The sequence below is a fragment of the Typha latifolia genome, chromosome 9 (genome assembly GCF_019914945.1).
Source record: "Typha latifolia isolate L0001 chromosome 9, TyphaL0001v2, whole genome shotgun sequence".
NCBI classification, from domain to species: domain Eukaryota; kingdom Viridiplantae; phylum Streptophyta; class Magnoliopsida; order Poales; family Typhaceae; genus Typha; species Typha latifolia.
The window spans coordinates 8225044-8297132 of record NC_133094.1 but is presented as its reverse complement, the minus strand read 5'-3'; the positions used below and the strand labels follow the sequence as shown (position 1 = coordinate 8297132).

Here is a 72089-nt window from a genome sequence, read left to right as displayed (position 1 = left end):
TCCACTCATCTACAAATCTTAATCTTTCGTCTTAAGGGCTGTCTAGACGAAAGATCAATCTCGAGGGTTATTGAGATTGGACTTCAATCACGAGAAGCGGTGAATCGTGGGTTCTAGCGAGCAAGACTGAGAGGAATAAAGTCGTTTGGATCGACGGGTTGTTTTGAGAGTCAGTCTTGTAATTGCTACTATTCTAGTGATTGGTTTTGATCCGAGTTTGGATCCGTGGTTTTTTCCCGTTTGGGTTTTTCCACGTTAAAATCTTGGCGTTCATCTCTACTTTCGTTCTTAATATTTCTACGGACTTTTACTTAAGCGAACGAGTGATATCATTGCCTAGTATTTAGATACATACTTGTGTCTAGGAGTTTTTTCAATTGGTATCAGAGCAGGTTGTCTCACCCTTTGAGAGAGATCAGATAGGCATGAATTTTCATAGAGATGGACCATCATCTATTAGACCTCCTATCCTAGATGGATCAAATTATGGATATTGGAAAGCTAGGATGAGAGCTTACTTGAAGTCTATAGATAAACGAGTATGGTTTGCCGTTGTGAACGGTTGGAGTCCACCAATGTACATGGTGGATGATAAACTTGCTAATAAACCGATAGAGTCATGGGATAGGTCAGACTATGAAAAAGTTGGATAGAATAGCAAGACAATAAATGCAATTTTTAGTTGTGTTTCCTCGGAAGAATTTAGAAGAATTTCTACTTGTGAGATAGCAAAAGAACCTTGGACGATCTTAGAAACTACTCACGAAGGAACTATGGCTGTCAAACTTTCTAAACTTCAGAGGTTGACTACTAGTTTTGAAACTCTACGTATGGAGGAAAATGAGACATTTGATGAGTTCTATGTAAAGCTGAGTGATATAGTCAACTTCAGTTTTAACCTAGGAGAGAAAATTCCTGAAAACAGAATTATCCGTAAAATCCTTAGGTCTCTTCCAGAGAGGTTTCAGGCAAAAGTTACAGCTATTGAGGAAAGTAAGGACATCGATTCTATGAAAGTTGAACAATTGGTAGGAAATCTCCAAACATTTGAGTCCAGCCTTTCAAGACCGAGGAAGTCCAAAGGGATTGCCTTATCCACAGTTGAACAAAGTATAGAGGAGTCTGATGATGAAGGTGATTTAGATGTTGAGATGTTGACCATGTTCATTAAAAAGTTCAATAAATTCTTTCGGAAGCCAAACAAGTTGAATGCTGAAAAACTTGAGGAAAGCAAAGCCTTTGTGAAAAAGAAGAATACTGCAAGTTCGAACACAGGTGTGAGCAACAATGGTGTCAAACAGAAAATTAAGAATTCTGAGAATAAAGTTTGATGCTTTGAATGTTCTGGTTTTGGTCACATAGCACAAGAATGCCCTAATCGCCTTAAGAAGAAGGGTAAAGCTATGAAAGTAACTTGGGATGACTCAGATGAATCTGATATCGATTCTGGAAAAGACGAAGAAAATTTTGTAGCTTTTGCCTCTTCTCTACTTAATATTGATTCCGTTATTGATACTGATAGTACAGATAATCAGGATATGTTACTAGTTGAAGAAGATGAATCTGAAATTCAAAAGGCATATAATGACCTGTACCTGGAGTCGTTTAAACTCATGAAAAGCAATCTTAGACTACATCAACGACTCAAGGTAATTGAACCAGAAAGAATTCAATTTGAGGAGAAGTACAAATTGGAGCTTGAACGTGTCAAAGACCTTTCTGAACAACTTGACAATGCGAAAAATAAAATGAAGGCTGATAAAATTGAACTAGAGCGATTGAATAAGGAAGTGGCATTTCTAAAAGGGAAGAACAAACTTGATGAGATTCTAAAAGCTTAGATATCTGGAAAAGACAGGTATGGTGTTGGATACACTAGTAATTCAAATAATAACAAAACTGACTTTGTTTCTGTAGGTATACAAAAGGAAGAATACCTGAAGCCATCAACCGCATTTACAAAGCAATCCTGGATGAATGCTTCTAAACTGAAGTTGAATCTACAAACTAGTGAAACTTCGACGGTACCAAAGGTAAACTCTAGTCACACTCCACGACAAAAGGTGAGTAGAAAAATGTTTGTTCCGACATGCTATCATTGCAGCATTCTAGGGCATATTCGACCTCATTGCAAACTTTTGCAAAAACCTAGAAGTGCTTTCATTTATGGGATGAAAACAAAGGACATATGGGTCAAGAAAAGTGATTTGAAATGTTATGTTGTACATACTGTCTTGAAAGCTTTAAATTCTGACTTGTGGTATTTAGACAGTGGCTGTTCAAGACATATGTCAGGCGACAAATCCTTATTTTCTAATCTCGAAAAACATGAAGGGGGAGTTGTGACATACGGAGATGGTAATTCATCCAAGGTAATAGGTAAAGGAAAGGTAAGTATTTTAGGTGTTCCTATTCTTGAAAATGTTATTTATGTTAAGGACTTGAAAGCAAATCTTCTAAGCATCAGACAATTTTGTGATGAAGATTATGAGGTAAAATTCTCTAAAAATGATTGTACTATTCTAGATCATGGTGGTAATGTTATACGTTATGGATCTAGAACATCTGATAATTGCTATGTTATTGGAAAGTCACATAAACTGAAATGTAACAGTGCCTCTTTCGACATTGCAGATCTTTGGCATCAACGTCTTGGACATGTGAATCATAAGGAATTATTTACTCTGTCCAAACAAGAAGTGGTAAGAGGAATACCTAAGATGAAAGAAATGTCAAAAAGGGTTTGCGGTTCGTGTCAAATTGGAAAACAAACTAGGATTTCACACAAGAAGGTAAATGCAGCTACCACCGACCGTGTGCTCCAATTAGTTCACATGGACTTGATGGGTCCAACAAAAACGGAAAGTCTTGGAGGTAAACGCTATATTTTCTTAATGGTTGATGATTACTCCAGATATACATGGGTTGCCTTTCTACGTGAGAAGTCTGAAACCTTTGAAGTTTTTAAATCACTATGCTTAAAATTGCATAATGAAAAATCTACTACCCTAGTTAGGATTCGTTCTGATCATGGTAGAGAATTTGAAAATGAAAATTTTTCTATATTTTGCGATTCTCTTGGTATTCAACATTAATTTTCAGCTCCTATATCTCCACAACAGAACGGGATTGTGGAAAGAAAGAACCGAGTTGTGCAGGAAATGGCTAGGGTTATGCTTCATGCTAAAAAGGTTCCTCAAAAGTTTTGGGCAAAGGCAGTCAATACAGCGGTACATGTGATAAATCGTGTTTATCTAAGACCAGGTACAAAATTGACTGCATATAAAATTTGGAAAGGTAAGAAACCTAGTGTTAAATATTTTCGAGTTTTTGGTAGTAAATGCTATATCTTGCATGATCGAGAATATTTGACTAAATTTGACACTAGAAGTAACGAAGGCATCTTCTTAGGATATTCGAATAATAGCAGAGCCTAGAGAGTATTTAATCTTAACACTTCTACTGTGATGGAATCTGCTAATGTAATGATAGATGAATCCACGACTGATTTAACTGAAGCTACTCCTATTTCTGTTTCTGCAGATACATATGACGAAGAAATAGGAAATGAGCTTGATCTGGAAATTGAGAATCAGGACGAGGACAAAGTTGAAATGAACAAAGATGACTCGCAACGTACCGGAACCATCTCGCGCAGTGAAATCGGATCATCCACTTTGTCACAAGTGATCGGAGACGTAAATGAACCAATTAAGACAAGACGACAAATCCAAAGTGAGGTATCATTTACTTGTTATACATCTTCTTTTGAACCTAAAAATGTGAAGGAAGCATTGTTAGATGATTCTTGGGTTAATGCTATGCATGAGGAATTAGAGCAATTTTTTAGGAATGATGTTTGGTATTTAGTTCCTAGACCTAAGAATGTGAACGTCATTGGAACAAAATGGATTTACAAGAATAAAAGTGATGAACATGGCAATATAGTTCGAAATAAAGCTAGACTCATAGCACAGGGATATACTTAGGTTGAGGGTATAGATTTTGATGAGACATTTGCTCATGTCTAGTTTAGTTGTGGCACAAATATATGTGGATGATATCGTCTTCGGGGCAACAAGTCAATTGTTAGCTAAGGAGTTTGCTGATCTCATGCATAGTCATTTTGAGATGAGCATGATGGGTCAGTTGAAGTTCTTTTTGGGACTTCAAATTACTCAATTGGAAAGAGGGATATTTATCGCTCAAACCAAGTATGCTAAGGATCTAGTGACTAAATTTGGTTTAGAAAATGCAAAACATGTTAGAACTCCTATGAGTACAACTACCAAACTAGGTAAGGATATTTCAAGACAAAGTGTTGATCAGACACTGTATAGGAGCATGATTGGTAGTCTTTTGTACTTAACTGCTAATAGACCTGACGTTGCATTTAGCGTCGGTGTGTGTGCTAGGTTTCAGTCTGAACCTAAGGAGACAAATTTGTATGCCATGAAACGTATCATAAAATATGTCGGTGGCACAGTTGACTTAGGTATCTGGTTTACTTATGACAGAGAAACAGTTGGGTGATCTATTTACAAAACCTTTGGATTTACAGAGATTTGAGTATCTTCGTACTTCCTTAGGCATTTGTGCTTTGGATTAATTTTCTTTTTGTTTTGGTTTGCGTGTTTTGGTTTGCATGTTTCATTTTTTACTATTTTCTTTTTCGTTTTGTTTTAGGTTTTCTTTACTTTGAAATTTTCTTTTGTTTTTAGTTTCAGATTTGTCGAGAGTGTTTGTCATAAAAATAAAAAAATTTTGATGCACTCCTAGATTCAATAATATACTCTTGACATATAAATATTATTTTTCTCTTGATTATGAGTTATTATAGTCAATTTTGTCATCTTGTAGTATATTGTATCATTTCTGAGTTATTCACTCTCTCAACTTCTATGATAATTATACTGAAACTAATGCACTCATAACGTGTGTATATTCTTGAGTGAGCATGACATCATGAAATTCTTTTTAAATAGCTCACTATTGACCTTGATTTGCACAGTTTGACCTCATGCTTAGTCATCACAAATGTGTTCATAAAAGATCAATGAAAAGGGCTACAATGAGTTAGTGTGAAAGTCATCTTGTTTAGAGTCCAGTTTGACTCAGTACATTACTTGCAAATTAAATAAAATTTTTTGCTACTTGTGTATATATTCTCGCACATTGTTTGATTTGTACTATAAGAAAAAGGCTACCTACTCATGTGTGAAAGCCATCATTGCACTTATATGGTTTATGTATAAAAAAATAATACAGGAAAAATTCCTGTTCGGTTATGGCGAATAAGTCGAAAAGTACAAATTTAAATACTAAGTCGGTTTGACTACTCTGTTGTATCATTGTTTAAATAGGAAAGTTTATTTAAGAAGAATATTTCATATTATCTATGCTCACCTTGCATATGTATATTGTTATGATCAATCAAGATTAATTTAATTTTGAGTGATGCATTAGAATTGATTATAATATGCTCTTGATGATTTGATTGATCTGTCTATGACTTATTTCATTTGATTGCCATATTCTATGTCTTGAATCTATTTTGAATTTTCTAGAAGTGCATCTCCAAAAGGATTTTTGATTTGTTTTAGTTTTAATTTTAAAAAAAAGGGCATTCGAACGCAAATTTTTGAGTTCGAACGCGGTGACTGGCGCGTTCGAACGCGCAGGACGGTGCGTTCGAACGCACTCGAGGATTCTTTAATCTTCCATCTTCCAAACCCTAGAAACCCATCATTTCCTCCCTCTCAAATCTTCAAGATCTTGATATTTTTCATCAAATTTCTCACTACAAACCCTTTTAGAGGGTAGTTCTCCTCCGGATCTTGCATCTTTCAGCCGAATTTCTGAGTTTTTCTTCACTTTTGCGAGGTATGATCATCCATCAATTTTCCTATTTTTTTATTCAATTAATTCTTTTGATCTTGATTGACTTCGTGCGTTTTCAAGTTTTGATCACGTTAAAGTTACTATCTTGATGTTTCTTGTGTGATTGAACGTGATATCTTAGTGTTTTCAAGTGGATGATGGATTTCATTTAGGGCCTTCATGGTTTCTTGATTTCTTTTTGATTTCTTGTTTTTTTTTTTTGGTTGCTTTGGGCATGTATTGAAACTTGCATCTTGTTTCTTCCTCAAGAATGCCTAGGAAAGCTGCAGTTTCCAAGAAACCTAGGCCGCCTTCGTCACCATCTTCGGCCCCAAAGTTTTCTACTTCAACGGCTGCAGGACGATACAAACATAATTTTGGCACCCGTCCTATTATTTGTGAACGACCCGTGGTCATTTCCGATTTTTCATCTTTGGGGATCGAACAGATATTTACTGAGCGAGGATGGTTATCAGTGTGTCGGATGAGCGGGACTGCTTATGTGGAAGTTGTTCGCGAATTCTTTAGTAATTCCACAATTTTAGAACGCTGTATTCGTTCTACTGTTCGTGGGGTGTCTGTATACTTGGACTCTGATGTTATTCGCGCTGAACTTCGTCTTCCTGATGGTGAGTTCCAGTATCCCATGTCTGCTCCACTTCCTGATGTCGATGAATATGCTGGCACAGTACTGATCAAAGGGGAACGTTGGAAGGGAAACATGATGCCGCATGCGAAACTGACATCAGTGGCTCGCATGCTTCACCTGTTTTGTTTGTCCAACGTTACTCCCAAGACTCGACATTCCAGTATCAGTCTGGATCGTGCATTCCTTCTTCATGCAATGTTATCTGGAGTCTCTGTTGATTTGGCTGTGGTGATCTATGATTCGATTCTCATAGCTGCACAGAAAGAAGCACCTCGTGAAGGGTTACCGTTTGGCATTTTTATTACAAATTTGTGCATTCAGAGTGGGGTGCGTGTGGATGCTTCGGAACCTTCCATTACTTCGCACAAACCGTTGGATCGGATTACTCTTAAGCGGAGTCAAGCTCACGACCAGTCGTCTCCTCTCAAGCCGTCCTCTTCCGCCGCTGGTCGCTCATCTCACCCTGACAGTTCTGATGATAGCTCTGACGGTGACACATCTCACTTTAAGGGGGAGTTACCACAGTTCTCTACTCGTTTCGATCAGCTTAGTACTCAAGTGCGGGATCTCCATTCCGCAGTGACTGATTTACGAGCTGAGCAAGCTCGTCAAGGGACTGTACTTGACTCTGTGTTGACGATTCTTCAGCGTCAGTTTCCTCCGAGTTCCTAGTCTTTGGCATTTGTGGCAAAAAGGGGGAGAGTGTCTAGGTGTCTAGGTGTGTAGGGGGAGCAAGGCAATAGGGGGAGTTTATTAGAGTCTTTTTGTCTTTATAATCTTGCTTATAACTTTGCTTGGAGAAATTGTGTACTTTGTCTGTTTAAGTACTTTTGAACTTATGCTCCATTGATAACTTGTGGTTGGATTGTTTATTCATTTCAAGTTATTTTCACTTGATCTTGGATTGGTATATGTTTATTCGCAGGGATTGATGTGCAAAATATTCTAGTCTTGTTGATTGCTCATTTGAAGTCTTTGTAATAACTTGTAACCTATGTGTTTTGTCACAAATTGCCAAAGGGGGAGATTGTTAGGTTTTTATTTGTTGGCAATTGTGTACAAAATATTTTAAGTGTATTTTTTCATGTATATGAGCTTTACACAAGTCTAGAATATCTCTGGTTTGAAGAATTGCAAGATTATTGGAGAAAAGCCGTCGAGTTCACACCGCGTTCACAAACGCGTTCAAACGCGGAATCTGCGTTCACACAGACAGAGAGCCGTGTTCACAAGCGCGTTCGAACGCGGGTACTGTGTTCACACAAACAGAGAGCCGCGTTCACAAGCGCGTTCGAACGCGGGTACTGCGTTCACACAGATAGAGAGCCGCGTTCACAAACGCGTTCGAACGTGGGTACTGCGTTCACACAGACCGAGAGCTGCGTTCCACTCATCTACAAGAATTTAATCTTTCATCTTAAGGGCTATCTAGACGACAGATCAATCTCGAGGGTTACTGAGATTGGACTTCAATCACGAGAAGCGGTGAATCGTGGGTTCTAGCGAGCAAGACTGAGAGGAATAAAGTCGTTTTGATCGACGGGTTGTTTTGAGAGTCAGTCTTGTAACTTCTACTATTCTAGTGATTGGTTTTGATCCGAGTTTGGATCCGTGATTTTTTTTCGTTTGGGTTTTTCCACGTTAAAATCTTGGCGTTCATCTCTGCTTTCGTTCTTAATATTTCTACGGACTTTTACTTAAGCGAACGAGTGATATCATTGCCTAGTATTTAGATACATACTTGTGTCTAGGGGTTTTTTCAAATATCATTCACCAATTTGAATTAACCAAGAGTCAGCTCTCACTTGTCGGTAGATTTTAACTTAATACTAGCCGTCCAACTCTCCGAGTTCCATGATCTATAGACTGAAGTTTTTCAACATTACTCAAATTATCCAAGCAGACATCATAAAATTAACTTCTCTAATGTTCTTATCAATAATAAAAGAAAAACTAATATGATGTCAAGTATCATTTTAGACATTATCAACACCCAACGAAAACTTTAGACAACAAAGGTGGCAAACATGCACCCACTAAGGACTAGCTAGTTGGTACTCAGGAAAGGCCCTACACTAAGGCGACCTCTAACTAGACATCAATAACTCACCATCAAATTACCTTCCAACCTTAAACGCCCTAAATTGACAACTATTCAAGCTCCGGTAATATGATGCACGCACTTAGTCACTTGTCACAAAAGTCGATCCGTCATGATATAATACACTTTTTTTAAGGAAAAGAAAGAAAAGAAAATAAAATAAAATAAAACCAACTAAACTTTAAAAAGCATCGTCAAACAAAGATGGTGCACCATGAAATATCAAACAAGTGACAACCGTGCTAGCAATCAGTCCACCACCTAATATTCCACTTCGACTAATTTATTTCACAAATAGAATAATTTCGCTTAACTCAACAATCAATTTACTCCTATGCCTCATATCAAAATATTGAGCGCACCAAGATATAATAAAGGTCAAAGATACACACTGACAATTGCAATAACAACTCAATCATTACGAACTCATGAATTTGGCTACAAATCTAGCCGAGGAACCAGCCACTCACTACACTAATCATGAGATGACTTAGATCCACTTACCACAGAATTAGAATACACTTAATACAGGATAGGGTCCACACTCTACCAAGGAAACTCAAAATAGCAGTACATATGAAGATTGGCAAAAGTATTCATCTTTAACTCACTTTTTTTTTGACTAATATCAAGACCTCAGCATATAGTTTCATATCATTTTCAATATAAATTACCACACATGAATGGCAAAATGTAATCCTTAACTTTTTACCTTCTAACCCTGTTACACATGTGACTTCACAATGCTAAAGATAATTAGCAGGCAAATTACCTGATTTATGTGAGTAACAATGCATTACTTATTTACCAACACAATTTCTAAATTCGTATTCATTTAATTTATGAATTTCAAAAGAAACACTTAGATATCGCTAATGTCAAACACATCCATCCATGGGCAGTCTCTACGTTTTCCTACACGTCACTCATATGGATAGTATTTGGAAAGCTTGCTGAATTATTTGCTGAAACCTGAACTCTAATACCATGTTGAAACACTCACCACCAAATATACGTGCCTCCCACGTGGGTGGAACTCACGTGGTTTCCACATGACCTGTTGGTCAAGTTTCTACACAATAATAAGGTAAAAATCCCACATTTCTATAAAAACATACAACAAAGAAACCCAAAATACCACAAGCTACAACAAGCACCAAAATACATACACATATAACTTAAATAGGGTAAATACATGTGTAACACCCACAACCCTAAACACGTGCATGGCACGAGCCCACATGACACGTGCGTGGCACCTGACTATTTGGTTAGTTACTAACAATCAAATAAACATGTATCAACATCATAAATTTATCCACAACATCTAAACTAAGAATAACACAAGTCTAACTATCAACAGTACACGGATAACCCTACTTGGGCTCCACACAAGCCACAACACATCATTAAGAGTTTTTCACCATAACATATACACAACGGTGGTATATACATAATTATACAAGTATAAAGTCACCTACTAGACTATAAGACAAGGATAAAGACACACTTTGGGGGATGTGCACTCATACATCAGATAAGATAACTCATCTAGCATATAACACTAACCACACTCTACTCTTCACCCATTGACAAGACCTCCAAGGGAGTATTCTACTCCACTCATTCACCTTAGTTTTTGGAAAGGAGAAAACAAAGAGAGTCATGAGCAAAAGGCTAAGTAAATAGACTTTACCCTGAATTAGTGATGCCAAATAAAGAGTAAATCATGTACTAGATAATATGAATCAAAAAGTAATATGATGTCATATATGAGCATGAATATATGTATCATCAATGACATATATATGAATAAAATTAATTCTCATGAATGAACATATTATATCATCAACCTAAAATATATCACATGATGAAATCACCATATAACATCACCAAATATAACAATATATCATGTATAACAATCATGATCCAATGATACTAGTCACACCAATGATAATGCATGATGCATGCCAATCACTAGGTAATTGTATATGTCAAAGGCAAATATAATCCACATATCTCTCACGATCACAATCATCTGTCTCAACTCTGAATATCATCCATTATGCTGGACTACGGTACTCGGCTCCAAACTCGATACACATCATGTCATAAGCTCAGAGCATATCCTCTCATACGCCAAGAGTATCTCTATAGATAAATCATATCTTGCCATACGCTAAGGGTATCTCTGTAGATAAATCATACCCTACCATATGCTAAGGGTATATTAATGATAGTTATACCCTATCATACGCTAAGGGTATATTAATGATAGTTATATCTTATCATACGCTAAGAGTACAACCATCGGCCATCACCATACTCTGTCATATGCTAAGAGTATGTCTAGTACCAGTCCGGACCAGATACCGTTCCAACCATCACATCATATCACATCACATACATATGTATTTTTATGATTTCTTATACATAATAAATCATATGCATATATTCAGTACTGTAACAGATCATGCAACTTGGGAATTTAAGTGGTAAAGAAGCCAAGAGAAAAATAATATAATGTAGACTCTAATCATGTATCTAACACATGCATATTCCTACTAGTCTATCACATGCACACTCATGATAGAGTTCATCCCGACATACAACCATAACAGTAGAATCATCTCCAATCATCTCTATATATCACTAATGTACTTATATCTCAGATTAGCATAATCAAATACATGATAAAATATGTTTGACTGAAATTATCTCTAGATAAAGTCATATAATCATACTAGAGGCCAAAACATGCATGTACATTATATATAATATATTCTAATTTGAGAAAGGCGTCTAGGGGATAAGACTACTCACCACCACTGCAAATATCAAAGAACCACTCGTTCACGTTGCTACGACAACGATCAAACCTCGATAGCTAAGTCCACGGGGTCTTAAATAGGGGGGTCAGAATCTAAATTTATTTAAGTAATATGATGTTAGTCGTTTATCCCATTTAGAATTCATTGGTGCAAAATATAATAAATTATTTGATTTTATTAAATAACTTGATATACATTATATATATAATTCAGATGTCCTTATTCTAATTATATATTAGGCATATAATAATTAACCTCTTTAAGCATAAAAGAATCAGATATACAATAATATAATTAAAATATATGTATATAAATAACTAACTATAATTCAATTATTTGGCAATTACTACTTTTACTTAACTAGTTACTAATCATACATATAATAATCATTATCCATAAATATAAAAATAATTATTTGAGCTCAGCATTTTATTACATAGAAAATAATATATAATAATAATAAGGTGCTAGAAACACATTGCATATTCAAATATATTAAATATATGCATGTATAAGCATACATAAACATTAATAGAAACTTATATAATTTAATTATTTTTAATAAAACTAACTATATAAAATATAAGATTATTATCAATATGATTACATGTATTAATCTAATAAACAATGGCTAAACTATATATAATCATATGCAAGTGTTTATAAATATAATTAATAAATTATTATACTAAAATACTTAGCTAATACTTATACTAGTGTGTAAATTATCAAAATAATCTACCGTCTAGATAAACTGATTTACCTAAATTTTAGAAACTAAATCATATAATTAATGTAACAAATTAAAAGGGAGCAATTACCTCGTCATAGCGCTGGGCTCGGCACTGTCTGCTACATTACTGGGCTGAGCCCAGCACTGTTGCATAAGGGGGAATAGCTGAGGAAGAAGAAAAAGAAGAAAGAAGAAGAAGAAAGAAAGTAAAGAAGAAGAAGAAAAAGAGAAGAGAAGAGAAGAAGGAGAAGGGAAGAGGGAGCGGACCCGGGCTGGCGAGAAGGGGCTTGGCCACTGCTGGCTAGCCAGCGGCCGGCCTCTCGCCAACAGCTCGGCTACGGCGAGCCCGAGCTCAAGGCAAGAAAGAGAGAGGAAGAAAAGGAAAGAAAGGGGGAGTGAGAGATCTCACTAGCAGCGGAGGCTCTAGGGAAGGTGTCGGCAATGAGGAGAGAAAGGAGTGCGAGAGAGAATAAAGAGAGTAGAGTGAGAGGGTGGCCGTTAGAGAGAGAGTGTGTGTGAGAGAGAGAGGGAGAGAGAGAGAGGCGGTGGAGGGAAAAAGGGCGACGGTGCCGGGGCCCACCACGGCCAGCGGTCGTAGCCGGTTGGGCTGCGGCAACGGCGGTGGGCGAGTGGCGCCTCGCCATGCAAGCTGCTAAGCTTGCATGGGCACCAGGCCACCCTTTTCTCTTTTATCTTAACCCTACTTGGGTTATTACAATCTGCGTACCACAGTGAAATAGATAAAAGAGACTATGAACAACTTTTCACCAGCTCTTTACGAACTCGGGGCCATCAATTAATTTGAAAATATTTTCACCGAATGTGGCGAGCACAAAGCTACAGTCTAAAAGTAGTGTAAGAAATGATGTCACAAAATATGCATGTATAACAACATGATCATAATAATGCATCCATGCAACATGTCTATCATATCCATATCTACAACTCACATAGAATAATAAGGGAATACGTGATATGCATCGTTTAAACTATCAAATCTTTGCTCTCATGCTCCCACAGAGCCATGGCCATAAATCATCATGATATGTGCATCAAGCTATCCACCACATCATAAACGCATGCTTACTAATCATCTCATACATCGAGAAGGGATAGATATCTAGCGGTACTATCGCCTATACATGCTTGGCGACACTGCATATGATTGGTTGTCTATGGCCAATAGACTAAGGACTCCAGTCATAAGTCCATATCTTTATCTCTACAATCATCACCGCTCACAGCGGGATAGTCAAGAGCACTCAGCTCATCAATGGACGCCATGACCTTGTGTCATTGGGTACCGCTAGGTCTAAGACCCCTACATTCCAATCGTAGTTTCATATCATGAGTGTCTAGTATCTGACAGGGCAGTGTGATCGCCTAAATGCCACTCAGGCTAACGACCTCAGGCATAGACCATTTATCTCATAGGCACCACATAATGAACTCTACATTTAACCCCGGGTTGAGTTAGTGAGAGGCACTACCTAGTTTGGACTTAACTACATGGTAATACATGCAAATAGTGCAATGATCACATCATCAATCACATGTCATGTATAACAAAGTTATCATACTCAGGTATACTAACAATCTGTAAATAACTATGAAGTAGTAAGTAAATATAATAATGTTTACTAGTAAATAAATTATTTGCACATACGTGATTTGTATATCATGCATTAATAAAGTTTGTTAGGTTTTTATTTGTTGGCAATTGTGTACAAAATATTCTAAGTGTATTTTTTCATGTATATGAGCTTTACACAAGTCTAGAATATCTCTGGTTTGAAGAATTGCAAGATTATTGGAGAAAAGCCGTCGAGTTCACACCGCGTTCACAAACGCGTTCGAACGCGGGTACTACGTTCACACAAACAGAGAGCCGCGTTCACAAACGCGTTCGAACGAGGGTACTGCGTTCACATAGACAGAGAGCCGCATTCACAAACGCGTTCAAACGCGGGTACTGCGTTCACACAGACCGAGAGCTGCGTTCACAAACGCGTTCGAACGCAACCTGAAGAATTCAAGTTGTCGCGTTCGAACGCACTCGGGCCCGTTCGAACGCACCTGAGTTTAAGTCATGCCGTTCGAACGCACCCGGGCCGCGTTCGAACGCACCAACGAAGTTTGATAAAATTGGACTTTCGTGAGTACGGATAAGACTTGGATTTGTGAGTACGGATAAGACTTGGAATCGTGGGTTCTAGCGATCAAGACTGAGAGGAACAAAGTCGTTTGGATCGACGGGTTGTTTTGTGAGTCAGTCTTGTAACTGCTACTATTCTAGTGATTGGTTTTGATCCGAGTTTGGATCCGTGGTTTTTTCCCGTTTGGGTTTTTCCACGTTAAAATCTTGGCGTTCATCTCTGCTTTTGTTCTGAATATTTCTTCGGACTTTTACTTAACTGAACGAGTGATATCATTGCCTAGTATTTAGATACATACTTGTGTCTAGGGATTTTTTCAAAGTTAACATCACATCAATGTTACACTATTTTTAGACTACGGAGAATTTACTTGCCTGACATGTTTCCAAGTTAATCAACTTCAACTACGCCATGAATCATCCTTGCATAGCACAGAGTCCACCTCGATAATGAAAGTAATAAAACATGAGAACCTCGATGATGAAAGTAATATAATAATTCTACCACTAATTAATTAAATAACCCTACTGACATTCAATATAGGTTTAAGTAGGTCCATTCAAAAATCCTTACCTTTATTAATTCAATAGAGTGGGTATATTAATTATGACAGTCTGACACACTATTAAAGTTCATTAATGTGATTATCATTACATTTACCGCTTCACCCATTATTGTCATTTAAATTGAAAAGAATAGACTGCATTTAATTAACTTACTTTATTGAAAATAAAAGCACCTCTAATATAATTACCAAACTCTAATTATAATTAAATTCCCATTAAAAGCAAATTCATAGAAATACTCACATGCCACTGCCTCATTTATTAATATAACAATTATTATGGCTAACTAGACTACCTTCCAAAGGTGATCAAACTTAAGGCCCAATTGGCAAGAATAATGAATAAGATGACTAACATAAATTTAAATAATTAAGGTGCTACTAATCTGTTTGGACCAGCTCAAGGCCAAGCACAAATCCCCTAAGATTGGGCTCGAAGCCCCGAGGCAACTAGGCCTAAAAGCCTTTTGGGTTGGGCCGCAGGCCAACTCACCAAATTATTAGAGCTGGGCTAAGCCGCACCTAGCCCACCCACTAGAGCTGGGCTCGGGTGCACCCAGCCCAACCTGCCTACACTAACTCAAAGATTGGCCCAAAATCCAATCTAGCCAAGACTCCACTTGGGCTGTGCTGCAACCCAACCCAACTCGAGCTAGGCTAGGCTGCACCGCAGCCAACTCACACTCACCTCCTCCTCTCTCACTCGACGACAGACTCACCAAGGGAGGAGATGGTTGCCGATGGCGACGAGGAGCAGCCCGATAGAGAGCCGAGGGAAATAGTAAGGAAGCTTGAATCCAGCATAACAAAGAAGCCAACAAGGACCAATGGTCGGCTAGTCAAGGTGGCTGGCGACGACGGGAGGCCTCTATGGCCGGCGGTCATGGATTTTGCTAAAACAACCCAACGAGCCATAAGAGCCCCATTAGACGGTTGCTCAAGCTCCCACGAAGGGAGAGGAATGCGATCGACCTAAGAAAGAGGGGACACATCGTCCCCGGCTGCCAGAAAAGCCTCGAGAAACTAGCGACGGGAGGCTACGGGGTGTAGCCTCAACCGACGGCCTAGAGTACTCAAGAAAGGTACCTAGCGAGAGAGGATGACGAGGGGAAGCTCTCCGGCTCGTCACGGTATCGACACGAGGTCGCCGGCCAGCCTACTGCACGATGAGACGAATAACGGAAGGGGGGGAAAGAAGTATACCACTGCGCTAATTAAACAAAAATTAAATTCACAAGCCAAAAGGGGACTTACCAGTGAGTCGTACCATGGGATCGACGGGCTTCGATGGCGCTCCGGCGCGATAGGAGGAAGAAGGGAAAAAATGGTGGCTGCAGGGGGAGAAAAGAAGAGAAAGAAGAAGAAGAAGAAAGAAAAGAAGAAAGGGAGGGGGAATGTTACAATTAGCAATGGACCTTCCACACAGAATATAAAAATATTGCAAAATCCTATTTAAGTCACTAACTCTCTTTCAAACTTAAAATACAAAATTAGGTGAGTTTTGCTACATTAGCAAAACCACTAAACCAAATGATAACTTCTAAATATAATGACTTATATGCTAACATTTTTTGCAGCTTTGAAGCTAGAGAGAAATATTTTAAATCACTACATAAATTGTTAAATACTAAGGGAGAAATTTCTATATAAGTCATTTTTTCGTTCAATGATTTTATATTTTGAAGCCGTTCAACTAAAAAATGACTTATATTTGGAGTTCAGTAGTTTTTATGACGTGGCAAAATACACTTAGTTTCATATTTAAGGTTTAGAGTTACTGGACACAAAATAGTTTGGAGAGCTAGTTTGGTCAAAAACTCAACATTGCAACTATTAATAGTTCCTTGAAAATTAACCAACAATCATGCGAAGTACACATTTGTAAAATATTTATGCAACTGGATTCATAGAGAATCTACCTCTTAAGTCTACAAGGTTGGCGCAATTGAGTGATAATCACTATGCGTGTCAACGTACGAACCGAGGGGCACGCCCTCCGGTTGGGACTACGACTTGCTGCGAGCCACACTAATGTGGAAGTGGAGTCCGACTCAATGGAGATAGTTCGAATCATGAAGAATATGGTCAGCTGTCCGTGGAAAATGAGGGGTTTAGTTGCTGAGTGTAAGGGATTACTCAGTTCTTTTGTAAAATGTCGTCTGAGTCATGTGAGGCGAGAAGGGAACAAAGTGGCAGACTGGGCTGCCAAATGTGGGAAGAGGGGTTTAGGGGCAGTCAGGTTGGGGCCGAAGGAACCAATACCCCTAGAATTATGTAACCTTATTTTGGAGGAGGCCTTTATCCCGTCAGGTGAATAGACCTAGCTTAATACTAGCTATTCAAAACAAAAAAAAAACACTACTGCAACGTAGTGGTAGGAGTGTACCCACCCATGACAGGAGAGCATATGTTAGAGCATTTATGAGCATAATATTTTTTTTATGGAAGAAATTAAAATAGATTACATATGTACAGTTTCTTTGGCCTATTATAGCTTATGATTTAGCCGATTTGTGACCCTTTTTTTCCGTAAGAGTTGGGCCATCAAGAAAGGCTACATAATATGTTTAACATATGATTAAACTATGATTTCTCTATCGGCAAATAGAAAATAAATGCCACAACTGAGTGAGCTTGTCTTCTTCACAAAAGCTTCATTTTAGTCTTTCATTTTATATCGTGAAGGTTTAGGTATTTCTTTTCTCCATATTTTTTAATACTTTGAAATTTTTTCTCGGCAAGCCTTAAGAAATTAAGCCACACTTTTTTTCCCACTAATTTTGAACCAACACTAGTGTTCACTCTCTTTTTTCCTTTCATAGAAAATTATTAAAGGGTTTATTGAGTATTCAGTGCAAAAGGAAGCCCTTAAATTGAGCATTTTTTAGTACAAAGATTAATTAGTTAAAAATATTCTATAATTGATTTACATAAATTTTTTTTATAGAAGATCAAGTTCACGGTCTTTCGTAATAGCATTGTAGGTGCATTAAATGTCTATATCATCATCCTTATTTTCATCAACTGTTAGGTTTGAGCAATTTTGGTTTGAGTACTTGGATGTGGAGCAAATTGTCATGGATGCCTTTCCTTTTCAAATCTTGTGACTTGTCCTTCCTTGTTTTCCAAGCTTACTAATGTTAGGCACAAGGTGGAATTTTGAACTGTTTTGACCTAGATAAGCTTGAGAATCATATTGATGCCTCAACTACCAAATTGCCGAGCTTGAGAAAATTGATCTTGTAGGTGAGCTCCTCCCTCCCTCTCAACCTTACTTTACTTGTCTTTATGGAAAGCATGTTGCCCTTCTTCGTTGCTGGAAAATAAATGCTAGACCAAGTCTAGCGATAGGTGGATTTATTAGGGGATACGAACTCACTCTCATTACTTTCATTTATCCACTTCGTTTAAGCATAGACGTATTATTATTTACTCCTTATTGCTTAATTCTAGTGAATGGGTTAATGATTTTGAAGTAATTAAATAGGATTTCTTAAACTTTTACTATAATACCTGAACTAGTTTTGATGATGTTACTACAACTAATTAGAACTACTAGGGTTTAACTCCTAATCTCTCTGATTGCCATGATGAGTTGACTACATCTTTTTCTAATAAGGAAATTAAAAATGTTTTTTTAGAGTATAACTCTTGGCAAATCTCTAGGCCCTTAAACCTTCCATTTCGAGTTTTATAGAAAGCATTGGCATCACCTTGGTGGGGATTCGTGTATGGCCCTCAGACAATTTTAGATCAGTGATATGAGAGCTAATATTCTGGAAAAGCAAATTCCTCCACCCTTGATAGGTTGGTCCTCACCCACTCACAATGAGTTAAACTCAATTGTGATGGGTCTATTAATTCGGCCACCGATGAGAATAGAGGAGGATGACCTTTTAGAGATATTGATTCCCATATTTTGTTAGCAAGTGGAGCCATTGTCAACTGTGGCACCGCTCTATTTGCCAAAGCCTAGGCTTTAAGGGAGGTGCTAAAGCAAGCCAAAAGTCTAAGAATTCAAGATTTGATTGTCAAAGTTTGATTCTCAATACCTTATCCATTCTAGTGATCAGAACCTAAAGAATATCTTCATCAACATACGCCAACTTAAAGCTATTTTTAACGCTTTCACTTTTAATGATGTATTTAGAGAAGCTAATTTTGCTGCCAAGTGATCGGCAAACCATATTAGATTATCTTTTTCTTCTTAGTTTTAGGATTGCTCGGATAGCAGAGATCACATTCATTCTGGCTTAATGCTGCTGGCATTTGTAGAGCAATGTGTAATTATTTTAGGGTCTTCACCTTTTAATTAACAAAAAATAAGAAAACTCCCTCGGGCCTTTTGATCAATAATGCATTTGTAATTAAAAAAAAAAAAATTCCTCCCCCGGTCCCCACGAATTATTTCTACTGTCGCATAGTCTTTGGAGATTTTCCTGGGGATGTACTTCTAATACGGATATTGTAAACTTTTCTGGACACGTCTCGGAGGCAAGCATCATAACGCATCAGCAGAATCCGGAGCGACCAACGTGGCACCTCGCTCAGTTTGACCCCCTTCCTCTCTCTCTCTCTCTCTCTCTCTCTCTCTCTCTCTCGGTTAGATAACGACCACCCTTCCGTGCTTCTGGAGATCTCGCGTCGGCTTCTCCATCTCTCGTGTCGTTCTCGGCCGGTCTCTCGAATCGACGACGAGATCTTTACCTTCGAGTTTGGAAGCATTAGCTCGACCGCGACAATTTTACCCGATTCGGGAGTAGATATGCAGTCAGATCCGCCGCCGGATCCGGAGCAGCAAGACGACCCCAACGCCGAGTTCATCGAGGTCGATCCCACCGGGCGCTACGGCCGGGTTAGTGCTCGAATTTTTCGCATTCCTTTCGTTTCAAATTTGATGCTAGTTTCCATCCTTCTAACTTTTGCATCCTATGGATCTCGCGATCGCAGTACGGGGAGGTACTGGGAAAGGGTGCTTTCAAGACGGTGTATCCTCTGTGAAATATTTATCTTAGACTACGAATTGTTATTAGATTTACCTATTTGGGATCCTTAACTTTGGGATTGAATAATTAGATACAAGGCATTCGATGAATTGGAAGGGATAGAGGTTGCTTGGAATCAGGTGAAGATGGCGGATGTGTTGCGGAATGTCGAAGACCTCGAGCGGCTCAAATCCGAAGTCCACTTGCTCAAGACTCTCAAGCACAAGAACATAATCAAATTCTACAATTCTTGGGTCGATAACAAGAATGATAACATTAATTTTATTACCGAGGTTTTCACCTCCGGGACATTGCGACAGTTAGTCCACTCGCATTACCCAATCTCTTTAGTTTAATATCTTGTTAGCATTGTGTTCCCTTGGGTGAATTCTGTGTTTCTGTTGATTTAGGTATCGAAATAAACATAAGCATGTGGATTTAAGAGCTGTCAAGAAATGGTCCCAGCAGATCTTGAGGGGCCTTGTATACCTCCACAGTCACGATCCACCGGTTATTCACAGAGACTTGAAGTGCGACAACATTTTTGTGAACGGAAACCAGGGTGAGGTGAAGATTGGTGATCTCGGATTGGCGGCCATTCTTCGTCATGCTCAATCGGCACACAGTGTGATTGGTGATTATATCTTTAGCATGTTAGATTGTAGGTTTCCTGATGGTTAAGGAATTTCTTATCTCAACTTCTGTTTATTGTAGGCACACCGGAGTTCATGGCTCCAGAACTTTATGAGGAAGAATATAATGAGCTCGTAGACATCTATGCATTTGGCATGTGCCTACTGGAGCTCGTTACATTTGAGTATCCGTATGTTGAATGTACTAATGCTGCACAGATATACAAGAAAGTGACATCGGTGAGGCTGCTAAATTTTATTCAGATGTTTTGGCTTTCTTCTTCTGTTCTGTTGCTTAAACAATATGCCGTTTCTCTGCTCATTTTTATTCAGTCTTATAAATTCAATTTTGTTATTTGTGACTGGGATGATTTTTTTTTTCTTATATACATATTAACCCATCTTCTTTGTTTTCACCATTTCAAAGTCCTATTCTGATTGTTCTGTCTTTTGTTGCATTGTGCCTAATATTTCTGTGTCTTATCTCTACATGCATAGTACCTTATGATTGCTTTATACATGAAAGTACACTGATATTGATCATGTTGTAAACTTGGTTTTTAAATATCATATTTTCTGTTTAGAAGCCTACCCAACTGTGGATATAATGCGTTATATAAAGGTTTATTAAAGTTTAAGAAAGTATCTTAAAATTGCTATCTTCTCAGAATCAGATTTCAATTAACACTAAAATTGGAGCAAACATGGACTTTATGATTTTATTATCCAGGTATTTCTATGACAGCACAAACAACTATGGATTCAATATATGGATTACCCAAATTTGCAGTTGTTACTTCATTATCATAAGATTTCGCTCTGAAAGTCTGAATATTCTGGTCCAACTATCTTCTCATTCCACTTGATAAATCCTGTTGATATTGAAAATTATAATTAAAAAGAATTTGAAAATCTTCTCCTTTACATCATTATCCTTATACGCATCATCTGATTTGTATTATAGGATATCATATACTGAAGATTCACATGCATTTTGTTAGAACATTTCTTTGAATCGTTTGGATATGTTCTACATTTGGAACATAACTAAACATATTAGGTCACTGTTGTTGCTATAATGCAGTTTGTGAAAGACAACACATATGTTTCTGTCATGAAAATAAGATTTCTAGTGCTTCTACAACACATTATTGTCCATCCATAGTGTGTATAACCACACATGGGAATGTCTGTGGCAGCTCTTATAATACTTTCCTTATGCTGATTACAAGGGGGAGGATGATCAAGTTGGCTTATGCGAGTAGATTGATGCTCTATTTCCTTACAATTAATTAGCTTGCATAAAGGAAGCTGGACTCCTATTTTTATGACCATGTAAAGAGAAATCAACGATTGATTTGTGTTAATATATACATGCAAATGATTTATGTTTTTAAGTGTTTATGAGTATTTAAGCATTTTAAGGTACTTACTTGAGCTATTGGCCTAATAGGGTTTGATTTTCTTTAGAATATTCTTATATCCGTGTACTATGCATGTCGGAGGAATCCAAATCCATTTGAGGATTTATACCGTGGAATCCGGAACTTTCCCTTGTGTTGTTTAACATGTAATCACAATGGATACTTTCTAATGCGAACATCAGTGAACATATTACACAGACACGTATAGTTTCTTCTTTAGAAAATTTGTCTTAAGTCAATTATTTTATTATATATTTATTATTTATGGTGTTTAGGATTATATTTGTTTTTTTTTAAATTGTTTAGGTTGTTATTTGCTTATTGTCATTTGTAATGTCTATAGCTTTTTACTCAATCAGGGTTAATAAAGAAATGAAATTTTTTGAGATTTATCTCCAATATGAGTTTTGGTTATGAAACCCTATTTGAGAATGGAGGTGTGAAATCTCATTCCTTTATCGTTCCTAAAATCCTAATGATCTTGTTGTTTCATATCATTTTGGTATCAGAGCAATGATTTTTTTAGGATTCAAATTTTCTTCAAACCTCCTTTTCTATCACCATGACCCATTAATTTACCTGTGCTCCTCTTTCCCAACCTTTATCACCATTTCTATCGGTTATAGACTCGTCTTCTAGGTTCTATGTAGTTCTACAATTGTTCTTTGTTCGATAATTGCATCATAAATGTCAGATCATCATGAACTCCACCGCTTATCGAGTACATGAGTTTCAACTTGCATGGGGAGATTATTGTTGTGGAGGAATGGGGAGAACCGGTCATCATTGCGAAATCACGAAGTAAGATCTGACTAGATGTATCATTCAATAATCCATCATCACCTAAATTAACCTTCTTCTCCCACATAGGTGAGCCAAAAAAATAAACAATTTCAAATTTTGAAATTGTGTATTTTCAAATTTTTGAATTTCAGTTTGAAATTTGCCGTAACCCTCCCCGATCCCAAAGTTCGAAATTCCCCCCCGCCTAAAATATCAAAATTCCTTTCTTTTCTTCCTTACCATCAAGGATTCGAGTTTCGGCCGATCCCGATCCAGGCCGAAACCACTCGGTTTCGGCCTGCTGCAGGCGGCTGCTTGCAGCCACCTGCAGTAGACAGCTACTGCTGTCAGCTGTCAGCTGCTGCTGACAGCAGCAGCTGACAACTACTGCTGCTGTCAGCAGCAGCTAGAGAGAGAGAGGGAGAGAGAGGAAGGGAGAGTGAGGGAGAGAAAAGGAGAGAGAGAGAGGGAAAAAGCAAGAGAGAGTGAGAGAGAGAGAGAAAATGAAAGAGAGAGTGAGGGAGAAGGAAAGATTAAAAAAAAGGGTATGAGAGAGGAAAAAAGGAAGAGAGAGTGAGAGAGAGAGAGAAAAAGCAAGAGAGAGTGAGAGAGAGAGAGAAAATGGAAGAGAGAGTGAGGGAGAAGGAAAGATTAAAAAAAAGTTGAGAAAGAGAGAGAGAAAAAGATAAAAAAAAAAGAATGTGGGAGAAAATAGATACTTTAGACTAACAATTAGAGGGATAGAAAAGAAGAGAGGGAGAAAAAGAGATTTTTACTTTTTAGGCTTTATATGTGAGTAATTATTATTTCTTATTTTTTTATAATTTTTTCTAAATTTTTAGAAATTTCTCTAATATTTTTAATAATATTTAGAATTTTATTTAATTAAAATAGTCCGATCCGATACAGGCGGCCGATACGGCCGATACAGCCGATACGTATCATTTTTTCGGACGGCCGATCCCGATCCCGATACCGATTTTTGGAACCTTGCTTACCATATCTACCAAACTTTCGAACTTTAATTTTCCCCCTCCAAAACACTAAAATTCCCTCACCTTCTGCTGTAACCTATTAAACTTAAACCCACGACCTAAACCTAAACCAATTCAGCTCACTAACTCAAATCCAAGGTTCAAAAAATCGGGATCGGTCTTCCGAAACAAACGATACGTATCGGCCATATTAGTTGCTTGGATTGGATCGGACTTTTTAATTACATAAAATTTTAAATATTATTTAAAAATGCAAGAAAACTTCTAAAAATTTAGAAAAAAGTTTACCAAAAATATGGAAAGAAAAAAAGAAAAACTATTGTGCAATAAAAATCGAAAAGAAGAAGAGATTAGAAAGAGTGTGATTGGAAGAAAATTAAAAAAAAATTGCTACAGTGAAGAAGAAGAAAAGAGAAGAAAAAGTAAGAGAGTGGAAGGAATGAAAAAACCGAGAGAAATTAAAAAATTAATTAAAAAATTATATACCGGAGTTTGCTGGAGTTCGCCGAAGTTCACCGGAGCTAGATCTCTCCGTTAGAGAAACAATCATTATATGTAAGAAGAGAAAAAAAGAAAGAAAGAGTAAAAGAAAGAAAAAAAGTAAGAGAGTGAAAAGAAAGAGTGAAAGAGAGAAAGAGTTTGAATCGGGTCTGGATCGAGATCGGCCGATGTGGCGAACCATGCTCAAATCTATCCAATTCTATTAGCACCCAAGCTAATTTGAGCCATTAGTGTTAAACCTAACCCCATTCCCACCTATTAGTCTTAAGTCATCTTCAACCTCAACATATCACCAACATTGTCGCCGCCAGCACTGCTCTTCACTGATGTCGTTACCGCTAGTGTTGCTCTCCACCGACAGCCAAATTACCAGCATTGCTCTCCACCACCGCCAACGTCATTTTCTCTGAACTCCACCACCTATTGTCGCTTGCTTGTAGCCGCCAACTCCTATCCACAGTTGTCTCATCCTCATCGTCTTCTTCTCTTGTCCCCATAATCGGTGCCCTTTTTGAAACTAAGGACAAGTCTTGATATCAGGAAGATTTAGGTGTGAAACCTAGGTTGAAGATGAAAGGTGTGAAATATATCCCTAAGCATGATGATACTTGGCTTGACTAAAGTGACTTGAAATGGGTAGAGCCTGACAGGCTAGAGCATTTTGAGGAAAGTCTCAGTGCACTGCTCAAAGTTTCTAAGAACAAATCTTATCATTAGAAAAACTTGGGTGTGAAACCCTTGCTTGAGGGTGGAGGAGTGAAATCTATCCCCGAATCTGATGATACTTGATTTGAACGAAGTGACTTGGAGTGTCAGAAAATTATAAGACTAGAACAGTATGAATGCTGTAGAGGACACACTTAATAGAGTCGAATTTCTCCCACTCAAGGATAATGATGTGGACATTAGTGATATATCACACAGGCATATGTATTAGTACAGTTTCTCCATTAGAAAATTAGTCTTAAGTCAATTATTTTTTATTATATATTTTTTACTTTATAATGTTTAGGGTTATATTTATTTTTTTATAATTGTTTAGAGTGTTATTTGTTTATTATCATTTCTAAGGTCTATATATAGGCCAACTTTTTATTCAATCGAGGTAAATGAAGAAATGAAATTTTGTGAGTTTTGGGTGTGAAACTCTAGTTGAGAATGGATATGTGAAATCTCATTCTTTTTCTCTTTCTAACCGTCATTGTTTCTAGAATCCTAACGATTCCATTGTTTCACAATACTTTCATTGCCACGTTATTAAGAAATGAGAAACTGAAACTTATTTATCTATCAAAAGTCAATATGACTAAAAATGTAGATTTGATATTTGATGTGCATAGTTCTGACCAACACAAGTATCTCTGATGCACGAGTATAAAGACTAGATTTTTGAGTTGTCAACTAGTTTTTGATGTCCTAATTTTTTCAAATCCGGTTAGAATTGAATAATTTGAGTATTTTTCCTATTTTCAAGTCCAGTTGGTCTTCTGCATTTATGCTTGATTAAGTCTTTGTTCAAGGTATTGTGGTTAAGTATATTGTTTGGTTATTATGCTACCTATATTGGTCAGGTTCACAGACTGGATGGACTCTTGTGACAATGGTTATGATTTTATTTTTAGGAAATAAAGAAAACAGGAGCTTTCTTCATCTTCTCCTATTGGGTGAGGCCAACCACTTTCTAATGTGATTCCGGCTAGTTTGAATGATGTTTGATAGTTACCTTTTCCATCACCTATCTCTTCTCTCACTTCTTCTTTTCCCCTTATTTTCTCCTTTATTTCGTTCTTTCTTTTCTGAGTTTTCTCTTTCCTTAACTGCAGTCTAGGTTTCCCTGCAGAAAACTTAATTTGACCCCACTAAAACTTAATCCTAACACTTTTTGATGAAGGAGCATAAATGGCCAATGACATATTACAGGTTACAAAGTCATAGTTATACTTTGGGTCCTTTTTCAAGTCAAGTCTAATTAGCATTAAGAACTCATTTGGGTTATTTTTCTATTTTCGTCATTAATTTGGATATTTGTATGTATTTCCATAAATTTTATATTCGGGGCTAATTTGGGCTCAATTTGAGGCCTTTTGAGTCAATAAAAGTTACTATTTGGTTAGGTCTTATTGGTATTGTATAGGTAAGGTCTCTTTTGAGCTAATCTAACTAGGAATGAGTTTGTTTTGTGTTTTTTTATACACCCTTTAGCGAAAAAAGGGATGGAGGTACTTTTTAACAATTGCTATGATTTTGTTTCAAAGAAATAAAGAAAACAAGCTTTCTTCTACTTTTTCCTTCGCGTGAAGTGTTGATCACTGTAATGCCAAATCTTTGATATGATTTCAATGAGCTAGAGTGAGTCCGGTAGTTATCCTTTTGAACTAATCTATTGTTTTCTCATTATTTCTTCTCTACGTATCATTTTCTTTGCTTCTCTTTGCTATGCTCCCTTTGATTTTTCATTGTCGAGTCATTTTTTGGGGTTTTGGTACTGTAGCAGTTTCACACCACCAATAACTATAGCAATTTACTAATACAATATCAATGATTCTGTATATTGGAGATTAGTTATTTTATTTCCTTTCTTTTGTTAGTTTATTTCCATAGTTTCCAGTTTCAGCCGTACAGGTGACTGCTAGCAGCCACCGCAGTAGCAGCAGGTAGCTGTCTGTTGCTGTTGACGGCTGCAGCTAGAGAGAGAGAGGGAGAGAGAAAGGGAGAGAGAGAGAGAGGGAAAAAGGAAGAGAGAGTGAGGGAGAGAGGGACAGGTCAGCAGCAGCTAGAGAGAGAGGGAGAGAGAGAGGGAGAGAGAGAGGAAGAGAGAGTGAGGGAGAGAGAGAGAAAAGGAGAGAGAGAGAGGGAAAAAGGAAGAGAGAGTGAGGGAGAGAGGGAAAGATAAGAAAAAATAGAGGGTGAGAGAAAGAGGGAAAGATAGAAAGAAATAGAAAGTGTAGGAAAGAATGGATACTTCAGATTAATAGTTAAAGGATAGAAAAAAAGAAAGGGAGGAAAAAATATTTTTAATTTTTTAGTTTTTAGGCTTTATATGTGAGTAATTATTATTTCTTATTTTCTTATAAATTTTTCTAAATTTTTAGGAATTTCTCAACATTTTTAAATAATATTTAGAATTTTATTTAATTAAAATAATCCGATCCGATACAGGCGGCCGATATGGCCGATACGTATCGTTTTTCCAAACGGTCGATCCCGATCCCGATACTGATTTTTGAAATCTTGTTTATTTCTTGTCCTTAATTTCCCTTCTCAGTTTACTTTTCCTAGTCAGAGTCTAGTTGATTATTTTTCTGTTCTCAGAATTTACCTTTCCTAGTCGAACTTCAATTGGTTTGCTTTTTTAGAGATCTATATTTTTTAATCTGTAAGGTCTTATGACCGTAATCTCTTAGAGTTAATATAATTTGCCTTAGGCTTTTGGAGGTCGATCCCTTGAAGTGATCATTCTTTTTCTATTATGTTAATATTAATCCAAGAGGAGAAAAGATATGAATTTCAGTCGTAAAAAAAACAAATAGATAAGAAGAAAGAGAAATTAACACAAGGGAAATCTATCAGATCAGAAATCTAATTGAAAAAAGTTTTGTGCAATTAAGTACCCCGACAGTACGTAATAGGACCACAGTCCTAATTAAAGAAATAACGGCAGAAAAATAGAGAATAATAGGAAAAGGATGATCAATTCTAGGGGACTGACCTCCAAAGAGCCTAAGACAAATTATATTAACTATGATAGATTAGAGCCATAAAGCCTTGTACACTCAAATACCTGGATCTCTAGAAAGTAAACAATTGGACTCTGACTAGGAAAGTGAACTCTGGGAAAAGTAAAGCAAACAACTAGTTTTTGACTAGGAAAAGTAAACTATGATAAAAGGGAATCAAGGAAAGGAAATAAATAGATAATCTCTATTATTACAAAACCATTGATATTGTATCATTCTTCCATCCTTAATAACAATCTTATTCTCAATGTTGAGGAAGAATAAATGATGCGGACAACAGTGACATATTAGATGGACACATGTATCAGTGCAGTTTCTCTTTTAAAAAATTAGTCTTAAATAAATTATTTTTATTATCTATTTGCTATTTATGGTGTTTAGGGTTATAAACACTTTTTTGTAATTATTTAAGGTATTATTTGCTTGTTGTCATTTGTAAATCTATATTTGTAAAACTGCATCTCGAGCCGATGGTATTAGATGTCTGTTAAATGACATTTAAGAGAAGCATAATCTAGCAAAAAAATAGACATTTGTAAAATTTTGAAGTACAAAATAGAGCCTTGCAGAAAGGACACTTAGGAGAGCATTAGAAGTGGGTTTTTTTTGTTTGTGTTTGGGGGTTGGGGATGTGAGTTGTTAGAAACAACTTGTGTGAAGTTAATAAAGCGAGGAGATGAGTGAAATTGGTGCAGCAATAGAATTTATCAAAATTCCATATTAAATCCTTACTTGTTTGCATTGGTTATTTGTGAATTAAGTGTTTTAAATTAATTGTTTGCAGCAATAGAATTTATCAAAATTCCATATTAAATCCTTACTTGTTTGCATTGGTTATTTGTGAATTAAGTGTTTTAAATTAATTGATGAGGGAGCTGTCTAGGATGCTTGTAGTAAGAAACAGAAGCATAAAGCCTAATTCTTTTTCTTTACTTTTTTGGGGCAGTTGGGAATAAGGGAGTTGTGGGGATGGGTTTGGTGGTTGTGACCAGAAATAGATATGTAAAGTCCTGCAGTAGAGTTCACATTGGAGCACAGTAGAGAAGATTCATTACAATTGGAGTGGTTCTATTGTACAGCCACATGACCTACACTAGAGTTAGGTTGTAAAACAGTAGAGAAACTCGATAAGAGCTGTTGTGTTTTTATTGTAGAGTTATCAATCTTGGGTTGACTCGGCAGTAGGTGTAAAAAGGATCGGATACAGATCATATAGTGGTAAAATCATATCCGTATCTATATTTTTTCTTAGGATATGGATCCAGATATGCAAGTACATTTTTCTAAATGTATACAAATTTGTAATATAATTACCAAAATCTATAGACAATCAGTAAGTATATGCAAATGCTAGATTGGTGATTTATATAAAAGTATTAAAAAGTCTTTCATTTTACTATTATCATAATCATAATACTTTAAACCAAATGATATGCGGTTATTGATTCAGATATTATTCCACAACCCATATCCATATCTGCATAGATTATCCAGGTGCGAATATGAATTTGGATAAATGGATAGGAAAATTTCAGCCGGCAACATTCGGATATAGAATAGGATTGGGTAGGATTAAATCTGACCTACTTGGCAGCCCTAACTATGACGAGCTATTATATCTATGTTCTACTGTTTTCTCATTTGTGATAATTGTACTGGTCATTCAAGTCATCTTTTGGAATAATTTCATATAAATAAAATGACATGCCTACAGAGTGGTTTTCTTGTTCTTTATAAAGGCATGTGCTTCTTAAATTTGAAAATAGTTTGTCCTTTTTGTTGGTGTGAGAACACAGCAATCTCATGCCAGAATGTCTTAGATCTTTATAACTTGTTTTTTGTGGCAGCTGTGTTTAAAGTTTCTAATGTGTTAGTATGCTATGCTTCCATATTCACATAATCTCTAAACTTTCAGAAAAATATGAGGTAAAAGGAGTCTAATTGGCAATTGGATTCTTAGACCTAGATCAATCAATTTAGTTTTATCCTCTGCCAATGACTCTAGTTGAGTTCTGTTACTCTAGGGCCTCATAATGACGTTGTCATGTCAAAAGAATCTTTCTCAAACTTTTCTGCAGTGCATGTCACCTGTGATGAGATTCTATTTATTGACTTTTATAAGCTTATAGTTTCAATTTATGTTATGATATTATTTGGTGTAGCTTGTTCTGGAACTGACATAAGTTATCCACCTTTGCATTTTCTGTGTTACAAACATTTCTTCAAGCTTTATAATATTCCATTTGGCTATCGGTGTAAATAGGGTGTCAAACCTGCATCGTTGTCTAAGGTCAAGGATCCCCAAGTAAAGCTATTCATAGAGAAATGCATTGCCAATGCTTCTGAGAGATTGTCTGCAATGGAACTATTGATGGATCCTTTTCTCCAGTTAGATGCTGAGAATAAACAACTAGGCCCCTCTTTGCATTCATATGTTGAGCATACAGGTAAATAATTGTATTTTATTTGCATCAGTACTTGTTACATAGAGATGCCAAGTTCTGTGGTTCTTGCTTCTGTTCATAATCTTAGATTGCAATGTAGATATTGTTGGTCATTCCAATTCAAGCACCAGTTACACAAATGACAATGTAGAACCACCTATAGTTATTCGGGATTTCACATTGGAAGGTCAACGCAGGGACATAAACACAATATTCTTAAAGCTGCGAATTGCCGATTCTACAGGTTTACCATAATACAAATTCAGAATATATGTTAATTAAAATGTCTACTTCATAACAATCTTCTAATACTTAATTGGGCTATTGGTGTTGAATTACAGGCCAAGTCAGAAACATACACTTCCCATTTGACACTCAAGAAGACACTTCAATAAGTGTTGCCACTGAGATGGTTTCTGAATTAGATCTTACAGATCAAGATGTCACAGCCATTGCCGCAGTGATAGATGCAGAAATACAGGCCCATATGCCAGAGTGGATTACAGAAGAACCTCTTGATGATCATGCTGATGAGATAACAGTCTCAAATAGTGAAGGCTCTGAAGCTGATGATGCACTTTCTGCTTTGCCAAATGAATCAGATGTTCCCTCTAGTAGTGGTTTTGTCCTAGAACGGCTTCCTTCTGGAAGAAAGTATTGGTCAGACTCTCCAAAGGGAACCAGTGAAGACTCTCCTACTGCACATACCCAATCAAATGAGTCTTCTGAATTGAACTTACACGGTTACTTGAACAATGAGAACCAAAGAGAATACAACTCTGAAGTCAAGCTTTCAACTAATGAAAATAGAACACAACACTATGGGCCACATACTGAAGATACCTTCGAAACAGAATTTTCAACCGCTTCTCTTGTTAGTTCTCTTTCATTGGAAAATGAGCCTGAAGACATGAAATCTGTTTACCAGAAAATAGTGCATTTGTTAGCTCAGCAGCAAAGCGAACTTACTGAGTTGAAAAGGAAACACAAAATGGCGATAGAAGAAAATTTGAAAGATTTACCACCTGAGCTTCGCGGCAAAACTTTAGATAGGTGCCACTTGAAAGTCCATGAGAGTCAGGCAGAAGCTTGCAACTTTTCTCCATCATAGTTTGTAACCTACAATCTGGGGCATTATAATCTCAGTATGGCCAGCTTTCCTGTGAATATATTCTGGAATAGTACAAAGGTTCTAAATGAAGGGGGTTCTCCTTTAGAAAAAGTGGTTCAGATTTGTTGGTATCTATTCTCATTGTTAGGGAAATTGGATACAGTGTTCTTCCTGAACGGATATATTTGCACTGCTCTTGGAGCTCAGAGAAAGCCATTATTTGAGGAATGTAAATGGATGGAGGATATGCTTCTCGAGGTGCATCATGGAAGCATTACATGCCATCTCATGGATCCATCTGCACTCTAACTATGCTGCTGACTGAATACTTGTCTATAAAACTAGATCAGTTGACGTTTGAGGAAAGAACAAAAAAGGGTTTAAGTTGCATTCATAGCTTATACAGCTCATAATGTGTAGTTATGCTGTATATACGTCTATTATCTATCTCTGTAAAGATATTGTTTGTATTTCATGATTCTTTCTTCTTTAGGCAACGGTTGTTGGTGACAAAAATATCAACATTCAGTGTGATTTCTCTCTTCTTTTTCTAATGCCTACAGCATTAGAAATGTGGAATTGGATAATAGTTTTCGTCATTCCAGAGCCAGACTAGTTACATAAATTTAGGCCATCCCCCACTTCTCCGAACTCGGGAAATTAGGTTTTTCAACTTGAGTTTTTTTTTAACTGCAAGCAATATATCGCAATAGGTGAGCTACTATTTCAGCTTCAGTTAAAAAGTTTTATGTAATATAAATCCCTTTCTCTGTAAGCAAACTTGTGTACTGAAAGGGTGAATGTTATCAATGCTTTCCTATATGTCAATTTGGATTTTGGAGAGTAATCTCCTCTTTCTTCTTCCCTCTTATGATTTGTGCCACCATCAACAAACTTTATTCAAATTTCAGATGATGTGGAAATCGACCCTGGGGACCTGCAAGAAAGCATTGGTGAGTGGAAGAACGTTCTATGGGTTATCCTTGGTTAGCTCAAAACTTAAAAGCCCACCTTTATCGAGATTCTAGAAAAACTAGCCCTCCCCAAATAAAAATTAAGGGTTTAGTACACTACAAAACTTATCGTCTAGATGCACTTTGCACTTTAAAATTGATGTCTCAATCGTAATTTTTAAATATAAGTCACTGATTGATCAGCAGTTTTTAAATATAAATTATTTATGAAAATTTCAAATCACTCAAAAAAATTGCAAAGTCAGAAGAACAAAAAATTATATAAAAATAGTTGAATCGAAAATTAATTTTATATAAAAAAATTTCTCCAAACTTAATTTAAAAATCGTGGACTGAAGCACCAATTTCCAAACCTAAAATGCCAACCTTTATTTACATGGATGTGAGGTTTGGTAAAAAAAGAGTGGCTAGATTACCATCATAATGGGCTCAAATGTAGAAGTTGTCGGTGTTTGGAAACTTGCCTAGAAGTCTAGAACAGTCTTTCCAACCAAAATCAAAATTCTAAAACATAATATCTCTACTAACCCAATGTGCAACATTTGAAGTGGGTTGTTGCTCTTCAGTTTTGGAATATCTTACCATGTCTGTCTTTGGAATTTATTTATCTTTTAATGGGTATTGCCCAACTTGGGATTGGATGTTCTTTAACAGTAGCTCTAGGAGAAACAAAACATGACTCTAGTTTTCTGGCCAAAGAGGCAACGATATATGCAATATGGAGGAATATCATCTTCGTAACCTTGGAGTACTTTCAAAAGTATAGAAAATGCTACTATGACTGAGGCGCTTTAAGAGAGGGATTAGAAAAGGCCCAAAATTTGAATATCCAAAATTTAAACGTTGAGATAGATTCCAAAGTTCTTATAATTCTGCTGAAGTCTGATATCTGCCATTGGAAACTGAAGAGTAAAATAAAAGATTGTAAAGTTGATGGAAAACTTCAACAACATTATTAGGCGGCCAACTGTATTGCCATTTTTTTTGAGTTTATAGACATTTCTTTGTGTGGGGAGAATTAGGATTTCTGACTTCTCACCCATTTTATAATGGGATTGTCCAGGAACTATATATGTGAGGGGTAGCTATTATACCCCTATTGAGGTTCTGAGTCATCATCGTTTAAATAATTAATTAAGTCTTAATATACCAACAAAAAATATATTTTTTTAATACTTTGTTGTAATAGAATATATTGGGTCATTGCAATAAAAATCACAAGTTTTAGCAATAGCAAGATTGGACTCTTAAAAACTAAGTGCGTTCATTTTTTTTTCACTAGATGCACACCAATAGAGTGCGCATAATAACTTAATCTTACTATTACTAAAATAAGAAAATTGCACTTTACTACCCTATGGTTTAGCCTAATTACATAAAACTCTCTTATTTTTTTAGAGCACTTAACTCTGTGATCTGAACTAAACTGCAACTATACTCTACTATTGGCATGTGTAGCCATTGGTGAACACATCAGTTATCTAGTATTCTGTGAAAATGTATTTTACGTTTATGTCATGATTCACAACTTTTTCTCTGATAAAGTGATAATCTACCTACATGATTTGTCCTAGCACAGAAAATATGGTTAGATGTTAATGCTACAATGTCAATATTATCACATCTATGGTAGGATATAATTAGTATAATTCGTAACTCCTTGAAAAGAATTCTTAGCCATTACAACCTAATAGTAGTTAAGCCCATGGATCTATACTAGGTCATTGTACTAGATCTTAAAAATAGGGACATAGGGCTCGATGGATCGAATCTAGTTATGTTATTTATTCTGCTTATGTAGCTTAGTTACAGTCTAAGTAGGTTAGAGTTTATTTAATTAACTAAGTTCATTAACTTCTGTGTAGTTTCAAAAAATATTTTGTAGATATTCATTAGTTGACCAAATATTATGAACCACTTGGAAAAGATTGAAAGCGTCATGATTTACAACTTTCATATTCAAGTTTTCTTCAGAATAGGACTCTATCTATAGCATAATGAAGAAACATTCTGAAAAAGATAAGAAAGGCTGAGCTTTATTTATCAAAGCATCCAAGCATTGAGAAATTATTTTAGTCTTGAGTTTATCTTAGGAGTAAGAATAAAATAATTTAGGAGTAGAAGTAAGTTGATCATAACCGTTTATTTTTCTAGGAGTAAACCTAAATTAGAAACCCAAATTCTACCTCCAACCTATAGTCACCATCACCTCCAACAGCCACCCTACTCTATGGCCGTTTATCACCACCATTAGCCATCTGCCACCCTTTGACAACTGCCGCAATATCGAATATTTACCATTTAACCCCGTTCTGACCTTGCTCTACTATTTTAGTTATATCTTTCTATCCAGACATTCGATTGACATGAAACAAAGGCCATCGGAACCCTATCTCGCAAAATTTTTATAATATTCTTACGTTCGAATCGATCCAGATCTGGTCCGTAATAGTAGACCTCTACCATCAATAAATTTGGTTATTTCTAACTAGTGCTAATAGTACTGAACTATAAATTAGAGGAAAGTAGTCAATCTTTCCAAATTTGTAAAAGCATGAGATATAATAAGTTTTTGATATTTGATACTTGTCTGTGTATCTGTTCAGCACTGCATGGAATATTAGTATATTACCCTTCCTCGATATAAAATTTGCATATAAAGTTTGAGCATAAAGATTAAAGAGACTTTAGATGGAAGAAATATACAACACATTTAGTTGAAGCATGTTGTAACCCATGTGCTGATGAATGCTATAATCCAAAATTAGTACATAGATTGGCAGCACAAAGGGATTTAACAAATATTAGAATTAAAGTCTTACTTTAGTTCTATTTTCACAGCTCTAACTTCTAGACTATTTATAGTAGAATGATATACGGACTCAAACTGTAATTTCACTCTTATTAGTTGTACTTTCACTGCTCTAATATGCATGATTGTACTTCTCTCCCTAAATCCCACATAAGATGGGATTTAGGCTTGTAGTCAAGAAGTAGGTAACAATATTTTTTCTCTCCTCTCTTGATATTGTTAGACCGATAAGAATATTTTTATATTTAATATATTCTCTTTTTTACGCTTTGACATTTAATATTTTAGCTGTAATTAGTTTTAATATCCATGTTTAGGAGTCAACGGCATCTACAAATGCATCAGTTCAAGGTGAAACGTCAAGTAGCGTTTTTAATAATGATGGAATAAAGAAGAAGAAAACTTATCTCTACGACCTGCTTTTTCAACAAAGTCGTGAATTATTATTAAAAAAGAGATCTTGGAACTATATGTTGAGCAAAAAAAGATTTCATATGATATGTTTGCTTCATTTTCATGTCGTATGAGTGCTACTATGGATATCTGGTGCTACTATGAATATCTGGACTTCTAGACAAAATAAGGGCTATTTATGTATTACAATATATTTCATTGATGATGATTGGAGTATTCAAAAAAGAATCATAAATTTAATGCATTTAGAAGGAAGACATATAGGGTTGAATCTATGTCAAAAAAATATGATTGATTGGAATATTGACATGAAGCTCTTTTCATTAACTTTAGATAATGATCGGACTAATGATATTTATGTTAGAGATGTGGTTACTCGGGTGAATGGACAACAAGCTTTTGTTTATGCTGGCATATTTATTCATATTAGGAGTGCCACACATATTATTAATTTAGTTGTGCATAATAGTTTAAAAAAAAAAAAAGATGTAGTGGAGAATATTTGTCATATCATTATAATTCTCAAAAATTCACCTTTGCAATGGGTAGAGTTTCTCAAAAGAGCAAGATAACGTAATTTAGATACAAATAAGTCTCTTTCATGATGTATCTACAAGATGAAATTCTACCTATTTGATGCTTAAAGATGCTATATATTATAGCAATGCATTTGAGAGACTTTCTTATGCTGATCCAATTAAATTTGTTGCATGTCCTACAAATGAGCAATGGGAGAAAGCTGCAGTTTTATGCAAATGTTTGAAAACCTTCCATACGATAACTGAGTTGCTTTCAGGAACTTCATATCCAACAACTAATTTATTTTTCAAAGAATTATGTGCTATTTAGTTACAAATTAATGATTGATGCAAAAGTTTTGATGAACTTATTCTTTCTATAGCAACATCAACGTAAGATAAATTTGATAAATACTAAAAGCAATGCAATCTTATATTAGTAGTGTTTTTATTTTTGAATCCGCGGTACAAGATGAAACTTACGGTGTACTTTCCTAAAATTATCCTCTTGGTGGTGTTAAGGAACTTGAGGAAGTTTATGAAATCATAAGGAATTTGTATATTGAATATGCATCCAAAATTTCTTCTCTGACTGATCTGAATGTGAATATAAATAATAGCCAAGCTTTGCAGAGTGGTAGAGTTGATCTTAATGTTGATGAAGATTTAGAGTAATTTTTAAGTGAAGAATGTTAACAATAATCTATTAAGACAGATTTAGATCAATATATTGAGGATGCCTCACTTCTATGGCAACATAATGATAGTAACTTTAATTTATTATCTTAATGGAAAACAAAAGGTAGTAGAAAGTATCATATACTATCACGAGTTACCTGTAGTAGTTGATGCTCACCCACAGTTGTATCTGAATCTGCATTTAGTACAGGTAACTGAGTAACTGATGCTTACTGTAGTAAGTTGGATCCCAAATCGATGGAAACTTTAGTATGCACTCAAGATTAGATAAGATCTATAAGAAAATGTAACAATTATAATATTTGATAGCATTTTATAAAATAGTATTGTTTACTAATTATAATATACTTTTTTCTTATTAGGATAGATAGCATCAATTATTCAAGATGTTAAACAATCTAAAGTTGTTAATTTATAATCATTGGTTCCACCAATAACTTTCACTAGAATAAAGGGGGGAGTAATCACGTTTTAAATATTTTTCACTTTGTATTTTATATTTTAAGTTTATCAATCTAGTTTCTTTACATTACTTTACTTTTAAGTTTATTAATCTAGTTTCTTTACATTACTTTACTTTTAAGTTAGTTAATCTAGTTTCATTTATTTTATAGATGCACTTGAATGAGGACGATTGTTTAAATGGTTGGATATTTTGTTCCTCTTTAACTTTGGGATGTTGATACCTTTAAAACTTGAGTTAATTTTATTTGTTGAAGTTCATGTAAACTTGTATCTAGACTTTATATGTAGAAGGATATTTTATTTGCTCTTGTAGTTGATAATGTGAACTTGTACAAGGATATTTTATTTACTTTTATGGTTGACAATGTGAACTTGTGCAAAGATATTATATTTGCTTTTATAGTTGATAATGTGAAGTTAAGGATATTTTATTTGCTTTTACGGCTGACGATATGAACTTGTGCAAAATTATTTTATTTACTTTTATGGTTGACAATTAGAGAATTTCATGGTTGTTATTGTTGTAATTCTGAGGTCAAGGTTTTTGCTCAGTCTATTATTTGATATGAGTAGGTAGTATTGCTATATCTATTATATATTGTTATTATGTTGATAGTTCTTTAATCTTTTTTCTTAGTAGTTGTCTTTCAAGATTGTTCCAATCATCAGTAAGATGTCTTTCTTAGTAGTTATCTTTTAAGAACGAATATCACATGGAAACATACATGAGATATGTCTAAGGTGGAAGATCATAATCTGTTTACAGTTTGATACGTATCTGTTTAAGATTCAAAAATTTATCCGAAAACTATCCTATCCGTATATAAAAACTATTTGTATTCATTTTCTTAGGATATGGTTTTAATTTTTACCATTTGTCAAATATCCATATTTGAATTCGTATCCGGATAAAAGATATAGATCCGAATATGGGTTGAGCACTATTTGACACCCTTAGGGACAATCGGTCATATTGTTCGTCGAGTGATGGGCTTGTGAGTTACCACTAGGATCTACCCTTCTTTGTGGATTTGTGTGGTCAAGTGTGGGTGTTGATGTGGCTTGCGAGCATAGCTTTACATGAGCCTATGTTACAGACTGGGTAATCTGAGTTGATGCATATCATGCGGTGTAGTGTTGACTTGGCTTTTAGACGGAGCTCGTTATGAGCTCAAGTTTTAGGACTTGATAGTTCGGATATCACATAGTTGGTTACTAATTGCTAATGCATGTGCACATTAGGTGAACATGTTGAGTGTGAGATATTAATGCATTAATTTGATCATGATGCACATATTCATATTTATTTATTGTTGCATCATTGATTGCACTACTTTTAGACTATAGCAATTGATACTTGCTGGGTTTTATACTAACCACCTTCTCGTGGAATATTTTTTTCAAATCGGTAGATGGCCCGAGCCTGTGGAAGATTTAATGAAGACTAGTTTTTGCTTCTTTCTATTTATTTTATTCATGTAAATTAAGCTAGATGGGTCGTTGCCCTTGTATGGGCATTTTACTTTTATTTTCGAATTTGTGTTTTGGGTCTTGTTGTGACCTTTGGTGTTATGGGCTTTTGTGATCTATATTATTTGTGAAAATATGGGCTTTTCTCCTCAAATTTACTATTTTATCGTAGCCGTTAAATTATTTTTATTTTTGTAAGCGTAGATTATAACTGTAGAACACTTTTAAGCTTTCAAACCCTAGCCACTATCTTTCTCTAACAACCACCCTATTATATGGTCGTCCACCACCACTCTTGGCCATATGCCACCCTTTGACGACCGTCGTAATGTCAAATAATTATAATCTGCCCTATTCTGATATTTCTTCACTATTTTATTTTTATCTTTTTATTTCAACCTCAGAATTGTGTGAAACAAAAGCCATTAGATCTGTGACTTCCAAAGTTTCCTATCATAAAAATATCATAATTTTCTTACCTCCAGGTTAGCCCAGATCTAGTTCGTAACATTGGTATCAGAGCCGATGTTCCTTGGATAATGGTTATCACGCGATCTAAGATGAATGAGGAATGAGCGACCATGGAGGATTAGGAACTCATCTCCATTCCCTAGGAGTTTCTCCGACGCCCTCTCCACCACTAGCAACTATTGACGACGAGCCACTAGCATGGGCAATGCATTATTCAAAGAACTTTCTACTAATTTGAAAGAGACCATCAAGGACTCGATCTAGGACTTAGCAGAGGTCCTATTAGCCACAAAACACCATCTAGTGTTGATACACCTTGTTAGAGTCTTTTTCTTATTGCATTAATTATTTATTTTTTATTAAAATAGATTTCCTATAGGTTGTGTTCGAACGCCTGCATCAGGTTCGCAAAAATAGAGAACGCAAAATGTGCGTTCGAACACGGTCGGGCGCGTTCGAACGCTGTGTTCGAACATCTGCATCAGGTTCGCATTGATAGAGAACGCCTTTTGTGCGTTCGAATGCGATCAGACAAATTTAAACACGATCGGCGGGAGTCTATTAGAATTAGTGTTGATAATTATTATTTTGGCTTATTGGCTAGCCTCTATAAAGGCGTGGATGGTAGCCAAAATCATTATGCTATTGAAATATTAGTTTCTTGGCTCTCTATCTTCTCTTTAGTCTCTCTACCCTAATCTCCTTCCTCCCTTTTTACAACCTACCACCTCTATCGCTGGCAAGGTCTCTCCTAACTTCTAATCTCCCTCATCTGTCAAGTCATCCCTCTTCCTTACGATCTAGACCACTTCTTCCCCTTTGTCTTTATCCCTTAAACATCACCAATCCACCCTCATTTCCATCATCATCCATAACCCTAACATCCACTCCACCCGTCACTACCACCATCATCCACAATATATCATGTTTTCGTTCTAGTTGTAGTTCGAATCTGCAAAGGGCGTAAATACAAAAAACGTAGATTAGAGAGTTACGGATTGATTCCACTTAGTTTCGTAATTTTTTTGACTACGGGAGAATATTTTCCCTCAGTTGCACAGACTGCTTCCTGCAATCAATTCAGATCTTGAAGGGATCGTTCCGTAGCCTATCATTGGTATCAGAGCCAAGCGAACCTTAGACATCCATTAATGGTGGAAACAAGGAAAATGACATAAATAAGGAGATCAATGGAGAACACACCGATAAGGGAAGATTCGATCCACGATAACCCTAACCGTGAGGTCGATTCCTTTGGGGCGGCCATGACAGGACCGAGTCAACCAACGTCCATGGGTGTGAACATGGGCTTGGCGGATAAACTTAGGGGCATGTTCCAAACATTGCTGCATAGGGTTGACGCAATGCAGAATGATCATAACGCTTTAAAGAAATATGTTATGAATCGATCAGCTTCGTCATCTCTTCAACAAAGATTGGTGCCTCAAGAAGGACCAACGGTGGGACCACATCGAACCGATACCTCATAGGTCCAGGTGAGACATGTTAGTGTCAATGATCTACTTTTACCTATGCCTACACATCATCCCCACCTTCGATACAAAACCCAAGATCGGCGGTGGTAGAACCCGAGAGGTGTGCGACATTGGTGTGCTTTGCTCATAAGGAGGATTGGTACTTTGAGGATGATGTTGATCCCTTCAGAGATAGAGATAGGCGAGCTCGAGGATTTAGAGAAGGTGATCAACCAGCACAAAGGTTCAGACCTGAACCAAGGATCCTTCGCGAACCCGACAATGCTATCCAAGGGAGAACACTACTTTGATTGTCAAGGGACAACAAAGGACGCAAAGGTCCAGATGGCAAGCTTTCACCTTCAAGGAACGGCATTACATTGGTATCGATCGATTATTCATGGTGGAGGATTTACGTTGGGCTGACTTTTGTAGGAGGATTACACATAGATTTGGGACAGCGGCATATGAAGATTTTGCTGCCACATTAAACAAGATAGTTCAGAGGATGACCGTATTGGAGTACCAAGTAGAATTTGAAAGTGTTAGTAGTCGTTGTGAGCCACCTTGGCCTGAACCAACATTGATGAGCACATTCATTTCAGGGCTGCAGGAGGAGATACAGGTGGATGTCCATGCTCTTTGTCCTACCACTCTATAGGAGGCATTTGACAAGGCTGTGAGGATGGAGCAAAAGCACAAGGCTCTCAAGATGGCAACGAAAAAAAGTTGGGGCAACCAAGAGGGGCGGTATGCACCTAGAACACCGATTGGAAATTCTGCGGGTTCAAAGAAGGCGACTGCTAGTACTAGACGATGATCACCTTTGAAACCTTCTTTCAATATTAAAGGAGGCACAAGACCCCCCCCGTTCGAACTCTCACACTTGCCCAAGTGGAGGAGCGAAGAGAGAAGGGCTTTTGCTTTATATGCGATGAATGTTTCACCCTTAGTCATCGGTGTTCCAAACCGATCGGGACTGTAATGCTCATCAATAGTCTCGAGGAGGAGGATGACAAAGTTGTTGATGATGGAGAGTGTATAGAGGAGGTCCATGAGGAGGCCGTGGAGGAGGGTGCGGAGGATGATATCCAAGCGAAAATATCGATGCATGCATATTCGGGTACTACCACGCCGAGGACATTGCGGGTGGATGGACTCATTAGAAAGCATTATGTGCACATCCTCATTGATTCGGAGAGTACACACAACTTTCTAGATGAGAGGTTAGTGAGGAGATTGGGCTTGGACGATGAACCGATCGCGGGGTTTGACGTTGCTATTGGAGACGACACGAAGCTTTGAGTGGAGAGCTTGTGTCGTTGGGTTGGTATACGGGTGTAAGGACACGATATCATTGTGGACTTTTATTCGTTGGCACTTAGTGGTTATAGAGGTTGGGACCCATCACATTTGATTTCCAAATATGTGGATGAAATTTAAGCAAGAAAATAAAGATGTGTGGCTTGATGGCGTCCGATCTCCGCCGATTCCTGCGATGCACATATGATGGTGGGGCTGCTTTGTGTGAGTGATTTGGCTTATCTTCTTTAGTTAGGACCAGCAGGAGATGAGCCTCTAATGAGTCCAGGTACTTTCATTGAATTGTCTAATTTATTAGATAAATTTGCTGGATTGTTTGGAGAACCAAAGGAGTTTCCACCAAGGCGAATAGTGGACCATCGCATAGAGATTGTGCTTGGGGCTGCACTGGCGAACGTGAGGCCGTATCGATATCCATATGTGCAAATGGAAGTTATCTCTAAGATGGTAGCCGAGATGTTGGAGTAAGGCCTCATCCAACCAAGTCATAGCTCTTACTTATTGCCCGTGCTATTGGTGCAAAAGAAGGACATGACATGGCATTTTTGTTTCAACTACCGGGCACTAAATGCTATCACCGTCAAGGACCGATATCCCATTTTGATCATAGAGGAACTGTTATGTTAGGTTTTTATTTGTTGGCAATTGTGTACAAAATATTCTAAGTGTATTTTTCATGTATATGAGCTTTACACAAGCCTAGAATATCTCTGGTTTGAAGAATTGCAAGATTATTGGAGAAAAGCCGTTGAGTTCACACCACGTTCACAAACGTGTTCGAATGCGGAATCTGCGTTCACACAGACAGAGAGCCGCATTCACAAACGCGTTCGAACGCGGGTACTGTGTTCACACAGACAGATAGCCGCATTCACAAACGCGTTCGAACGCGGGTACTGCGTTCACACAAACAGAGAGCCGCATTCACAAACACGTTCGAACGCGGGTACTGCGTTCACATAGACCGAGAGCTGCGTTCACAAGTGCATTCGAACGCAACTTGAAGAATTCAAGTTGTTGCGTTCGAACACAGTCGGGCCCGTTCGAACGCACCTGAGATCAAGTCATGCCGTTCGAACGCACCCAGGCCGCGTTCGAATGCACCAATGAAGTTTGATAAAATTGGACTTTCGTGAGTACGGATAAGATTTGGATTTGACTCTATCTTGGAGATAATATATAAGGATTGTGATGCCCTATCTCTAGGGTGGTTGAAGAAGCATTATTGAAGGAGACTTCTTGAGGCTACATCGGTTCTTCAACTAACAAGGTTCCACTCATCAACAAAAGTTAATCTTTCATCTTAAGAGCTATCTAGACGAAAGATCAATCTTGAGGGTTACTGAGGTTGGACTTCAATCACGAGAAGTAGTGAGTCGTGGGTTCTAGCGAGCAAGAATGAGAAGAACAAAGTCATTTGGATCGACAGGTTGTTTTGTGAGTTAATCTTGTAACTGCTACTATTCTAGTGATTGGTTTTGATTCGAGTTTGGATCTGTGATTTTTTCCCGTTTGGGTTTTTCCACGTTAAAATCTTGGCATTCATCTCTGCTTTCGTTCCTAATATTTCTACGGACTTTTACTTAAGTGAACGAGTGATATCATTGCCTAGTATTTAGATACATACTTGTGTCTAGGGGTTTTTCAATTGGTATCAGAGCATGTTCTCTCACTCTTTGAGAGAGATCAAATAGGCATGGATTTTTATAGAGATGGACCATCATCTATTAGACCTCCTATCCTAGATGGATCAAATTATGGATATTGGAAAGCTAGGATGAGAGCTTACTTGAAATCTATAGATGAACAAGTATGGTTTGCTATTGTGAACAGTTGGAGTCCACCAATGTACATGGTGGATGATAAACTTGTTGATAAACCGATAGAGTCATGGGATAGGTCAGACTATGAAAAAGTTGGATGGAATAGCAAGGCAATAAATGCAATTTTTAGTGGTGTTTTCTCGGAAGAATTTAGAAGAATGTCTACTTGTGAGATAGCAAAAGAAGCTTGGACGATCTTAGAAACTACTCACAAAGGAACTATGGTTGTAAAACTTTCTAAACTTCAGAGGTTGACTACTAGTTTTGAAACTCTACATATGGAGGAGAATGAGACATTTGATGAGTTCTATGCAAAGCTGAGTGATATAGTCAACTCTAGTTTCAACCTAGGAGAGAAAATTCCTGAAAACAAAATTGTTCGTAAGATCCTTAGGTCTCTTCTAGAGAGGTTTCAGGCGAAAGTTACAGCTATTGAGGAAAGTAAGGACATCGATTCTATGAAAGTTAAACAATTGGTAGGAAATCTACAAACATTTGAATCCAGTCTTTCAAAACAGAGGAAGTCCAAAGGGATTGCTCTATCCACAGTTAAAGAAATTATAGAGGAGTTTGATGAGGAAGGTGATTTAGATGTTGAGATGTTGGCCATGTTCGTTAAAAAGTTTAATAAATTCTTTCGAAAGCCAAACAAGTTGAATGCTGAAAGCAAAGCCTTTGTAAAAAAGAAGAATACTACGAGTTCGAATATAGGTGTGAGCAACAATAGTGTCAAACAGAAAAATAAGAATTCTGAGAATAAAGTTCGATGTTTTGAATATTCTGGTTTTGGACACATAGCACAAGAATGCCCTAATCGCCTTAAGAAGAAGGGTAAAGCTATGAAAGTAACTTGGGATGACTCAGATGAATCTAATGATGATTCTGGAAAAGACGAAGAAAACTTTGTTGCTTTTGCCTCTTCTCTACTTAATATCGATTCTGTTGTTGATATTGATAGTACAGATGATCAGGATATATTACCAGCTAAGGAAGATAAATCTGAAACTCAAAAGGCATATAATGACCTATACCTGGAGTCGTTTAAACTCAAGAAAATCAATCTTAGACTACTTTAACGACTCAAGGTAATCGAACTAGAAGGAACTCAATTTGAGGAGAAGTACAAATTGGAACTTGAACGTGTCAAAGACCTTTCTGAACAACTTGACAATGCAAAAAAATAAAATGAAGGCTAATGAAATTGAACTAGAGCGATTGAATAAGGAAGTGACATTTCTAAAAGGGAAGAACAAACTTGACAAGATTCTAAAGGCTCAGATCTCTAGAAAAGACAGGTATGGTGTTGGATACACTAGTAATTCAAATAATAATAAAACTGTCTTCGTTTCTGCAGGTATACAAAAAGAAGAATATCTGAAGTCATCAACCGCCTTTACAAAGCAATCTTGAATGAATGCTTCTAAACTGAAGGTGAATCTACAAACTGGTGAATCGTCAACGGCACCAAAGGTAAACTTTAGTCACACTCCTCGACAAAAGGTGAGTAGAAAAGGGTTTGTTCCGACATGCTATCATTGCGGCATTCTAGGGCATATTCGACCTCATTGCAAATTTTTGCAAAAACCTAGAACTGCTTTCATTTATGGGATGAAAACAAAGGCCATATGGGTCAAGAAAAGTGATTTGAAATTTTATGTTGTGCATACAAATTGAAAGTTTTAAATTCTGATTTGTGGTATTTAGATAGTGGTCACATTCAAGACATATGTCGGGTGATAAGTCGTTATTTTCTAATCTTGAAAAACATGAAGGGGGAGTTGTGACATTCGGAGATGGTAATTCATCCAAGGTAATAGGTAAAGGAAAGGTAAGTTCTTCGGGGGTTCCTATTCTTGAAAATGTTCTTTATGTTAAGGGCTTGAAAGCAAATCTTCTGAGTATCAGTCAATTTTGTGATGAAGATTATGAGGTAAAATTTTCCAAAAATGATTGTACTATTCTAGATCATGGTGGTAATGTTATATGTTATGGATATAGAACATCTGATAATTGCTATGTTGTTGGAACGTCATATAAACTGAAATGTAACAGTGCCTCTTTTGACATTGCAGATCTTTGGCATCAACGTCTTGGACATGTGAATCACAAGGAATTATTTACTCTGTCCAAACAAGAAGTGGTAAGAGGAATACCTAAGATGAAATAAATGTCAAAAAGAGTGTGCGATTCGTGTCAAATTGGAAAACAAATTCGGATCTCACACAAGAAGGTAAATGCAGCTACCACTGACCGTGTGCTTCAATTAGTTCACATGGACTTGATAGGTCCAACAAAAACGGAATGTCTTGGAGGTAAACGCTATATATTCTTAATGGTCGATGATTACTCCAGATATACCTGGGTTGCCTTTCTACGTGAGAAGTCTGAAACCTTTGAAGTTTTTAAATCACTATGCTTAAAATTGCAGAATGAAAAATCTACAACCCTAGTTAGGATTCGTTCTGATCATGGTAGAGAATTTGAAAATGAAATTTTTTTGATATTTTGCGATTCTTTTGGTATTCAACATGAGTTTTCAGCTCCTATAACTCCAAAACAGAACGAGATTGTTGAAAAAAAGAACCGACTTGTGCAGGAAATGGCTAGGGTTATGCTTCACGCTAAAAAGGTTACTCAAAGGTTTTGGGCGGAGGCGGTCAATACATCAGTACATGTGATAAATCGTGTTTATTTAAGACCAGGTACAAAAATGACTGCTTATGAAATCTGGAAAGGTAAGAAACCTAGTGTTAAATATTTTTGAGTTTTTGGTAGTAAATGTTATATCTTGCGTGATCGAGAATATTTGACTAAATTTGACACTAGAAGTAGTGAAGACATCTTCTTGGGGTATTCGAATAATAGTAGAGCCTACAGAGTATTTAATATTGACACTTCTACTTTTATGGAATCTGCTAATGTTATGATAGATGAATCCACGACTGATTTAATTCCTGTTATATCACTTCATATAGAGATCCTCGTTTTGTGTCTAGATTTTGGAAGCAGTTTCATCAGTCTTTTGGAACAAAACTACAATTTAGTACAGCTTATCATCCTCATTAGAGGATATGTTGAGAGCATGTGTAATTGATTTTGGATTGGGCTAGGACAAATATTTACCCTTGATAGAGTTTGCTTATAATAACAGCTATCATGCTAGTATTGGTATGCCTCCCTATGAAGCATTATATGGCAGGAAATGCAGATCACCAATCGATTGGGAAGAAGTTGGAGAAAAGAAGGTTGAAAACTCAATACTAGTGCAAGCTACAGTTGAGAAGATAAAGATAATTAGAGAACATATGAAGGTGGAAGAAAAGTTATGCTGATAATAGGAGGCGTCATTTGGAGTTTCAGGTTGGAGATAAAGTATTCTTAAGAGTTTCACCTTGGAAGGGTGTGTTTCGCTTTGGAAAGAAAGGAAAGTTAAGTCCTAGATATATAGGACCTTATGAGATTCTTGGACGAGTGGGGCCTGTAGCTTATAGAGTAGCTTTACCCTCTGACTTAGCGCAAATTCATAATGTGTTCCATGTGTCAGTACTAAGGAAATATATATCAGATCCTTCGCATGTGATTCATTATGAACCAGTTCAGCTACAACAAAATTTATCATATGAAGAGCAGCCTGTGAAAGTCCTTGCTAGAAGAGATAAAGTACTAAGAACAAAAGTTATACTTTTAGTAAAAATCCTATGGAGAAATCATGCAGTAGAAGAGGCTTCTTGGGAACGTGAAGATGAGATACGATCCAAATATCTAGAATTGTTTAGAGGTATGTAAATTTTGAGGACAAAATTTTTACAAGGGGGGAAGAAAAATGTAATAACCCAAGGTAAAAATAATAATAAAATAAAAAAATCTCTCCACTGCATGGCACGATAGCTTCGTGCCATGAAGTGGCAGCTGGGTAGGGCGCCACGTGCCCCATGCGCTAGCCCAGCCAACCTGGCCGGGCCAGCTGGCGCGGTGGGCCCCCGCCGCCTCTCTCCCCACCGCCTCTCTCCCTTTTCTTCCTTTCTCTCTCTCTCTTTTTCTCTTTCGGGCTCTCTCTCACCCTTCTCTCTTTCTCCCTCTTTCAAACACTCTTTCTCTCTCTCTCTCTCTACCCGCTACCGCCGACACTTCGTCAGCCTGCCGCTGCCGTCGCCACCTCCACTAACGCCGGTGAGCCACCCTACTTCTCTTTCTCTTTCTCTCTCTCTCTCTATCTCTCTCTCTTTTTCTTTCCTTGTCGGCTACCTCTCGTGACCGCCAGAGGATTGAGCTGTCGGGGAGAGGCCGACCACTGAGTGGCCACAAGCGGCCGCACCCCTCCCCCACGGCCCAACCCTCTCCTTCCTTCCTCTTTCTTCTTCTTCTTCTTCTTCTTCTTCTTCTCCTCCTCCTCCTCCTTCCCTTCTTTCCTCTTGGATCGCACAGGGCAAGGCGCTGGGCTGAGACCAGCATTATGTATTATTTATATAAATATAAATATAAATATATATATGCACATTTTTTTATTTCTAATTATATTTGATTATGTTATTAATTATTCAATTAGTTTAATTAATTTAATGTATTTAATTTGTATAAATTAAATATAATTATATCATAGTTATTAAATAATTCAAATTATATCATGTTTAGCAAAACACCTACAATATAAATTACTATTTTAATCCTAGGTAAGTAATAGTAATTATTAGGGTTATGTATTTATATTCTTACGTAATTATTTATAGTAACTTAATTCTTATTTTCTTAATTATCAAGGAGAATAATAGGTAGATAATTATGTTTTAAATACACTATTAAATAATATAATTATGGTTAATAAATAACAAAACAAATATAGAAATGAAAAGTACATAATTACAACAAGAAACTATCCTTTTGTCGGGTTAATTTTAATTAATTGAAAGACTAACATATTTGTTATAAATAATTTCAGATCCCGACCCCCCTATTTAAGATCCTGTGAACTTAGCTATCGAGGCTTGATCGTTATCGTAGCAGCGTGAACGAGTGGTGATTTGGTATTTGCAGTGGTGTGAGTAGTCTTATCCCCTAGACGTCTTTCTCAAATTAAGATCTATTATATATTATATATATGCATGTTTTGGCTTCCAGCATGATTATATGACTTTATCTAGATATGATTACAGTCGAGCATATTTTTATCATGCATACAATTAGACTGATCTTGGATTGAGTATGATAATGATAAATAGAGATGATTAGAGATGATTATACTGTTATGACTTTGTGTTGGAGTGATTTTTAGTATGAGTGTGCATGTGATAGACTAGCAGGAGTATACATGTGTTAGATACATGGTTGGAGTTGGCATTGCATTATTTTTCTCTTGATTTCTGTCCCACCTAAATTCTTATTATGCATTGACTCGTTATTGTACTGGATATATGCATGTGATTTGGCATTTAGAAGAAAAGCATGAAATGTGATTGATAGAATAGTTGATAGAAAGAGTGGGGATACCCGAGTAGGCGCAAGAGTTAGGGGTGCCTGGAGTAATGATTATGGTCACTGATATGCGATTTCTCGTGGCCCATGTCCGAGGTCAGTTGAGTTTGTGCGCACAGATAATTGGACACATGCTGTTCGCTAGGGCATATGTGGCGAGTTATCCTCACGAGGTTTCTATCAACCATGTGGGCTGCCCAGTCTGGATGGATGTTGATACCCTTACCAGATGGCAGGGTATGGTTATATTTGAGATACTCCTTGCGGATGGCAGAGTATGCTCGAAGCCTTCGGGCATGATGTTGAGACCGGGTACCGGGTGTTGACTGTGCACAGTGGTCTAGTATGATGATATTATACCGAGATGTCAGTGATGATTGTGATGTTGAGAAATACATATGATTTCATTATTATCTGACATACCTGATTATTGAGTGGTCAATATACACCATATATGATTGCTTTTGATATCATAGCATTGTCATGGTCGGCATACATCATATATCATATTTGAGAGAGAGTTATGATGATCATATGACGTGGTGACCTGTTTATTCATTGTCGAGGATTATATATTCTTATCAGTTATGCCATGTTATCTATATTTTATTTATGTATTATTGATGACACATTTATTTACTCATTCATGGCATGATACTCTTTCTGATTCATATTATCCAGTACTTGATTTACTCTCTGTTTGGCATCACTGATTCGAGGTAAGGTCTATTCACTAAGCCTTTAGCTCATGACTCTCTTTGTTTTCTCCTTTCCAAAAACCCAGGTGAATGAGAGGAGCAGGATTCTCCCTCAGAGGTTGTGCCGGTGAGTGAGGAGTAGAGTGTAGTTAGTGTTATATGCCAGATGAGTTATCTTATTTGATGTATCAGTAGACATCCTCCAAAGTGTATTTGTATCCTTGTCTTATATTTTATCAGGTGACTTTGTACTTGTATAATTATGTATATACCACCGTTGTGTATATGTAGTTGTGAAAAGCTCTTGATGATGTGTTGTGGCCTGTGTGGGGCCCAAGTAAGATTATCTGTATGCTGTTGACAGTTAGACTTGAGTTATTCTTAGTTTAGATATTGTGGATAAAATTATGATGTTGCTACAGGTTTATTTGATTGTCAGTAACTAACAAAATGGTCAGGTACTACGCACGTGTCGTATGGGCTTGTGCCATGCACGTGTTTAGGGTTTGGGTGTTACACTTGTTCTTTGTCCCCTTTTTGTACTACAACTCAAAATCATATACAGTAGTTTGGAGACCCATCTCTGATGTGCTAGAGTATGAATGGGCTGACTCATAAAGTTGGGAAGGCTCTGCTAATCTATTTGAATCACGAACCACCGTCCAATCAGATAGGTCTGCCATTTGGTCACCACATGCAAAATGGCGAGCATCTCGCGCTCGTAAGTGGAGAATTGCTGTGACCTCCCAAATAAGGCCTTGCGAAGATAAGCTATAGGCCTTCGCTTTTATATAAGTACAGCGTCGATCCCTGCCCCAAGGGCATCACACTCATTTACGGACTACTATGTGAAATTCGAAAAGGCTAGCACAGGTGTCGTGGTCATGGCGGCCTTCCGCTCCTTGAAGGCCCGGGTCACCTCGTTAGTCCACTTGAAGGCGTCCTTCCTCAATAAGGATGTAAGTGGGGCTGCTATCTTGCCATATCTGGCCACAAATCGACAATAGTAGCTCGTCAAACCAAGGAAGCCGCGTAGCTCTCGGACGATCCTCGGTTGAAGCTAGCAGACCATGTAAGAAACCTTGCCTAGATCAACTGCCACCCTCTTGGTTGAATTGATGTGGTCGTCGTACTCCACTAAGCGCTCTCCGCATAGGCACTTGCTTTGCTTCACCTTCATGCAATGCTCTACTAATAGGTTCAACATAGCTCTCAAATGCTCCATGTGGTCCGACCACGTCCAAAGAATACCAACACGTACCACCGGAGGAGTGGTCAAAATATGTCGCTCATTAGTGATGTGAATTGGGTCAGATCGGATCGCATCATGAGGATATTGTGCTCGATGGATCAAGCCTATTTATCTTTTAATTGATTCTTGCTTATGTAACCCCTTAAGATAAATCTAATTAAGTCATATAAGTCACTAAGGTAAATTCAATTAAATCACGTAAGCCACTAAGATAAGTTTAATTAAGTCATATAAGCCTCTAATACAAGTCCTAGTTCGAGTCGTATAAGCCTTTAGGGCTGAGTTTGAGTATGACTCATTGTATTCGATCTTTATAAATAGAGGGTTGGGCTTCTTTATTTATGAATCCAAGCATCCAAGAATTGAGAAATTATTTTAGTTTTGAGTTTATCTTAGGAGTAAGAGTATGATAATTTAAGAATAGAAGTAAGTTAATCATAGCCATTTATTTTTCTAGGAATAAATCTAAGTTAGAACCCTAATTCTACCTCCAATCTATAGCCACCATCACCTCCATAAGCCACCCTATCTTACGCTTGTCCACCACCACCCTTGTCCATCCGCCACCTTCCGACAACCACCGCAACGTCAGATATTTACTATTTTGCCCCATTTTGACCTTGCTCCACTATTTTAATTATATCTTTTCATCCAAATATTCGATTGACATGAAACTAGAGCTATTAGAATCCTATCTCGTGAGGCTACAACCCCCTATATATTTCCTTTTACATCCAAATCAATCCAAATCTGGTCTGAAACATTGGTATTAGAGCTAATTTTCCTCGTACGATGGTGAACATGAGATCCAAAACTAACCTAGCGGAGATCGCAGCCATGGAGGACCAAGAACTCATCTCCATCCCTGCGGAGGTTTCCTCGGTACAACCAGCAACCACCAGCAATGAGCCATCGGCATGGGCAAAGATGATATTTAAAGAATTTTCGGCTGAATTGAAGGTGAACTCGAAGAAGATCCAAACTGCCATCAATGACTCGATACAGGCCTTGACAGAGGACCTACTAGCCACCCTCCACCCCCCTGCACCGCCAGTACCGTTGGCCATAGTGGAATCAACCTCTCCACGGCATGAAAGTCCAAATAGTGAGGGAAGGGAAGTGCTGGCCCAAATCGCAACCAAAGCACCACCTTTGAATGCAGTGGAGCTCCTACCATCTCTGTAAACCGTTTCCACCGTCAATGCAAAACTAGAATAGTCCTCAACGATGTCACAACACCTTCTTCCCCACCCGCAATGGAAGCTAGTGAGGGAAGGGAAGTGTTGGCCCAAACCGTGAACAAAGCACCACCTCTAAATGCAGTGGAGCTCCTGCCATCTCTGTAAACCGTTTTGACCATCAATGCAAAACAAAAAAAGTCCTCAGGGACAATCACAACACCTTCTTCCCACCCGCAATGGAAGCTAGGGCAAAAATCCCTAGCTTTACGCTAGCGGCAATCCCTACCAGCCCAAACCATCATGACTAATCACTTCCTTGGACTACCGACCCTCGAGGAACAGCCTAAACCATATGCACTAGTTCCTTAGCTCGAACAACTCGTGGCTTGGATTTGGCCTGCGTCACCCGCGGCTAAGGAAGACTATAGTTTGAATAAGTGGGCCCTTGAGTAAAACTCACCGTGGGGTCCTCATCGACGTGGTAGATGAGACCCACACAGAGATTGAGGACATGTAGTTCAAGAGCAATGGAAGGTATGGAAATCATAATAGACACCTTGAGGACAAGGTGGTCAGAAGCCTAGTGGATTGAACGCACCGAATCAGATCGGATCACATCATATGGATATTGGGCTTGATAGATCGAGCATATTTATCTTTTAATTGATTCATGCTTATGTAAGCCCTTAAGGCAAGTCTAGTTAAGTCATATAAGCCACTAATGCAAGTTTAATTAATTCAAATAAGCTACTAAGGCAAGTTTAATTAAGTCATGTAAGCCTCTAAGGCAAGTCCTTATTCTAGTCGTATAAGTCTTTTGGGCTAAGTCCGAGTATGCCTCATTATATTCGACATTTATATATATAGGCTAGGCTTCTTTATTTAATCATCTAAGCATCCAAGCATTCAAGCATTGAGAAATTATTTTAGTCTTGAGTTTATCTTAGGAGTAAGAGTAAGATAATTTAGGAGTAGAATTAAGTTAATCATAACCATTTATTTTCCTAAGATTAGATCTAAGTTAGAAACTGTAATTCTACCTTCAACCCATAGCCACCATCATCTTCACGTGTCACCTTACCTTACGGCCATCCACCACTACCCTTGGTCATCCACTAGCCTCCGATGACTGCTGCAACATCAGATAATTACCATTCTACCCTATTCTGACCTTGCTCTACTATTTTAATTATATATTTTCATCTAGACATCGGATTGACGTGAATCAAAGCCATTAGAACCCTATCTCATGAGGATACCACCACCTAAATTTTTATAATTTTATTATGTCTGGATCGGTCCAGATTAGGTTCATAACAATCAGACCCTAGAATGTCGCTCACGCATTCGTTAACCCAAATGGCATGACTTTGAACTCGTAGTGCCTGTTGTGAGTCTGGAATGTTGTCTTATGCACATCCTATGCACGGACTCAAATCTGATGGTACCCTATGCGGAGGTTAACTTGCTGAAGTAGGATGCCCTTGTTAGCTCATTTAGTAGCTCCTCAATTATTGGTATGGGGTACCGATCCTTAAAGGTGGTGGATGGCGTTTAGCGCGTGGTAGTTCGCGCAAAAATGACAACTCCCGTCCTTCTTCCTCACCAGTAGGATCGGTGAAGAATACACGCTTTGGCTTGGCTGGATTATACCCTATTCCAACATCTCGGTGACTAGCCTTGATGTAACGCCCCCGCCCGGCACGGCATGTTCATGCCCACGCGCCCACACGGCACGCACGGCGCACGCGACAAGTCGGGCGGGGCCCGTCACGCACATATACTCTCCTGTGCACATATATTCATGACATCATCAAATAAAACCTACTAACCTATCCATGATCACAAAATCCATCGCCAAATAAATCATACTCTTAACTAAATAAACCTGTTAACATATGAATATCAAAGTCCACAATAATATACACTAGACTGCTACACAATCTGGCAGGGCCCACACAGGCCACAACAAACCATCAAGAAACCATTAAACAACTGATACAAGAGTACACTATGATTCGACCTATATTATACAAATCATCGTCTAATACAAAAGAGTACAAATATCAAATACTAGTACAACTCAATTTCTATATAAACCATCATCTATACCATCTCGCATCTATAGCTCACCTCATCATCACTCTAAAATATCTTCTCAAGATATCTCAGGTCGCTATCACGTACCACAAACCTAAGGGGTTAGAAAAGAAATAAAGAGAGTCATGAGCAAAAGGCTCAGTGAATAGACCTTACCCCGAATCAGTGATGCCAAATAGAGAGTAAATCATGTACTGGATAATATGAATTAGAAAGCAACATCATGCCATGAATGAGTATATGAATGCATCCTCAATAATACATAATTGAAAAGTAGATAATATGTCATACTGATAAAAGTATACAATCCTCAACAATGAATAAATAAATCTCCATGTCATATGATCATCATAACTCTCTCTCGAATATGACACACGATGCATGCCGACTATGACCATGCGATGATATCAAATGCAACCATATATGATATATATTGACCCCTCAATAATCAGGTATGTCAGATAAAAATGAAATCATGTGCATTTCTCAACATCACGATCATCACCGACATCTCGGTATAATATCATCATACTAGACCAATGTGCACAGTCAATACCGGGTACCCGGTCTCAACATCAAGCCCGAAGGCTTAGAGCATATTCTGCCATCCGCAAGGAGTATCTCAAATATAATCATACCCCGCCACCTGTTAGGGTATCAACATCCATCCAGACCGGGCACACACATAGTTGATAGAAACCTCGTGAGGATAACTCGCCACATATGCTCTGGCGAACGGCATGTGTCCGAATGTCTGCTGCGCACACAGACTAACGACCTCAGACGTAAGGCCAACAAGATCGCGACCATGTCGAGCGATCAATCATCCACCAAGCGCGTCCTAACCCTCGCGCCCACTCGGGTATCCTCACGCTTTCAATCAACTATCCTAAAAATCACATTTCATGCTTTCCTTCTAAATGACAAATCATATGCATATATCCAGTACGATAACAAGTCAATGCATAATAGGAATTTAGGTGGAATAGGAATCAAGAGAAAATGATGCAATGTAGTCTCCAACTGTATCGTCAACACATGCATACTCATGCTAATCTATTACATGCATACTCATGCTAATCTATTACATGCATACTCATGCTACAGATCAACTCGGTAAACAATCATAACAGTAGAATCATCTCTGATCATCTTTATATATATCACCAATGTACTCTTATTCCAAATCAGCGAAATCGAATGCATGCTAAAATATGCTCGACTATAATTATCTCTAGATAAAATCATATAATCATGCTGGAGGTCAAAACATGCATATACACAAATATATAATGTAACCTAATTTGAGAAAGGCATCTAAGGGATAAGACTACTCACAGTCTGATAAGAAGACACGAACCACGCATCTCTCACGTCCGTCAGTCAAACATCAACTCATTGTCAGGATCCACGGGGTCTCACATAAGGGGTTCGGGGTCTGAAAATATTTAAATGATATGATGTTAGCCGTTTATCCCATTTAGAATTCATTGGTGTAAAATATAATAAATTATTTAATTTTATTAAATAACTTGATATACATTATATATATATATATATATAATTATGATAACCTTATTCAATTATTTGGCAATTATTACTTTTACTTATCTAGTTACTAATCATACATATATTAATTATTATTCATAAATACAAAAGTAATTATCTGAGCTCAGCATTTTATTGCATAGAAAATAATATATAATAATAATAAGGTGCTAGAAACACATTGTATACTCAAATGTATTAAATATATGCATGTATAAGCATACATAAACATTAATAGAAACTTATAAAATTCAATTATTTTTAATAGAACTAACAATATAAAATATAAGATTATTATCAATATGATTACATGTATTAATCTAATAAACAGTGGCAAAACTATATATAATCATATGCAAGTACTTATAACTATAATTAATAAATTATTATACCAATAATACTTAGCTAATACTTATGTTAGTGAGTATAAATTATCAAAATAATCTATCATCTAGATAACTGATTTACCTATATTTTAGAAACTAAATCATATGATTAATATAAACAAATTAAAAAGGGAGCAATCCCTTGTCATAGTCTTTGGGCTCGATCCTTTGCACATTTGATCTTTGGCCGAGCCCAGCACTATTGCAAAAGGGAAAAAAACTGAGGAAGATGAAGAAGAAGAAAGAAGGAGAAGAAAGAAAGGAAGAAGAAGAAGAAGAAGAGAAGAGAAGAGAAGAAAAGAGAAGGAGGGAAGAAGGAGGAGGGAGGTGCGGACCCGGGCCGGCGGGAGGGCACCTGGCGGCGGGTGGTGGCCACCGCCGCCGCCGCGGCCTCTCGCCGACGGCCCGAGCCCAAGGTAAGAAAAAGAGAGAGAGAGAGAGAGAGAGAGAGAGAGAGAGAGAGAGAGAGAGAGAGAGATAGTGAGAGAGAGAGAGAAGAAGAGAGAAGAAGAGAGAGGAGGAGAAAGAGCTCACCGGCGCTCGTGGAGGTGGCGGCGGCGGCGGCGATAGTCCGGCCTCAGCGAGAGAGAGGGAGAGAGAGAGAGAAATATTTAAAGAGAGAGAGGGAAGGCGATGGGAGGTTGGCGGTAGCTGCGGCGGCGCTGGGCCCGCCGCTGCCAGACGGCCGCAGCCGGCTGCGGCGACGCGAAGGGGGGTGCGTGGCACCTCTCCCACGCAGCCCCACTGCATGGGCACGAGGCCGGTCACACTGTGGCCGGCCACGTCGTGCCCATGCAAAAATTAAAATTTTTTTTTTTGGGTTGTTACACTTGAGATTTCTTCCCTTTGCACATGTGGGTATCGGTAGGGTCAAACGTTGGTCGGTTCAATCCTTGGCACTATCTCAATCCTCTGGTCGGCATGCCTCGCATGGGGTAGCTCTGTTAGGGACTCAAACAATCCAGCAAAGTCAGCAAACAACTGGACTAGATCAATAGGTTTACTTGAGCTTGGAGTGGGCCTAGGTACCGTCGAGGCCAGCTGTAGAAAATAGGAAGGCTCCCCGGCGCACGGCACACCAATCAGTGGCTGCAGCGTGGGGTGCAATTGAGTTTAGACTTTATATAATCTCACCACTCGTCCATCTCTCCGAAAGGTGAGCCGCATGTGTGAGAAGTCAAATGTTACTGAGCTAAGGCTCTAGAGCCACTTGGTGCCCAAGACCACGTTTGCCCTACGGAGTGCCAAAGGGTACAAGACACCTGATTTTATAATAACTCCAAACTCAATTTATCAAAATAAGTAAGTAATCAAGCATAAACCTAAAATAATATATGAATGAATACATAGATACATAATAGAAATCTATAAATACAAAATGGGAATCCATATGTATAAGTACACTAACAAATAAAATTCTAAGAAAATTGGAATGTCGTGATAAATACTAGAGTGATGGGTTCTATGACCAAAAGGCCGACTACGAAACAATTCCCTTAAAATCTGAATTTATTATAGAAAGCAGTCCGTACAACTGTGAGAAAATATTTGTCAAATATTCTTCAATAGTCAGAAAATTACGAAACCAAGTAGATTCGATTTGTAACTTCCTGATCTACAACTTTCATATTTACGCCCTTCACAGATTCAAACAGAAATTGGGATGCAAACATGGAATAACGTGGATGATGGTGGTGGTGATGGATGGAGTGGATGTTTAGGATTATGGATGGATATGGAGATGAAGGAGGATTGTGGATGTGATTAAGAGATATAGACAAAGGGAACGAAGTGATCGAGATCCCAAAGAAGAGGGGTGGCTCGATAGTCGGGGGAGATTAGAAGTTAGGACAAACCTTGCCAACGGTAGAGGTGGAAAGATAGTGAAAAGGGAGGAGAGAGATTAGGGTAGGTAGATGTTAAAGAGGCAAGAAAATCAATATTCCAATAGCATAATGAATTTGGCTGTCATCCACATATATATAGAGGTTATCCAACAAGTCCTAAAACAATAAGCAACTCTAATTCTAGAGGATTCCCGTCGATCGTGTTCGAATGCACAAAAGGCGTTCTCTATATGTGCCAACGCGATGGAGGCGTTCAAACTCGCCCAACCGCGTTCGAACGCACAATATGCGTTCTCTGTATTTGTGAACTTGATGCAGGCGTTTGCAAGGGCCTTCGAATGGGACCCCTCCTGCGTTCGAACGCGACGTACAGGAATTTTATTTTAATAAAAATAAACAACTAATGCAATAAAAAAAGATCCTAACTAAGTATATCAACCCACCAAATTTCCCCCACCTTGCCCTCAAGGTGTAAAGTTTGGGAAATGCTCCAAAATGTCGGTCTCCAACTCCCATGTAGCCTCATCAGATGGTTTGCCAAGCCACTCAATTAGAATCTCCATCTCTAATCTGGTACCATGTCGACGTCGGCGTCTAGCAAGTACACGAACTGGCTCTACGATCTCTGTTTCCTCCAATGGCTCTGGTAGAACTGATCCAACGACGTCATGATCTCTAATCCGCTCCCTCAGCAATGAAACATGGAAGACAAGATGCACTCTCTTCCCCTCCGGCAACTCCAAACGATATGCAACTGGTCCAATACTCTCTAACACCCAAAATGGACCAAAGTAGCGATGAGCTAACTTTTAATTACGCATCGGATGCAAGGTCACCTGTCGATACGAGTGTACCCTCACAAACACTCAATTGTCGATGTCGAACTCCTGCTCCTTGTGGCTACGATCATAAACTTGTTTCATGAAGTTTTGAGCAAGTTTAAGATGAGCATGCAACCTCCTTAATGTGGCATCTCTATCCATCAACGCTAAGTCCACCTCCGTCCGATCTACAGATGCCACTAGATCATAAGTGTGTAGCATCGGAGCCGTGCATCCATATACCACCGCAAATGGAATCATGCCAATGCTGTTATGGTAGGCAGTGTTGTAGGACCACTCCGCCCATGGTAAGAACTCTAACCATCGTCTCGGCATCTCTCTAACAAAGCACCTCAAGTACTGCTCAATGCCTCGATTGACCACCTCGGTTTGGCCGTCCGTCTGTGGATGGTAGGCCGAACTAAAATTCAATCGAGTCTCCTACAATCTGAAAAACTCCATCCAAAAGTCGCTCATAAATACACGATCACGATCTAAGACAATCGTGCGTGGCATGCCATATAACCGAGCAACATCTCTAACAAAAATTTCAGCTACCGACTTGGCTGAAAACGGATGTGACAATGCCGAAAAGTGCGCATACTTGCTCAATCTGTCAACCACCATCAAGATAATGGAATAACCAATTATCAGCGGAAGACCCTCTATGAAATCTATAGAAATGTCTTCCCAAACACGGTCCAATATAGATAAAGGTTAAAGTAATCCGGTCGGTTTCAATGTAGTTGCCGTAGCCCTTTGACAGACTTCGCAAGCACGGACAAAACTCCTCACATCCCGCCTCAATCCTGGCCACGTGCAACTTTGAGATATCCTCCTATAAGTCCTCAAGACACCCTCATGACCAGCCTCTAAAGTTTAGTGGAAGTGCTCTAACAATTTCTATCGAATGCAACCATGGTCCAACAACAAACGGCCTCGGTTTCTAACTCTGGATGGTGCTCCGGATCATCTATCACCTCCTGCAATAATCTCAAAATATCTAGGTCAGATGTGCATGCATACCTCAGCTCGTCAAGGAAGGGAAAGGTAATATATGGTCAGCCCCAAAAATTCTCTCAATTTGGTGGTAGTAGTAGGAATAGGCCAAGCGGTCATGCATGCAACCTTTTGACGATCCGCCGCTACACCATCCGTTGAAATGATGTGGCCTAAATACTCCACTTGTGGTACTCCCCATAGGCACTTAGACTTCTTGATCTTCAATTGGTTTTGCTTCAATAAATTTAGCACATCTTCCAAATGTCGTCAATACTCCAATTCAGTCATTCTATACACCAAAATGTTGTCAAAAAATACTAAGACATACCTTCGCAATAGAGATCAAAATATATCATTCATGAGGCCTTGAAAGGTAGCTGGAGCATTGGTGAGATAAAAATTATCACCTGAAACTTGTAATGCCCGTTCGAAGTCCGAAATGCAATTTTGTTCACATCCGCCGGGTGAACTCTAATTTGATGATACCCGGCCCTCAAGTCAAGCTTGTTGAATATCGTCACCCCTGCAAGCTCATCTAGTAGCTCCTCTATAACTGGATTAGGATACAGATTCTTGACAGTAATAGCGTTTAGTGCCCGATAGTCAATACAAAAATGTCATGTCCCGTCCTTTTTCGCACCAATAGTACGGGGGATGAGTATAAGCTATAACTTGGTTGAATGTGGCCTTGCTCCAACATCTCGGCTACCATCTTAGAAATAATTTATTTTTGCACATGTGGATATCAATATAGCCTCACGTTTGCCGATGCAGCCTAGGGTACAATCTCTATGCGATGGTCCACTGTTTGCCTTGGTGGCAACTCCTGTGGCTCTTCAAACAGTCTAGAAAAGTTATCTAATAAATTAGATAATTCAATGGTAGTACCTGAAATCGTTTGAGGCTCATCTCCTGCTAGTCCTAACTGAAGACGATAGGCCAAATCATACGCACAAGGCAGCCCCACCATAGGCTGCATCACAGGAATCGGCAAAGACCAAACGCCATTAAGCCGCACATCTTTATTTTCTTATTTAAATTTTATCCACATGCTCTAGAAATCGAATATGACGGGTCCAAAACTCTATAACCACTAGGTGTCAAGGACAATGTCCGCTCCTCACAACGCCAACGGATACAAGTCCACAATGATGTCGTGACCTTGCACCTGTATACCGACCCGGCAACACAAGCTCTCCACCTTAAACTTCATGCTGTCTCCAATAACAACGTCAAATCCTGTGGTCGGTTCGGCATCCAAACCCAATCTCCTCACTAACCTCTCATCGAGAAAGTTATGTGTACTCCCTGAATCGATGAGGATGTGCACACAATGCTTTCTAACAAGTCCATCTACCCTTAACGTCCTCGGCACAGAAGTACCTAAATATGCATGCATCGATATTTCAGATTGGATATCTTCCTCCGCACCCTCCTCAACAGCCTCCTCATGGACCTCCTCTGGATACTCCCCATCATCAACAACCTCATCATCCTCCTCAAGACCCTCAATGAGCATCACACTCCCGATCGGTTTAGAACACCGATGACTAGGGGTGAAACATTCATCGCGTCGAAAACAAAGGCCCTTTGCTTTTCGTTCCTCCACCTGGGCAAGTGTGAGAGTTCGAAAGGGGGGTCTTGTGCCTCCTCTAATATCAGAAGAAGGTATCAAAGGTGGTCATGGTCTAGTACTCGTAGCCGCTATTTTTAAACCCGTAGAATTTCTAACCGACGTTCTAGGTGCAAACCACCCATCTCGATTGCCCCAATTGGTTTTCGCTGCCATCTTTTGAGCTTTACGCTTTTGCTCCATCCTCATGGCCTTCTCAAAGGCCAACTCATGAGTAGTAGGACATAGAACACGAACATCAGCCTGTATCTCATCCCACAGCCCTAAAATAAATGTGCTCATCAATGTCGGTTTGGGCCAATGTGGCTCACAATGACTACTAACTCTTTCAAATTCAGCTTGGTACTCCAATACGGTTGTCCTCTGAACCATCTTACTTAATGTGGCAAAAAAATCTTCATATGTCGCTGTCCCAAATCTGTGTGTAATCCTCCTTTAAAAATCAGCCCATCTGGTAAATCCTTCACCACGAATAACTAATCTATACCAATGCAATATCGTTCCTTAAAGGTGAAAGCTTGCCATCTTGACCTTTGCATCCTCCACTTTATGTTGACAATCAAAATATTGTTCAACTTTAAACACCCAATCCGTTGGATCACCGTCTTGAAATTTTGGAAAGTCCAAGCGTGCGATTCTCTCCCGAATAGCATTGTCGAGTTCGCGAAAGATCCTTGGTTCAAGTCTAAACCTTTGTGCATATTGATCACCTTCTCTAAATCCTCGAGCACGTCCATCACCATCTCCAAAGGGATCAACCTCATCCTCAAAGTGTCAATCCTCCTCATCAACAAAGCGCACTGGTGCCGCACGCCTCTTAGGTTCCACCACCGCCGGTCTTAGGTTTTGTAACGGTGGTGGAGGATGATGTGTAGGCATAAGTAAGAGGGGATCATTAACACTCACATGACGCACCTAGACTTGTAGGGTATCAGTTCGATGAGGTCCCACCGTTGGTCCTTCTTGAAGCTCCGATCATTGTTGAGGAGATGACGAACCCAATCAGTTCACGACATATTCCTTGAAATCATTGTGATCCTTTTGAATTGCATCAACTCTATGCAGTAATGTTTGGAACATGCCCCTAAGTTCATCCGCCAAGCCCATATTCACACTTATGGACGTTGGTTGACTCGAATCTGCCGTGGTCGCTCTAAAGAAATCGGCCTCACGGTTAGGGTCATCGTAGATTGAGTCTTCCCTTGTCGGTGTGCTCTCCGTAGGTCTCCTTGTTGATATCATCTTTCTTGTTTTAACCATTAATAAAAGTCTGAGGTTCACCTTCTCTGATACCACTTTAATGGGTTCTAGTACCAAAAGGTCGGCTATGGAACAATTCCCTTAAGATTTGAATTTATTGTAGAAAGTAGTCTGCACAATCGTGGAAAAATATTCTTCAAATATTCTCCAATAATCAAAAAATTACGAAACTAAGTGGATTCGATTCATAACTTTCTGATCTACAACTTTCGTATTATGCCCTTCGTAAATTCGAACTACAAATGGGATGAAAATACGGAATAACGTGGGTGATGGTGGTGGTGACGGGTAGAGTGGATGTTAGGGTTATGGATGGGTATGGAGATGTAGGTGGATTGTGGATGTGATTAAGGGATATAGACAAAGGGAACGAAGTGGAGGGGTGGCTCGACAGTTGAGGGAGATTAGAAGTTAGGAGAAACCTTGCCAACGGTAGAGGTGGAAGGATGGTGAAGAGGGAGGAGGGAGATTAGGGTAGATATATGATATAGAGGCAAGAAATTAATATTTTAATAACATAATGAATTTGGCTGCCATCCACATATATATAGAGGCTAGCCAACAAGTCCTAAAATAATAAGTAACCCTAATTCTAGAGGATTCCCGCCGATTGTGTTCGAACGCGCTCGATCGCGTTCGAACACACAAAAGACATTTTCTGTATGTGTGAACGCGATGCAGGCATTCGAACTCACTGGACCGCGTTTGAATGCATAATATGCGTTCTCTGTATTTGGGAACCTGATGCAGGCGTTCGCAAGGGCGTTCGAACGCGACCCCTCCTGCGTTCGAACACGACTTACAGGAATTTTATTTTAATAAAATTAAATAACTAATGCAATAAGAAAAGATTCTAACTAAATATATCATAGAGCAGATAGTACAGATGACACTAAGTTATTTGCATCACTAAGATTATCTACACAAGATCTTACATTATGCCTCACTTTTTCATATTTTGAGTATTTGAGCATCTCTTCCTTTTTATCTCCTCATTCTTGTTTTTGGATAGAATTCTTTTCTTTCATTTTTGCCGAGACGGTGGAAGTAGCAATTTCATATTTGAGACTGCCCCTTCTGGCCAAAATTACAAAACAATTTGATTTACGGTGCAAACCACCCATATGTGTATATATATAGTTTTAATTCGTGATTTTTTGTTGTTATGGATTTTAATTATTATTAAAAAATTTATATAGCCTATATTATATTAGTATATATATATATACTATTATATTTGATTATTTTTAATTTTGAGTAAATGGGTATTGTTTTTTAGTTTCCAGGCTTTATGAGTGATTATTATTTTCTTATTTTACTATCATTGTTTTAAATTTATTTACAAAATTTCTATATTTTTAAAATAATATTTAAAATTTATGTAATTAAGAAATAATCTGATCTACGTATTATTTTCTTGGGTGATTTGGGGAGTTTCGAAAAGTGGTTTATAATTCATATATACGTTGTGTACATATACAGGGCATAACTGAACGCTTTACGTAATTTCTTGGATATTTGAAATGCAGAATGCAACTGAAAATCTTGGTTTTATACGAGGAAAACTAATCAATTGTTACGAACTACGGCAGTTTTTCCAATAATAATAATTTATAAACCAACCTAACTTTTTTCCTTAGAACTAAACCCACATGATAATTCGGCTTTTAATTGGGTTTGGGTTTAACATAATCGGGTTCAAGTTTAGTATAATCGGGCTCGGGTCATAAACAGGTCAACCCGCCTAACCCGTTTAATAATCGGGTCATGTTCGGGTTTATATAGCTGACTCGTTTTGACCCGTTTGACTCGTTTAAGTATAGGGTTGGGTCGGGTCGGGTAACCTGCCAACCCGTCAACCCATATATATATATATATATATATATAAGCTAACTAAACTCTAAAACCTAAATCATTCACCCACTCTCTCCACTCTCCATCACAGCCACAGCCTGCAGCTGCCTCATGTCACGGCAAAAAAATTTCGTCGCGCCTCCTCTCTCTCTCCAATCTCTCCGGTCGCCGTCTACTGCCTACCGCGGAGCCTCCCCCTTAGTCTCTACTAGCCATCTGCCCCGAAGAGTTCGCGCGTCCGTCCATAGTGCCTCCGCACCTCCTCTGTCTCTGAATCTCTCCAACTGCCTCCATTCGGCGGTGCCTCCCGATTCCCACCTCCGTCTCCGCCTCCGTTCGGGTGCCTCTCACCTCCTCTCTCTCCGAATCTCTCGAACCCCCTCACCGTAACCAGCAGCCAAACCTAATCGTCGTCGGCGACGCTTGCTACGTCGGCGGTCTACTTGAGATGTGTTGCTTCGTGTTTTCCATATGTGTCTCCTCTTTTGTGCCTAACAATTTGGCATTTTGGCTTAAGATTACTGCAGCGAGGTAACAGCATTTGTTCATGTATTCCTAATAGTTCCTCACTTCCTTGGTTAGATATTACTGTGGGCTACCATATTGCTATAACATGTATTGTTATTACTTTGCTATTGTATTATGCTATGCAGGCTATGCACCTTGTACAATAACATCTCGTTCTAACATTTTTATGTTCTGCTTTGTATAATCTCATCATTTTATTTTTTGCAGGGAGACATCCTTGATCAAGGTTGATAATATTTCCTCTAAAATAGCTATACATGTTAGAGCTGTTGTTGAAGCCATCAATACATTACCAGCTGGAAGCAGAAACTTTGCATTTCGATACAATAGAAAGAACTCAAAGCGTAGGTGGTCCTTCGAACATACATCTAACTCCATATTTGCTGGAACCCTTAGTTGGACGAAAAGAAGGAAATGATTGTTGAACATTATTTATATAGAATAAATTAATAAATTTTAAATTTTATACGAGGTAATCGGGTTGGTAATTGGATTAGACGGGTCGTGTTAAGACGACCCGTTTATTTAACGGGTTAGACGGATCTTGTTACCGTGTCGTGTTAACACAACCTGTTTATTAAATGGATTAGACGAGTCGTGTTACTCATTTAATAATTGAGTTGTGTTCGTGTTTAATAAATACAATCCGTTTATTAATCGGGTCGTGTTCGTGTTAAGATAAAGTTAACCCGACCCGAATCTAACCCAACCCGATTGCCATCCCTAAATGTTAGTTTCCTTCACCAAAATAAAATACTATAAAATTTACAGTCAATTAATCTCTGACAGTGTTTCTTCCACATTGGAAATATAGAATCCGTAGGAAATAATAACCATCAAATGTTAGCTTACTCTCAATCAAGAAAAGAGTCAGTAGCTTTATAATCTAAGTGCATCAAACAAGTTTAGTCAACATAGTAACCTCAAACATCTTATTCAAAAGGATCAATACAAATGTACTCCATTAGATAAGAAAGGAGAAAAGAAAATTGAGAATACTTAAATTGTTAACAAATTTGACAAACCTTCTGTATTTCACTAATTTGTAGATCAACTATATGAAGCAAAGAGAGATGCCATCATTGAAAAGTATCAAATTATCAAAACTAAACTAAAATGTCAAGCCTTTGCAAAGGGAAAGATGTGTTCTATTACCCAAGAGTGTGCCTTCATCTGTTCCATCATCCATGCTTGTAGGGGACCCCCACCAATCTCCTGTCAAGAAAATCCCAATGACTTCCAACTGGAGGCATTCAGAAATCAAAATATTATTTCAGTTCACCTTGTTGAATAAGCACAAGCTGTTCATTCAAATTCATAATTTCCAAATAGCCACTAGAGGTGTAAACAAAAAAGTAAGAGAGAAACACATGGTCGCATGCCTGCATGTTTGCCCAACTTCATAATAAAAAGTAAGAAACAGAGGAAAATTTGTATAGGATATACCACACTAAGCTTGAAATCTACATACGACATGATCCTACCTACATACAAAGTACATGACATGAGTCTGCATCTGGGGGTGGGGCATTGCTTCTCCAGGGATCAACCACTGGATGTAGCTTCATCAACCTCTCCAACCTTCATCTTTTTTTTTCTCTATCATTTGTTTCATCAGTCTCAGTATCTTGGGATGTCATGTCACCTGTACATGATCTAGTAAGTGGCTTACAATGTCGATCTGATGTGAAGGAAGATATATTTCATGTTACCCGTCGAATTTTAGGAAATAGAAGGTGAGACAGATCATTTGATTTACAACATCAGCGACAACAAAATATCTCTGCCAATCTCATTACTTTTATTGCACAAAAGATATTCTCCCAACACACTGATCAATATACACGTACACTGGAATGTAGGCTGGAAACAAGCTTTAGCAGAGATGTTAGATGCACTGGTAAGTGGCGAATTCAAAAGCCATTTAACAGCATTTGGCCAATTCCTGAGCCTAATGATCAGTAATCAGAGAATAAGAAAGTGGAATCTTCCATTGGAATTCCCTTTGATCATCATTGTCTCTACTTCTCAGAGAGGCAGCAGCACTGCAGCAGCCAAATGTTCCACAATTCACTGCATGAGTTGTTTTGTGGGTCCTATTGGATAGTACAGGTGCTTCAAGCTCAATCAGTAAAACCTGAAATATTTCAGCAGTGTTGAAGATATAAATCAAGCTTACTCTGCACAGAGCAAGTTGGCAAAATTGAAGAATGAAAGTTCATATCTTTAGAACTTTCATCTTTTGGTGTCAATAAAGGATGTAATGCAACAAATTGTCAAAGAAATGTTCCGATTTCAAGGAAGAAATGAAATAGCAGAACTAGACAATAGAAACATAGCAGAATGATCGACAATTTGCTCAGAAGAAGGCAACAAAGCACAAAAAGGGACTGTAGCCTTGAGTTTATAAGGACATAGTACAGTTAGAAGATAATTTAGGAATTAATGCGTGCAGCTCTGAAACATTCTTGCTTCCCAAAATTACAGAAGAACAACTAGAGTGTATGTAGCACATTAAATTATGAAAATAATGGCTTATTGAACTAAAACAAGCATCTGTAAAATTGAATTAAACTGTAAAAAAGGTGCAGCCAAAACCTTGACAAGTTTTTTTTTCACTGTCCTCACACAAGGTTGAAATTATGAGATATACATGAGACAGAAACAAAGGAAGAAACTGGTAATTGTAAGAAAATTCTTCTTACCTTCCACCTTGAGTCTATCAATTCTTGCAATTAGCGGTCACCCAACATTGTAAGGCCTGATTGGTACAAATTGGTAGAGGATGAGCAACTCTTTTCGTGCTTCTTCTGATTTGAAGTCAAGCTAACAATCATGAAACAATACATTCTAGCAGTAATCTTACAATTTGGATCGTAAATATGGACGATAGGGAAATGAGATTATCTGCACTATCCATCACAACCTCTGTCTGTTCTCCTCTTCCTCTTCCTCTTCCTCTTCCTCTTCCTCTTCCTCTCCCTCCTCATTCATTTCAGCGGCATTCTTCCTAGCCATCAACTCCAAATCCCTCTGCAGCTCCTCCCTCTTCCTCCTCAACCTCTCCATATACTCCATATGCCCCTTCGTCATCATCTCCACAAACTTATCCTTGATCTCCAGCAGGGGATCCCTATCCACCAGCTCCCCACGCTCATCGTACGCCTCCCTGAGCACCACCGTCTTAATCCCCCCCTTAAGCGACACATAGAAGATCCCCGGGTGCCTCGTGAACACATTCCCGAACGCATTCGACAGCCTGAACTCCTCGCAAAACTTCCCAATCACCGGCACCGCCATCCTCTTATTCAGCGTCATCGAAAGCACTTCATGCAAGACTCCAACCATCCGCTTCTCCATCTCCGGCGAGGCGGAATGCAAAATAGATGCATCAGCATACGGTGATATATAGGGCAGCTCGAGCCAATCCCTGACCCACTCCCTCATCTCCTTCTTGAGATAGAAGCCTCTCGGTAGTCGGGGAGTAAAATTGGGGCGCAAGCGGATGCCAGTGAGCTCAGATTCAGCGTCGGCGCGGGATTCGATTACGGATTTTGCGAAGGAGTCGTTCCACGAGACCAGTTCGAGGAAGGATTTGCCTTCGCCGGGATTGCCGACGAGGCGGAGGATATGAGAATGGTTAGGAACGAGTGAGGTGAGGAAATCGTCTGGGAAGCCGAAGTCGCGCTTGACGTTGAGCAGCTTCTCGGCGGAGATGGCACGATCTCTGGAGATCATGAGGAGCTTGCAGAGCTTGGCGAGGGCGGAGTTCTCGTGGAGTTTGCGGAGAGAAGAGTCGAAGGCGAGGAAGGAGAGGAGCGAAGAGGAGGGCTTCAAGAAGGGGACGGGAGGAGAGTTGGGTTTGATGCGGTCGGGATAGAGGTCAAAGATATTTGGGTAGCGAGAGAGGAATGTGCGGATCTTGATCGGTAGGCGGAGACGGAGGCGGCGCTTCTCGAGGTAGCGAAGGGGGATGCGGTGGAAGGGCTCGTTGAGGACCTCGCGGACGACGCGGGAGCAGAGGAGGTACCTCTTGTCGCGGTCGATGGCGGCATCGAGGATGCGGTCCTTCTTCCATGGGACCTTGAGGCTCGATATATGGGAAGATGGCGTGAGGAGAGGAGGAGGAAGAAGAAGGAGAAGAAGGCGGCGGCGAGAGGTCGGGAAGAGAGAGTAGGCCATGGCATTCCTCGGCTTCGTTTTAGCGGGCCTTATTCTCTATAAATGTTTTATGTTTTATGAAAATTTTGTTTCGGGTTCTCCTCTCCCTATTTCGCGATTTTTTTTTTTTTTTTTTTGACAAACAAAGAGCTGAAACCAGCTATATATTAATGGACGGTCGAGGCGTTGCCGCGTCGACAAGTAACAGATTACACAGCTCAGATGGAACCTGGGTTAGCCGTTCGGCGTAGCAGAAGCCCGAGGCCTCCCTCGCCTTCGCTGCCGCCCGATCCGCACACGCATTGGCTTCCCTCCCTACGTGAGCAAGCCGGACTTCCACGAATTCTTTCGCTAGCTCCGCGCAGTCCTGCGCCAGATTGCGGACTCGCCATGGACAGTGGTCCACCTGCTGCATGCATCTGATGGCCTCCGAGCGAACTATCACCAACCGGCTTTCTCTGCTCGCCACCTACAGGGCCATTCTGATAGCCCTGAGCTCGGTTTGCAACGCCGAGACGCTCGGGCACGGCTCCCATGCCGCCTGGACTAGCTCACCTTCAGCATTTCGGAGGATTGTCGCTGCACCTCCTTGGTATGCGCCTGGCTTGAACGAACCATCTGTGTTGGCTTTTGTCCAACCCGAGTCCGGAGGTTCCCACCGCTTCCTCCTCATCCTTGTATTCCCATGCCTCTCTTCTGACTTGGGCCCATACTCCTCCGCCATCGCGATGGCAGATCGGACCACTGCTAGCTCCGCCCTCCTTTGCCGGCCAAAAACCACTTCGTTTCTACTTTTCCATAAAGCCCACAGCGTGCAGGCTATCTTCCCTTTGATCCGGCGATCATTCTCTTTGTTTGTACACCACTCTCTCGTGATCCAGTCTTGGTCTATCAACGCCGCCTCCACCCCTTCTCTGGACCGTAGAAGCTCCCACACCACTCGACTGTATCTACACGTAAACATGAGGTGGTCCGTCATTTCCCGAAACAACCCACACATTGCGCATCATTCCTCGGCACCCACATGGATATAGTGGAGGTAAGCCCTCGTTGGGAGCCTGCGCCAAAGCAGTTTCCAACAGAAGACTCTGATCCGTGGGGCGACCGGAAGCCGCCAGAGGTTTCTCCAGCCTTCCCATCGTTGGTCACTCTGAGGAAGAAGAGAGTAGTATATGGCTTTAACCGAAGGGGTTCCCCTTGGGTGCGGCCACCAGATCCATCTGTCCTCACTGGTGGCGGCACCCATGGGGAATGTTGCTATTTTGTAAGCCATCTCAGCTCCGGCCTCCCTAGTTAGTCTCGCCGAGGACCATTGCCTACCGTTGGTGATATCCACCACACGCAGATTTTCTGCCATGACTGTATTCGCCCATTCCTTTGGCTGTCTGCACCACGGGATCTCGTGCGGCCCGGGGGTTGTAGGCGGCGCGTGTTTCGACCATTCCCTATCGAACTCTGCAGCCCATTCCCGAGCCGCCCGGCGGTTGTTGTTAGCGCCCTCCACATCCCGAGATGGATTTTTGCTCTTCGGGATCAACCATGGGTGCGGCATCCCATACTTGGCCCGCATGATTCGATCCAAGGCGCCGGCTCTCTCTTTTAACATCTTGAACACCAGCTTGCCCGGATGCGCGATTCGAGCCTCTTTTAGACGGCGGACTCCCGGTCCGCCCCGCCCTTCGCCGTAGTCACCGCTCCCGGTTCATCAGGTGAAGGCCGTGGCCATCGTTATTCTTCCACAGGAAGTTTCGAGCTTTTTTTGTTATCTCGTCCAGAACCCCGTCCGGCACCCACGTGCTTCCCAGCCAGTAAGCCGGGATCGCAAGCAGCGCGGCGTTGATCAAGGTTAGCTTGCCTGCTTGGGAAAGGAGCGACCCTTTCCAGCCCGCAAGCCGTCTGCCGATACGCTCCACCAGCTCCTGATGCTCCTTCACCTTCACTCTCCGGCCTGAGATAAGCACCCCTAGGTATTTGAATGGCATGCCTGCCACCTGCAAGCCTAGTTGGTCGCTAAGCTGTCTGCCTTCATCGTCCCCGATCCTGCTTGGCAGATACAGCTCCGATTTGCTGTAGTTTACCCTCTGGTTGGTGATGAGTTCATACCGGCTCAGGCTATCAAGAATGCTGCTGGCATTTGTCGCAGAAGCTTCCGCCATGAGCAGCAGGTCATCTGCATAGAGCAGGTGGGACAGATGCACATCTCCGACCCGATAGCCGCTCAGCAGGCCTCTGTCTACCTTCTCGCTAATGATCCTTGATAGGACTTGTGTAACGATGATGAAGAGGTAGGGAGATAGCGGATCTCCTTATCTCAGGCCGCTCCGGGGCGTGATCCAATTCGTCGGACACCCATGGATCAGCAAGGCGAACCTTGGGGA

General features: G+C 38.8%; 3 protein-coding genes across 8 annotated transcripts; 1 reads left to right on the top strand and 2 right to left on the bottom strand.

The window, feature by feature from the left end:
* The first annotated feature begins 18142 nt into the window (after positions 1-18142).
* LOC140795336 (probable serine/threonine-protein kinase WNK2) lies at positions 18143-32081 on the top strand. Of its 2 annotated transcripts, XM_073147836.1 has the most exons (9): positions 18143-18157; positions 19415-19770; positions 19866-19903; positions 19992-20219; positions 20311-20534; positions 20615-20772; positions 30236-30419; positions 30505-30660; positions 30758-32081. In XM_073147836.1, exons 2-9 carry the CDS (start codon positions 19681-19683, stop codon positions 31525-31527), a joined length of 1848 nt encoding a protein of 615 aa, XP_073003937.1. In that variant the 5' UTR covers positions 18143-18157; positions 19415-19680; the 3' UTR covers positions 31528-32081. The 2 variants fall into 2 exon arrangements, with proteins under 2 accessions (XP_073003937.1, XP_073003938.1); XM_073147837.1 differs by lacking the exon at positions 18143-18157 and having other exon boundaries at positions 19404-19770; positions 30517-30660.
* Positions 32082-66454: 34373 nt separating this feature from the next.
* On the bottom strand, positions 66455-69761 carry LOC140795779 (protein WHAT'S THIS FACTOR 1, chloroplastic). Of its 5 annotated transcripts, XM_073148550.1 has the most exons (4): positions 68256-69761; positions 67401-67687; positions 67035-67195; positions 66455-66793 (listed from the first exon to the last, which is right to left on the bottom strand). In XM_073148550.1, the coding sequence occupies exon 1, from the start codon at positions 69730-69732 to the stop codon at positions 68470-68472; it is 1263 nt and encodes a 420-aa protein (XP_073004651.1). In that variant the 5' UTR covers positions 69733-69761; the 3' UTR covers positions 66455-66793; positions 67035-67195; positions 67401-67687; positions 68256-68469. The 5 variants fall into 5 exon arrangements, with proteins under 5 accessions (XP_073004651.1, XP_073004652.1, XP_073004653.1 ...); XM_073148551.1 differs by lacking the exons at positions 67035-67195; positions 67401-67687 and having other exon boundaries at positions 68256-68311; positions 68417-69761; XM_073148552.1 differs by lacking the exons at positions 67035-67195; positions 67401-67687 and having other exon boundaries at positions 66455-66765; positions 68256-68311; positions 68417-69761.
* A 419-nt stretch (positions 69762-70180) lies between these two features.
* Positions 70181-70690, bottom strand: LOC140795079 (uncharacterized). Its single transcript, XM_073147448.1, has one exon. The coding sequence runs from the start codon at positions 70688-70690 to the stop codon at positions 70181-70183; it is 510 nt and encodes a 169-aa protein (XP_073003549.1).
* Positions 70691-72089: the final 1399 nt, after the last annotated feature.

What these genes read in the sequence shown, in the direction of transcription:
- LOC140795336 (XM_073147836.1), top strand. Translation starts at nt 19,681, where the DNA reads ATGCAGTCAGATCCGCCGCCGGATCCGGAGCAGCAAGACGACCCCAAC. An exon ending in ATCGGCACACAGTGTGATTG is followed by an intron (nt 20,535 to 20,614) that starts GTGATTATATCT and finishes TGTTTATTGTAG; the next exon opens with GCACACCGGAGTTCATGGCT. An exon ending in TATACAAGAAAGTGACATCG is followed by an intron (nt 20,773 to 30,235) that starts GTGAGGCTGCTA and finishes CGGTGTAAATAG; the next exon opens with GGTGTCAAACCTGCATCGTT.
- LOC140795079 (XM_073147448.1), bottom strand. Translation starts at nt 70,690, where the DNA reads ATGACGGACCACCTCATGTTTACGTGTAGATACAGTCGAGTGGTGTGG.
- LOC140795779 (XM_073148550.1), bottom strand. Translation starts at nt 69,732, where the DNA reads ATGGCCTACTCTCTCTTCCCGACCTCTCGCCGCCGCCTTCTTCTCCTT.